At 37.0% G+C, this 72089-nt stretch overlaps 2 protein-coding genes and 2 long non-coding RNA genes across 4 annotated transcripts in view; 2 read left to right on the top strand and 2 right to left on the bottom strand.

Moving 5' to 3' along the window:
- LOC129749514 (acylphosphatase-2-like) overlaps positions 1–10129 on the top strand; it is a 23733-nt gene extending 13604 nt beyond the window's left edge. The window contains exons 2-3 of the mRNA XM_055744494.1: positions 2538–2664; positions 9208–10129. Of these exons, the coding sequence (XP_055600469.1) occupies positions 2538–2664; positions 9208–9322 (242 nt within the window). The 3' untranslated portion in view covers positions 9323–10129. The remainder of the gene's footprint in view (positions 1–2537; positions 2665–9207) is intronic.
- Positions 10130–19079: 8950 nt separating this feature from the next.
- Positions 19080–49977, bottom strand: LOC129744099 (TBC1 domain family member 20). Its single transcript, XM_055736461.1, has 7 exons — positions 49205–49977; positions 41850–41969; positions 27434–27678; positions 27170–27363; positions 26890–27106; positions 19879–19988; positions 19080–19818 (listed from the first exon to the last, which is right to left on the bottom strand). Exons 1-7 carry the CDS (start codon positions 49542–49544, stop codon positions 19605–19607), a joined length of 1440 nt encoding a protein of 479 aa, XP_055592436.1. The 5' UTR covers positions 49545–49977; the 3' UTR covers positions 19080–19604.
- Positions 49978–63027: 13050 nt separating this feature from the next.
- Positions 63028–63688, top strand: LOC129745267 (uncharacterized). Its single transcript, XR_008737109.1, has 3 exons — positions 63028–63161; positions 63224–63361; positions 63449–63688. It is a non-coding gene; the product is annotated as an uncharacterized LOC129745267 (long non-coding RNA).
- A 2108-nt stretch (positions 63689–65796) lies between these two features.
- On the bottom strand, positions 65797–66214 carry LOC129744689 (uncharacterized). The gene is made up of 2 exons (XR_008736972.1): positions 66078–66214; positions 65797–66012 (listed from the first exon to the last, which is right to left on the bottom strand). It is a non-coding gene; the product is annotated as an uncharacterized LOC129744689 (long non-coding RNA).
- Between the last annotated feature and the right edge of the window lie 5875 nt (positions 66215–72089).

Here is a 72089-nt window from a genome sequence, read left to right as displayed (position 1 = left end):
CAGTACTTTGTTTATATTCAACCAAGTCTTGCGTGGGGAACAATCCAGAAGTAGTTTTTCATAATATTCGCGCTTACATTGTGTTTTTTTCTGTAGCAGTTGTTTTGAAACACTGGAATATTCATGTCACCAAAGATTGCGATATCATCTTCGGTTTTTAGTCCAGATAAGATCGATTCCAATTCTGACAAAAATCTTCTGGCTTCAAATGACGGAGGTCTATAAATTGCATGTAAATTCAATGGTTTCGCGTTCGTCTTTAGCTGCCAATGTATGTGATGAAAACCGTCCAAAACTCGATTTTGAACAACAGATGCATCAAGATCATCATGAATGAAAACTGCAAGACCACCATGAGATTCATTTCGACATGAAAAATAACTTCGATAACCATCAATGTTGTACAGGCAGGTTCTTTCGGCTCTGATCCACGTTTCTGATAGAACTACGATATCAATTCTCCGCGCATACCTTTTAAGCAAATCTTTAATACAATCGAATTTGGTAAGATCATTCATGCCTCTTATGTTTAATTGAAGGAATTGCAGACCCATTTCAGTATCAATATTTATTTTATTATTAATCCAATCTTCAGTACAGTGATGTTGAAAGTTTTTTGTGAGAGTGTTGAAAATAAATTTACAATCAAATTATTCGAAAAAAAATAAAAAAAAAACACCATCTTCTTAACGCTTCGCTGCTGGAAATCCATGGGGAGTTGATGGTGAACCTGAAGAGCCACTCGAGATGTCCAGTTGCCTTTTGTTAGAAGGACGGTCCAGCTTCGATAGATCATTTTGGCATCGCACGACTTCAATTTTTGCTCCATCAGTTTTTTTCGCAAGGATGACACCATTTCTGCCAGGCCAGATGTATTTGAAATCGGCTTCGGCTTGCTTTTCACGGGCTGTCTTGAGTAGGTTGATTCCATACGACGTAAGGTCGTCGCGTAGGATGATTTTTCTGGCAATCGTCGATTCAAAGCCTATAGCTGATAACAATAGTTGGCCGTGTGCTTTTTTTCTCTCGAATAGGTCCTCTTTGAACTTTTCGCTAGCAAAAACAACTTTGATGGGAATGGTTTTGTTTTTTCCTTTGTCGGTGTCCTTAGTAACCAGGCGCTTACAATCCAAAATAGCATTAGGTGGAAGAGCATAACCAACAGTCCTAGCAATCAGTTCAACTATTTGGTTGAGATTCTCGCTCGCTTTCATTGGTACACCCAAAATAACTGCATTCGCTGATAAGGCTAGACGATTAATACGATCCACTTCTAGTTCCAGATTTGAAACTGTTTCTTCCACCTTACGCTGATCACTTTGAAGAACAACAACATCTTTCTTCAGTTTGTTTTGGTTTATTTTCAGCTCCTGTAGCTCAGACAAGATTCCATCCAGTTTGGTAGAAACAAAATCCTGGGACTTTTCAATTTCCTTGACCGTGTTTCGCACTTCTGAAAGTTCGGATTTTGTTTCACGAATCTCGGTCAGCACAGTACGTAGCTCCTTCAGTACAAGGGACTCCTCGGCACTGCTTTTTGTCGTAGTAGCTGCATGCAAGTTTCGGCAATCCAAAGAGCAGTAAAACGGCTGTTTCCGAAATTTACGGATGGCTTCCCCTGCCAGATTTCGACACTTGAAATGCTCCGACTTGAAACAGTACAAGCATTCGATAACTTTAGTAGGATCCTTCTCCGGCTTCGAACAAATTGCGCACAAAATATCTTCCACTTCAGACATAATTATCTGCTCAGTAAACACAATCTTCACTGGATGTAAGCTTACTTCACGTCTTTGATGCAGATTCGACTGCAGCTTCGATAGACTGTTGAACAATAGCGCGAACGTAAAAGAAATAGAAGAAACGATAGCACCGACCTGCAATTTCCTGGTTTGGTATGACCTTAGTGAACGTTCCGATGAATATGATAACACCCGCTCCGAGGCTCCGTGTTCCGATATTTCTTGCCGGCTATGTTCGATAATGTATTTTTGTAGTTTTCCTTCTTTTTTCGATGATTTTTATAACACCAATTTTTGAACTTGTTGATAGCCAAAAGTGTTGCCAAATATTTGTTATAACCACTGACCACACTGACATGACACTTAGAACAAAAATTCAACCATTTTCTGTCTAATTTTTTGTTGTCAGATTTTGCAGGTTCGCAATACCGACGGCAGGTGGCGAACCTGACAAATTTGACAAAAAATGCCCTGTAGGAAAAATGGTCCTATTTAGCCCGATTTTATCGTAGAAATTGCGTGTTTTTGTTTTAAAGTTGGGTGGCATTCCCTAACTGGGATAGCATTTCTTCAAATCGATCGATGCGCACTCTGGAATCGACATTGCGTACTGTTGGAAAAATTATCCAGAAAACGAAATCGAGTGTTCAGTCAGTATGGTCAGTGTTATAACCGATAGTGCTTTCTTTCCGTTTTCCAAATAAAACTTGAAAATTTTCTTAATGCAGATGTGTCTATTAAGTCACATCATGAATCCAAATGCGTTATTGATTTTTTTTTTTCGATATATTTCAGGATGCGGTTTCACAAAACACTGCAGAGACAACAGCTTAGCACTCGGGCTGAAAGGATGGGTGAAAAACTCCAAACAAGGAACCATCATGGGCAAAATGCAAGGCGCCAAGGCAGATGTACAAAAAATGTAAGTACCTACAGCCAGACATATTTTTTAATGCAAATTTGCTGGCAGCTATACATATATCACGAAAAAGACCAAGAACGCTGCTCATCCATCACTCCAATTTCCGTCAGTTGCATGAACGGTCATTCAGAAAATTCTCACCCAAACGGATACCATCCTTGAAATTAGGTTAAGGTTAATCGTAAAATTAATTATCTAATCGTACCGTAGCGACGAGAAATCTCGGGAACAAAATCACAAACACACAGACGAGTTCACTAGACTCGAGTGCCTATTACGTTGAGAAGGCAGTAAGTAGGTACATTGCTGCGCGTTGTTTTGTAGATTTTCAAAATATTTTCGGCGCCTGCTCGCATAATTTAAGCGGAAAAGATGGTGCCCGCTAAAAATAAAATAGTCGCGCATTTTCTTCGCTGATTGCATCGAGAAAAGTCCTATCGCCCATCAGTCACTGACATCGTTGAAGTGATAGCGCCCGTAGAGGCACGTCTTACAATTTTTAAGACGTCAGAGTAACTGACGATACAATAGGAAACAAACAAACGAAACTACGATAATCACTTATTAAATTTTGAAAAAGGTTCTTATAGTAATAAGTAGGCACTTAAATATCTAGACAACACTTTAAAAATGTAGTCTTGAGTCCTTGAAAATGATGAACGGTTGAACAAATTTAACAAATAAAGAAATCACAAAAACCATCAGATAACCAAAATATGTTGTAAGTTATGCATTCCTAGGAAGAGACAAAATAACTAGAATGAGACATTTTGTTCAAGGTTCCCCCTTGCAAAGACCCACGAATCAGTACGGTGTGTGATCTTGATAATGACAATAAAAAGAGCTTGAAGTGCGAAAATGAGAGAAGAATGTGTCCAATTTGTATTTATATCCCTCGAACGCTGTTCGGATGATGGTATCGAGGTCAGCAGCAGCAAATTTGCCGTTGCCGGTTGTCGTTGTCAGCAGCCAGCGGATTGTTCGGGAATTAGAGTAAAAATCACATTAAATTCTATTATGTCTAAACTGATCAACACACACTGTAGAATCGTTTGCTGGTGGCAATTGTTGAATTATCTGGAAGATGAATCTGAAATTTTAATCCTAATGGCAACATCTATTGCGGAGTTATTCGTGTACGGAAGACGATCCATCTGAGGCTTAAACTTCCTCTGATGTTATTTAACAGTAGGGGATTTTTTTTTATTATCTGACAATTTGCGCCGGGGGTCTTCAGATTTTCCCCAAAATTGAAAATTTGGTTCATTTTTGCCACTTAAAATCACATGTATTTTTTTAGATTTCTAACATTTTTATTTTTTGAGTTAGCTTCGGTTTGAGTTTTTTGTAAATAAAAAATAACCATTTTTCAAAGCTACATAACTCTGTTATTTCTCAACGGAAATTATAAAATAGCACATCAAAATGCATTGAAATTTTATCAGCTTTCCAAATAAAATAGTTGAAAAAAACTAAATAATGACCTTCAACATGAAAAGTTGTAAATAAACTTTAAATGGCGTCTAAAAGTACCGTCTGCACCACCGAATATTTTGCAAAAAATACCATTGTATAGCTCAATTTATGATGCAATTTTCATCTGAAGACACCAAAGTGGGCCATTAACACCTTGAAGAGTTATGAAAGAAATAATGACAACTAATCTCTTTTTTTGCATCGAAAACAAACAATGCTCGAACAACTGCTCTAACATAAGGGGATAGCAAGCACTTCTAGCAACATGGAAACAAAAGAACTTATCAAAGCAGGTAAAAAACACTTTTTACACCAACTGCAGCTTCAACCAATAGTGCAGGGGTGTCAAGTAGCATAGCAAAGTAAAAATAGTAACGCGGGGTAATACCACAATAGATCAACTTAATGGTCGCAGTGGACTCTCTCCCCAACAGGAAAAAAAAAAAAGTCGCAAAAATGAACCAAATTTTCAATTTTGGAGAAAATCTGAAGACCCCCGGCGCAAACCCGTCAGATAATAAAAAAAAATCCCCAGTACACACATAATTCTGTCTTTACTACAATCATGAGTAATCAATATCATAGTGTAATTGGCATAAGAAAAGAACGCGAGTAGGCATGATTCGATTTGCGACCGTAGCAAAAGCAAAAGGATTATTTCAATCCACCGGCACCGGCAAACATCCACCGACCAAGCAGGGGGCTGCAATGGTAGGGGAGAGGCGGTCTATATGCGCATATTAAGGAAAGCACTCATTTTCTCCCATATTCCAATAGATAGGAATCTGAAAACTATATGCACATGAACGGACATCTGTTTTCTATACGTAAGAGCAATTTTTCTGTTAAAATCTCTTACAGTTTTTGTGAAAATAATTTTATAATAAAAGAAGTCAAAATAGCCGATTTCCGAAACCGGCGGGCTAAATGCGCATATATATGTTTTTAGCTATATTTCATTAACACTTGCAATATTTTGATATTATTTAATTGAAAATGGTAGAAACAGATGTTAAGCATACGTCAAGGCTGAAATTTTGATGAAATTTTTTACATCACTAGTTCTTTTGCATGAAACATAGTTAAGTATGCCATATGGCCATATTTTATGGTAATATTTTGTTCATATTGTATTTTTATCGGATCAGTATGAAGTTCTTCTTTTTTCGCTGTAAGATCGTGATTCCAGCGTAGATTTAATGTTTAAATGATAGAAAGTAAAAAATTTATAAGAATAATCAATTTTTCTTGATATAGGCATTTAACCTGCCTTGATATGGGCATTCTCTTCTCTTATTCCAATATCTTATCATTTACAACTTTGCCAAAAGCTTCAATTTGTTGAATTTCCGATTTCCAGATGAATAAGAAAGAAAAACCATTAAAATTTTTGTTCACAGAATCTGTACGCACAATAATTAAAGTTCAATATATTATAACAAAACTGACAAAAATCTTGTTTGAATTTTTAAATTTTTTCGACTTTATATAACAATTTGATTTTTTCATGCCATGTATTAGAAGCGTCTTACCCTCAAACTGCACTGATTAGATATGATGAATCTCTAGCCATGTCGTCAATCGGCTGTATGCGATTGATATTACCCAACATGCGCATTTAGGAACACTTCCCCCTATAGGATTTGTCTATGTATCGTGTGACCAACATCTATTTGCTAAGTGTTACTGAATCTTGTTTTGAAGTTATTTTTTCCTTAGATTTAAGCTATTTTTGCCTTGAGAGCATTGGAGATGAAAGCTCAAATCTGAGAAAAAAGCTTAAATCTGAGAAAAAAAAGCCTTAATCTGACAAAAAAGCTTAAATCTGAGTTATGTGCTCGACCCAGGTTGAGTAGAATTGTATGGGCCTGCGGCCAAGCTGCCCGGCTTTAGCAGCTGTGCGTGTGTACGTAAGGCAGGCACAGGCCCATGCAATTCTACTCGACCTGCGTGGAGCACATCTATAAGATCTAAGCTATTTTTTCTCAGATTTAAGCTTTTTCATTTCTCAGATTTGAGCTTTCATCTCCAAAGCTCTCAAGGCAAAAAAAAAAGATTAAATCTGAGGAAAAATAGCTTAAAAACGGGATTCACTAACACTTAGCAAATAGATGTTGGTTACACGATACATAGACGAATCCTACATCATTGCAACCCCCTGGGCAGGCAGTAGAAAAGCAAAACACAGTCTTGTTTCCAATTCCCGAAGAATGAATTACATCCAAATGTTAAAATCCTAAGGACCAAATAAATTTAAAAAAAATCCAATTCCCATTCAATGGGAATCCATTCCTTTTCCCGATTCTTTTACAACACAAAGGACTACCTTGAAAAGAGACCAAACGCCAGGAAGCCACCGCTGTGCGTTTTTTGGTGATTGATCAGTGGCAGAAAGCCTATGTCAAATATCGCACGTCCTCCACAAGTACACTGGTTAAGATGTCAGACGATATAAAAATGATGTTGTGAGTTCGATTCTCACTCCCTACAGCACTTTATTTTTTTTTATTTTCTTGTTTCTGGGATGAATTATCCAACAGGATGAAAATCCCATAAAATGATTTTCTTGTTTCGCTTGAATGTAGTAGTCATGCATCATACGGAGCTCGAGTCCGTATGCCAGTAGTGCTTTATCAATCATATCATCTTTGGCACAGTACACCTCTTCTAAGGTTGTACCTTATCGGTCAATAAGCATAAATTTGATATATGTATAAGTTATAAGTGAGAAGGTGATTTGTGAGGGTTATGAGAAATTCTCAAACATTGAGAAAGCTTGATTTGTAAAAACATAGAAAGTCTGCATATAGTTAATCATTGTTGTTCAGATTTTTGGAAGTTTTACATAAGTATTGACAATTTTATGCGTTATAAAGGGTGATACGGTCAAAATATGGTCAATATCAACTTGACGTATTTCTTTAAATTTTGCATTTAAAAAACCTGAACACCCCTCATTTTGAAGGTGTGTGTGTGTGTAGAATGTTGCTCCTATCTTGATTTTGGAATTCACTCTTCAGTTGTCAAAATGCCGTCCAAGGAAGAAGAGTAGCGCGTCGCGAAAATCCGAGCTTATCGCACGCAAAGCTGGCAAAATCGCTATAAGTGCCAAATCAACCGTTACAAATGTAATTAAAGTGTTTGGGGAACGTTTGTCGACAGCCAGGAAGTCTGGATCGGGGGGAAATCGAAAACCGGAAGCCGCTGAGACGACAAAGAGAATTGCGGTAGTTTCAAGCGAAACCCTAACCTCTCTCTCCGAGATGCCGCAAATAATCTGGGTGTATCGTCTACAACCGTGCATCGAGCCAAAAAACGAGCCGGACGACTTACAAGAAGGTAGTGACTCCAAATCGCGATGATAAACAAAATAAGACGGCCAAAGCGCGATCCCGGAGGCTATACACGACGATGCTGACGAAGTTTGACTGCGTGGTAATGGACGACGAAACCTACGTCAAAGCAAGCCGACTACAAGCAGCTTCCGGGACAGGAGTTTTATACGGCAAAAGGAAGGGGAAAGGTAGCAGATATTTTCAAGCACATGAAACTGTCAAAGTTCGCGAAGAAATATCTGGTTTGGCAAGCCATCTGTACCTGTGGCTTGAAAAGCATAATTTTCATAGCTTCCGGGGCTGTCATTGTCAAGAAATTTACGTGAAAGAGTGTTTGAATAAACGTCTGCTGCCTTTCCTGAAGAAACACGGTTGTTCCGTACTGTTTTGGCCGGATTTGGTATCTTGCCATTACGTTAAAAAGGTCATGGAGTGGTACACCGCCAACAACGTGCAGGTGGTTCCCAAGGACAAGAACCCTCCTAACATGCAAGAGCTCCGCTCAATTGAGAAATACTGGGCTATTGTCAAGCGGAACCTAAAGAAGACCAAAAAAACTGCTAAGGACAAGCAGTAGTTCAAGGCAAACTGGCTTTCTGCGGCGAAGAAGGTGGACAAGGTGGCTGTACAAAATCTGATGGCAGGGGTTAAGCGCAATTCGGATTTGGAAAAGCGGAAGCCTAACTGAATATTTTTCCTGAATTTTATACTAATTAAACTTGAAAAAGAAATTTAATTTGATTTTTTAAATAAACGATTTCACCGATTTACACGCGTTTTCCCTTGACCAAATTTTGACCGTATCACCCTTTAAGTGAGAAGGCGGACTGTGAAAGTTCTGAGAAATTCTCAAGCTGTGAGAAAAGCTTGATTTGTAAAAACATTGAAAGTCTGCATAAAGTTGATCATTGTTGTTCAGATTTCTGGAAGGTTGGAAATTAAAAAAACTCTTATTTATAGTAATTTATTTCTATTTTTTTTTTCTTTCAAACGACTAAAATAAAATAAAATAATATGAATTCGCTTGATATTAAAAAAAAAAATAGATAAAAAAACCTTATTTAAAATAGGCAAAATAAAAGTGATGTTATGAAAAGTAATCACAAAATCGAAAGAATACCCAATTTATTCGTAAAAAAATATCTCTCGGTGCTTCCATGTTTGAAGGCCTACAATAAACCCTATAATATACCATTTAGTGTTAGTGTAGTCAATAGTATGTATGTAACTTGCTGTTTCGGGGTTTTTGGAGAAGCATTGAGTTGATCAATTAAATGATAGACAAAATGACGAGTACAACCTGTAACATTTTACATAGAAACTGATTGTGCCTCATGATTACTGCATACAATATGGCAATGACCCCACATTTTGACCTTCTTAGGGCATATTTATCGAGCTGAGCAAAATTGAAATTACAAAATATGTAAACAAGTATCCCTGATTGAGATATCAATTTTTTTGGGAATTCATTATTTAATCTAAAAGGCACTCAGAAAAAAAGAGTTTTATTAAATTATTAAATTATAGAATAGAGCTTGGTCCATGGAATTAATTTCGCTTAAGAATCAGCTGTCAAAAATACAGGAGTCCCATAGATAACGACAAATTTTAATATCATTATGATAGATAGTTACTATCTCAAGCTTTTAAAACATATCGCCGCACTTTTAAACACACTGAACCTACAAAAATGTCTTAATTATATTTCCGTTCTTCCTTTCCTTTACAGGGTTGATTGGCTATCGAAAACCGGATCTCCAGGCTGCAAGATCGATAAGGCAGAATTCACAAACTGGGGCACATTGTCGCGGTTTGCGTTCACAGATTTCGCGATTCGGTTCTAGACTATAGGAAAATATATATTTTAAGGGTCCATTCTCACCACCTCTGCACCCCACCCAGAACCAATCCCATCTATTTATTTTATTCGATGAACGCAGATTTATGTATGTTGTTACCTTTTTCGGTAATGATAATAAATCGTGCACGTGTGTTATAGCCACAATCAACGGCATTACAACATCTACTATGAGTTTTGTTGTGACTAATTAATTTAGAAGAAAATGATGATTGATCATTTAAAAAAAAATTTCTTAGCTGAACTCTTATTTTATTTTGGAAAAAATATTTTTTAATTCTTTAAACGATCTGTGTAAGATTCTGGCAGCGATTAACAAAAGAGAAAACAAGTTTTTGTTCGCAAACTTATTGTAAACTCTATTTGTGTTTTATAATTTTGTGTTATACAGAATAACTGCAAACAATAACTCTCAACTGTTGTTTTATTAAACTTTGTCAGAATCAAAGGTTGAAATTTATGTAAAAAAAATGTATAAAATTCATCCAATCCGTCAGCGCTTTCATATTCTGTTGTATATTTACATATATTGCAAACTGGAATAGATTTATTTATGCTGAAGAAGACTTAGGAAAAGAAACGACGGAAGTCATCCGACTCGAAGACAGGTATCTATCAAATCTTGAAAACCACGAAGAATTCAACATTTATATTTCTATTTTCGCTTCAATCCAATCAGATGAGATCAGGGGCATCAATGTTTAGGTTTTAGGTTTAATTATTTAATTTGTAAGCAGATGAAATTCACCATATATAATTGATGAATAAAGTATAAACTATAACTTACCAACAATGTGTTTGATTGAGTATCTCGATGACCTTGATCTTCAAATTACAACTTATCACAAATCCAACAGGTGGCCGTCACTAGTTAACAACCGAGCTAGCAAAGTTTATTGAACCGCAATCACGAACTCATGAACGAAGCCTTGGTAGAATAAAGAAGGTACTTTATTCAAAATTAACGCACTTTCACAACCGTTTGAATCGAATTTTAGCGAAAACTTGCGCAATATTTGACCTGAACGAAACCAAATAAACCGGAAAACTCGAAATAAAAATAAACAACGTTGGCAATTTTGACGTTTCTTTTTTTTCGGCTGCGCGACGCTGCCAACGTCGCGTCGGTTGCGTTGCGCGTCGTTCGTGCCGGACGTCGAGTTCTCAGCTTGCGTCGCTTGCGTCGTTTGCGTATAAACCAGTGCTTCCAGAGATGTGAGAAATATTTCCCCATTATCAATTCTGATTCCTGACACGTGGAAAGTGACACGTTTTTCAGTGCTCATGATATTCACAATTATTAAAAATACATAAAATTACATTTAGTGCAAGGATTTGACAACAAGCTTAAGTTATAATCTCTCATCGAAAAAACATAGAATTAAAATTCATAAATTTTTTGGATACAATCTTAGGAAACAACACATACAATTACGACCTGAAGTTTTTAGAAAAACTTTTAAAAAAATGATGCAAGCAACTAGAGATGTTCCAAAAATTCGGCGCCGAATAAAAAGCACCCAAAAACCGTTAGGCCGAAGGCTCACCTATTAGTAGTGCTGAGTATTTGGCTGAATAGGCCGAATTTCTTTTTAAAATTCATACAAAAAAAGACAGGCCAAATTTTTCAAATTATCTATAATAATCTATAAAATGTCCAAAAGTTTTGTTGAAAAAGCTACACAATCACCGAAAACTAAGATTTTCAGTAGAACGCATTAGGTGTATTCGCGTATTTTTCACTGTAGATTGTGCTGGAGAATGTTTAAAAAATCTCTTTGTACTTTGATTGTCGTTTATTTAAGATTACCTTGGCAAGCCCAGATTGCCCATTAATTCAATAAGAAATTCGAAATAGGTCAAATCTGACCAGGATATCAAGATATTTATTAACATTATAAAAAAACCCTAACTCGTCTTTGAAGTAGTAAGATTTTTAAAATCATCCGGTCTTTCAATAAAGCGTGCTAAGTTAAAATTGATCTCTAGAAATCTTGAAAAGACGAGAGACCCATGCTTGAAAATCCTACACAGCAAATTTTTTATTGCTGGAAACCAGCAAAATTTTGCTGGTTTTTGTCCCGCTGACTTTCCAGCAAAAATTCCAGCAATTTGAATTGCTGGAAAAACCAGCAAACATTAGTGCTGTATTCCAGCAATTCAAATTGCTGGAAATCAGCAATCCAGATTGCTGGAAACCAGCAATTTTTTTCAAAACTTTCGGATGTATTTGGTATCAAATTGATGTTTCAATTCGAAATTAACTTTATTAAATTAAATTAAATTAATTTATTGGTCATTATAGGTACTGGCTGTACCTATAATGACCAATAAATAAGAGTTATTCCATTTTTTTCAATTATGTGGTATTTATTACAAAATTATACATTTTTTTAATATACCAGCACCGGTTCTGCTCTGGGGTGGAAGCTTTGTGCCAAAGCGTTGACCACCTGAAATAAAGTTTTGATTAGTATCTTTCATAAAATATCTACCTATCCAATGAAAACTCACCCTTGACTTGATGTCTGCAGACCATGGTTGCTATAATATAGAGGAAAATAAGAATAATTGATTAATCTATTCAAAGTTCGTGAAATAAATTCTCACCTTTTTCCGCGTACGAAAACAAACCGACTCCAATTTGACAACTCGATTGCTGATTTTCCAGCAAACTAGATCAGTTGCTGGAAAGTCCAGCAATTTGAAATCCGATTGCTGGGTTTTCAGCTAAAATGACAAGAACACAACCGAATGCTGAAAAATCCAGCAATCAGAAAACCGATTGCTGGTTTCCAGCAAAAAATTGGATTGCTGAACATTTCCAGCATTTTTTTTTGCTGGAAATCGATGCAAAAATTTACTGTGTATGCATTACACCATCTGGTTGAAAATTATCGACTCAAACACATGAGAGGCATTCAGATAAAAGAAATAGTAGGAAATTCAAAAAATCGCCTTTGTTTTTTCTTTGAAAACTTGACAGCATTTTCGGTACATCTTTACAAGCGGCTAATGCCAATCCGGATCCCCATTAGTTCTGCTGTCCTAATTGTGGACAACTAAAATGAACCTATGCTATACTATAATCAATAAAGTGTGTCGAATTGCAACTAACAGTTGCGTTTAGATGAAATCGCGTGAAGCTGCGCACTCCCTCCCAACTTTAACAAGCTACCATTTCTCTCTCGGTTGATTTTTTTTTTCAAGAAATTTTCACACAATTTATTTCAACTACTTAACTGACGCTATTTGAAAATTTGAAGTCTTTACAATGACTGGAAACAAAAATGCAGCTATTCCCGTAAAAAGGGAAATTTGGAATTGCTTTGCTAAATTTTCTGTATCATTGGCAATTCTAATTGAAAAGTCTTAAAATTTGGTCCAAAGGTGTAAAAATGTATGATCTACTACCTGACCAAGTTTTGTCAAAATCGATTGACGCGATCAAAAGTGGTGCCGGGTAGAAAATGAAGGCCATTATCGCCCAACGGACGATTTCATTCTTTTTGGACGAATGTTCGCATAGAAAACATCGTAACCAATGTTTTCTTGGTTTTTTCTTTCACAAAATCAAAATTTATCACAAAGAATTTTGTAAATTGATAGAAACTTCATTCCTGCTTTTTCTAGAAATAGAAATTGGTCAACAGAACAAAAAAAAAACAAGGAAACATTTATTGGAATTACTATATTTTCCATACAAACATTCGTGTAAAAAAGAATGAAATGCTTCACGCTTGAACTCCTGTAGTATAAAGCTTCCTTTTTTATCAAAACGAACGACAGATTTTTTTCCAAATTTTTTTTATCAGCTTTACCTTAGGTACCCGGGTTTTGATTTGAAATGTTGTATGGAAAACGCGAAAATCTGACAGATTTTCCGTCCAATTTTAAATATTTATTAAAATTGGACGGAAAATCTGTCAGATTTTCGATTTAGTTTGAGTATTATGAGGAAATGATCTTCAATACATTCTCTATCATATGCACATATAAAATATAGTTACCAGAAATTTGGAGTTACCAGATGCCATGGTTTTGCAAAAATAAAACCTTAATAAGATGAAGCCTTCATTTTTAGAATTTATGTTGCTAAATTTTATCGACGTTTTTCGAAAAACGTCTATAAAATTCATGCCATTTTTTTTTTTCAAAAAATGAACCTTGTCTTTCTTCATTCAAAGAATGATTTGTACAATTATTTTTATTTCAAACTAGCTGACCCGTTGTGCTTTGCTACACCTACCGGAAATAAATGTAATTTGTAAAAATTCATCCAAATTTAGATTTTAGAGAGCACTTTTTTAAATCAAACCTCATCGTACTTCAGAACCAACAACTTTGAAATGAGAGCTGCAGCTGCAGTTCTGAATTGCAATTCAAATATAGTATATATTATTTACTGAAACTTGATCTCTAAACTCGTTTTTCAAGATCTGAAATTTGTACTCTGTACTCAAAAAAACCTTTTTAAATATGGTCCCTTCTTTGAAAAGCTCTTTATCTTAAATTTACATGGGAGCTATTCCATCTTTTTCAATTTTGTCTCCCACTGCTTGAAGAAGGTAGGCAAATTTAACCGGCTCGACACCCAAACAGCACTTATCATGGTAATGAAAAATATATTAAATTAGTTATGTATTAAATACAGTGCAAATTTCTTTTTTTTTAATAAATTTACTACAGTAAACATATAAATATTTAAAAAAAATATCAGTTGCATCACTAAATAAGTTCTCAGCGTTTTTTTCTATATTCTCTTTGAAAGTCAAATATTCAAAAATGTAGGCAAAAACAAATTCCTAAGTTTACATTTGTCCAGTATATTGGGGCAAGTGTCAATTCAAAGCTTATTTACAGATGCGTCAGAGTAATGGCTTTAAAATCGAATGCTGTTCAAAGGGAATGACCTTCATTTACAAAGACATTTAAGAATTTTCAATATCCGCTGCAGTTTCAACATTCGGAATACCCCTTCTGGTCTTTCCAACATATTGAATCATTTTGAAGATGAATTTCTTAAAAGTTCGACGTTTGCCCTTACTCCACCGTGTAAGTTGACAGGAAGGAATATTGTTTTTAACACTTTAAGGGTAAACTAAAATTTCTCTTAAAAATTTTGCGTCCAGTTGAATATCAGTTCAAAGGCTCGCTTTTCAAAAACGAAGCGGATCAAAAGTCTCTTTTATGCAGCCATGTATCACAAAAACACTTTTCATGTTAAGTAAGTACGTACTTGAATTGGTATGTAAGCAAAAAGTACGATGGTTTTTTCAGAATTATTTAAATAAAAAGCTCCCATTCATTTCTAAATTCGTTTCAGTTGTGTATTTGGGCCGAAGTAACAATTTCTAGAAGAAAACATAATTTTTAATTTTTTTAACAGAAATAGTTGAACGTTTGAACATGTTCTAATGTTCCTTGAATGAAAAGTCGAATGCAACCTACATTAACACGAACTAAATATGGAAGTATTTTTGCAAATCTTTCAATTGGTTTTGATTCGATTGATAAAATACCAAACCGTGTCACATCTAGGCGTCATTTATTACCACGTGCTGTGTACAAATCAAATAGGCAAGAAAAAAACACATCTAGGTTGCATATCGCCCCACGTGTTTGAGAAACAGGCGCCTAATTGTTAAATTTTCCAGCAATCAATGTACAGTGTGCTTTGGTTACTATCCGACGACGTTTGCTCGCCCATGGAGACGAAAAACAAACCTCTCGAAGAAAATATGCTTGGTTGAGAAATACGCGCCAAAATAATCCTACTGATCAGTATGCTATGCCTGGGTTACTTTCCTTTTGCGACGTTGGCTCACGACGCCTCGACCATAGAGACGAAAAACAAACTGCCCAAAGGAAAAAAAATCTCAAGAAAATGGATGTCATGACTTTAATTTGTTTCGAAAAACTACAAATTTTGTATGGAAGCCTCTCCTTCCTTAAGTCGGATGGAGTTTTGACTATTACAGAAACCATCCCCGGCCTAAAAAACCCTCAGATGCCAGTTTTGACGATGATCGGTTCAGTAGTTTCCGAGTCTATAGGGAACAGACAGACAGACAAACATTCATTTTTATATATATAGATTTTATTAGAGACCTTCTTAAAATGTACAATTAGGTAGTTGTAAGTTGATATTTGTTCCTAATTGTCCCTTTAGTGCAGTGGTTTTCAAACTTTTTCCACTCACAGTCCCCTTTTGCTGTATTTTGGAGGTCAACGCCCCCTTTCCAAAAAAATCAGAAATAGAATACTAAATGGAATCACTAAAACCCGTAAGCTATCTTCATTACATTTTAAGTTAAAATTAAAAATTAAATCAAATTATTATCAATATTGCATTAAACCAGGGTCACCATAAAAACATTCATTTTTTTTTTTTCAAATTATGTGCTAGCAGATTATAACCGCTGATTTTTATGATTTTAATTGAATGATTAATGGCATTTCGGTGAACTATACATTCTAATAGGAAGAATATCAAATGAAAGTAATGAAAATTATAGACGGATAGATTAGATTAGAAAGCATGAAAGGTGTTTAAAATGAGCCAAGAGCGTGATTTGAGAAAACTTCTTGACGCACAAGACCATTTGCCCCACACCGTATTATTGTCTAGAAGAAGCAAAGTCGATAGGCTGACTTTGCATTGATCTATACAATGATACATGGATGTATCGAAGCACGTGTTTCATCCAAGTATCATTGCAAAGTCAGCCTATCGACTTTGCTTCTTCTAGACAATAATACGGTGCTTTGAACGCATTTATGAGTCTTCAAATAAGAAAGACTTCAAAAATTGAAACGCGGTAATTTTAGTGATAAACGAAAAAAAATTAAAACTTAAAATTCAAGGACACAAAATTTCATCAATATTTCTTTTCCTCAAATCTATTTAAGCTATGATGCCTTTTCACATTTTTTTCGAAAAAAATTATGCTCAGCGAATATTTTAAGTCTAAATTGCTATACAACCACAATACAATACAATGCAATACAAAACCAGATCAATATAAAGATCGTAGACAAAATATCAGACAATTTGAAAGCAAGTAGCTCTGGAAAAAAAAATATAACCGTCTTAAACCTAACTAAAATTAGGTATTTAGTTTTGCAATTCATACCTCGCAATATGGATCAGCTCTCATACCTCTCCTAAATCCTAAATAACACTATTTAAAATACAATTTTGCTTTTTTTACCATAAATTGCATAGTTAAAGGTCTATTAAGTTATTTCCCTTGACGAAATTTCCACGCACTATGCAATAGAGGGTGAAAATATGAAGAAAAACAGACAGTTCAACCTGATTTTAGTTTAAGTATTGTCTAATCATGACATCGCGATGACTCTAACTTTCTGGTAACTCCGTTCTAACTATTTTCCCACTATTCCTTTCGCTATGACGTCTTTGGCAAAGTAGTAGCCAGAGAATTTCCCGGCAAGCTCTATAATTTCTTTAAAATTGAGTGAAAACATAAATTTTTAGAAAAACCAAAAAAAAAATACATTTTCCAAACGTTTTCCATGCAAAATTGTATATCAAACCCCGGGAAGGCCCAAATCTTATTTGAAAAAAATCTGCTAAACTTTTTTCGTTGCTTTAAACCAGAAAAGGATCTTTTTAGACTAGAGACGTTTTAAAATTCGATAAAAAAAATTCAATTCGACACATCCTATTAATCAATAGAATTCCTCATGATTTTTCAATATTTTATTATACTTTTATCTCATGTTGTAATTTCAAACACTTTTTGAAATTTGTCGATGGTACACGTACAATCGATAGGAGTTAATAGCGTAGCTTGCTTACTTTTTCGCCAAGATAATGAACCTTATATTAAAATAGCCAACATGTTTGATTGCGTGGCGTGGATCAATTTTCAAACAAATAATCAGCTCCCAGAGAAAACGTTTGTGTCTCTTTTTCTTGTCCAATCAAGAAGTTCAAAATTTTTTGAACGTTAGTTGATAAATTGACCAAGTTTCAGTGAGAAAATTTCATGAAAAAATATTAACTGAGAAAATAGGGAGGGCCTTCGCTGTTCAACGCGATTTCATTTTTAAATGGTTGCTAACAAGGTTGCCAAAACCACAAAAAAATCAAGCTAAGATTGGTAATGTTAATTGATTTTTCTTAAGTGAAATGTGGAGAAGACTCATTTCTTCATGACTCATGACTTTTCAAACAAATTTATGCTTTTTCCATCACAGAATTTATAGGTAAAATCACTGAATGTCGGAATTTCTTTCGCAAAAACACTGCTTTTTTTTCGGCAACTTGCTAGTTGCTATTGAGTGCGAGAATTCACACGTAACGCTACTGGGCTGGACTAGCGATTTTCTTTCAACATCTCGGCTCCGTTCTCAATTGACGGAACCTCACTATCACATGACGGAAAAACACGGCTACAGTAACGTTCCTCCGTCTTGTGAGTTTGTTACTGGCAAAGCTCTTCACACTTCGAATGAGAAAAGAAGGAAGGACCTCGGAAAACAAAACAACCTTTCCAGTTCGGCTCCTATCAGGGAGCAAAAATAGCAATAACAAACTTAAGACGGGTTTGCTGGCAGGAGCAATATTTAATAACAATAAATGCGTTTCTTGTTCGTCTTCGGTCGTTTAAATGAGTTTCGTGAGTGCTTGACTTTGAATTTTTTTTTTAGCTTACACGACTGGAAATGAGTGATCGGCAAACGAAAAGTAACCCATTTGAGGAACAGTGAAATGAGTTTGACGGACCAAAAGTCTTAACATTCACACCTTCATGCCTCATGACGCTGACGGATTGCAACCCTGCTCGAAAAACTGTGTTACACTGACTTATTTGAATAATTTTTGAATGTTTATCGACGAGTTATCACCGGAAGTCGTGTCTACTATGGACTCTACAAGCAACTGCGGTCGAGAAGACTTAGCCCTCGCACGAAGTGTAACCTGTATATGACGCTCATTAGACCGGTTGTTCTCTACGGGCACGAGACATGGATATTGCTCGAGGAGGACCTGCTTACACTCGGAGTGTTCGAGTGACGAGTGTTAAGAACCATCTTTATAGGCGTGCGGGAGAAAGGAGTTTGGAGGTGAAGGATGAACCACGAGCTCGCGCGACTTTACGACGAACCCAGTATCCAGAAGGTGGTGAAGGCTGGCCGGATACGCTGGGCATGACATGTTTTGAGAATGCCGGACGACTGTCCTGCAAAACAGGTGTTCCCTACGAATCCGGTAGGAACAAGGCGAGCGGGGGCGCAACGAGCAAGATGGTTAGACCAAGTGGAGCGTGGCGAATGTGAGATGTCCGAGAAATTGGAGAACAGTTGCCATGGACCGAGTAAGTTTTAGGAATTATGTTCGTCAAGTTATGTCGTGAGACGGAATACTACGAAAATAAATAAAAATAGTAATAGTAAAACAGATCTAGTATAATCGCATCCTCAGATCCAATCATCCATCCAAATGAATCCGTTTTTCTTCCATAGATCCAGCAAAATTTGCCATTATTTGGAAAAGAGGGCGTGGTCTACGTTATATCTACAAAAACGGTGTCATCTAAAGACAATAGAATTTGGAAGTCGGCAGCGTATCTGAAGATATATTGGGAATATGCTGGCAATAGATATGAACGAAATCTGAAAAAAGACAGTTGTCTGGAATCCAGATAAACAATCAAGAAGAAAGAAGTCGACCTGAAGGTAAAATTTCTTTCCCGAGGAAAAAGAATACTCAATTTTGAGAATATAGTATAATTTATTTGCATGCTTCAAAAATACCAACAATATTAAATAAAGTTTTTCCAATAAATCCACCATGTTTCAGTTTGAAATTCAACAGTGCACTTGCCTATAGACTATTTCAAAAATTATTCTAAAGATGCTTGCTAGTTTTACTGATGAAACTTAAAATAAAAACTCATGATAACTTAGGAAATATGCACACTTATTTACACCATGAAATGAAACGAGATGACTGGATAACAGAGCAAAACTACTTTTGGCTTGATGAAATTTATGTTACATTACTAGAGAATAATCACATTTTGATCGTAGAAAATTTAATGAGTTCGAGCGTCGGATTTCTCGCACGGGGAATTTGTAATCATTATCAAAATTAGCAGACAGCAATGTTTGGTTCAATACAATCGGGCTCGCTATCTCTATTGCTCCCGTACCGAGGCCCCGATAGAAGTTGCTCCCATAAGGTAGGGACCAGTAACGACGGTGAAAGTCGACGGAATCCGCCGGAACAACTCGACTCATCTGACCGCCGAGAGCGACATCAGTTGGTCACGGTAGTAGTAAGCACATACGCCAACCAGTATCGAAAATGCCGTCGTGAAGTAGAAGGACCGCCTTGAAATGTGCAGATACGGCCACAGGCGGTTGATGAACGATGCTGGGCCTGGTTTCCCAACACCGTACGTCTTTCGCCGTTCCCGTTCCCGCTCCTCTTTGAGGCGTTGTTGTTTTCTGAAAACGAAAAAAACATTTTTCAAATTGACGGACAGAAAATGAGGAAAGATAACTTACTCTTTAGCAATCATATTGGTCACATCTTTTTCAATCATTTTAGGGGGATATTTTCGGTAAAGCTCCTCGGCTTTTTTCAATAAATATTCGAATGGTAGATCTTCAGGCAGCTGCAAAAATATACAAAAATTAAGTTAGCAAAACAAAGTAAACTACAAGAGAAATTAATTTGAATGCCCTACCCCTGTTTTTGTTATAAGAATAAGGCTCAAGAACGAAAAAAGGGAACGCCAGATCCATCACCTTTCCCAGTGAGCGGGAATCGACGAACTTGGAATTTTGTTTTTACCGAATTCTCAACATACGGTTTTCGTTTATCCGTTCGGTACTTTTTTATTATAACCGGTTGGACTATGATTATGGCAGGTATTTTTCGTAGAAAATTATCAGAACCATTACAAAACATGTTCGGCAAAATAAATGACCGAACTCGTAGATTTCCGGTTACTTTTTATTCTTATGAAACGTCGCTTTTTACCGAGGATTGAAATTTGAATATTTCTGCACAAGAAATCTACAAATTTCGGCAATTCAATCACTAATTAACGAAGTTTGATGAATCAATTATTCGATTTACAAAACTGTCACCATTGCAGAACCCGTTAAAATAAATTACCGAACTCGTAGATTCCCGTTTACTCTGTAGAAGCAAAACTTATTGCATTCGTTAATTTTTCGAAAAAGTTTCGTCGCGAACAAAAAGGCCAATAGTTATTTCGGAAAGGAAAAGGGCTAGTTTTTGAATTTTTTTTCCAGGACGAGGAGATGCACAAATCAGTGATTATAAGATTGCTCCTTGAATGAGTATCCAAAAGACGAACAGTCATTCTGCAATTCAAAAGGGCGCTGAAATTTGGCGAATAGACAAAATAACAAAATGAAAGAAAAAAATAAATAAGTTAAATAGGAAATTGATTTAATTTTTTCAAATCTAGAATGCGTTTTTCTCAAAACAAAGGTCTCTGCGTACAGGCTCTTTTCAAAAATCGATACCCACAGGTTTTTTTTATAATTTATCTTGGCGGCCCACCACACTCCCCCATACCAAAAAGCTCATTTGAGCCCCCTGGTAATGGACGCTAACTTTCTCAGCATGTCTGGTAGCAAACAAGAAAATAACATTAAAAACTCAGAACGCGGACAAACTTTAATCATACTGAGAACTTAAAAAATATTATTTACTATGTACGAGGAAGTATGAAAAAAACATAAAAGAATTTTACTCAATGAATCTCAGTGGAAGAATACTCGTTTGAAGAGATTCATTCTAATTATTTATACATTAATTATATATTTATAAGAATTGAGAATGAAAACTAAAACTAAATTATTAGGACTAAATTTACTGCCAGGAAAATTATCAAAATAAAAAATTGCTAAATTAGTGGTTGGTACTGGTTTAGGTTTACTTTGAAGTATTGCATTAGTTTGATCTTAAAAATGTTTCTATTGGAACTGTTTTTCATATCTTCTGGAAGGCTGTTGAACTTCGTAGGGCCAATGAAAGAAATTCGACGTTGACTACGACAAGTAGAAGCTGTGCTGCGGATTAGATGGTGAGATTGACGGGTTTTATGAACTCTCCGGCCCGCATTAAATATCAAGTTTAGGTTATGGTTAGACGAGTGCAGATCAGAGGTGCAAAGAGATCCCATCATGAAACATGCAGTGCCGATTCTAACAGCCCGACGTCAGCTCCGAAAAAATCATCTCGCAAAGTTGCAGACTGATTCTATTTCCCTTACGTGCAGAGCGTCGAACGTGTCTGCAAGTAAAAGTCGCGATGACTGCACGTTACGAAAATTTCAAACTTGCAAGCCCGAAGATAAAATCCCTTGAGCCGAACAGAAAGAATCATTTCCGAAGATAGCTACAGTCTGCAAGTTGCTTGCATGCAGCGCGATGATGCGATGTACGTTTGCAAATTTGCAAGTTGCAACTTACAAGTTACAGGACGGTGGACTCGTTCTTGTGCGGTTGGATTCGTTCCACTAACCTAGGACCGACCGAACCGAATCCATGGAGAAAGAAAGTGATAGGCCGAAGAGCCACAGCCACCGACCATCAATTCAGTTGCCGTTCAGCCATCGAAGCGTGCGTGTGTAGCGTATGTACATGGCTGTCTGCAAAACACTCGGCGCGCCGCCGTACTACAGAAGTAAGGACATGTTGGAGTTGTTGTTGTTGTTGGTGCCTTCGTGCTCGTTTCGTTTCCTTCTAAGACGGATTCGAAAGGAAGTGGTGCCCAAATTTTATTTGAGTTTTCAATGATCATTCTAGGGCGTTTAAGATAAATCATCAAAGCAAATAAAAACTAGTTTGTTTTGATTATAACTTTGTCATCTTACAAGTTATTTATGAATACAAAAGTGTTAATAAAAGCTTATCTTAAAAATGTTGGAAAATCATCTTTATTGTTTTATAACACAGCTGCGGCCCGAAAAATTCAATCCATTCTCCATGGATAGGATCACTTGATAAAATAGAATCACATATTAAAGATTCAGTATTGAGAGCAGGGTTGCCAACATTCACAAATTCAAGGAGCTTGAAAAGAAAAATCAAAGAAAATCAGGTTAACATAAAATGATCGAGCTGAGTGCCTTTTTTGGTCACCGTTGTAAAATGAAATGGAGTTGATACACATTACCGTTCATAGTTCTATTAAATAAGCTAAGTGCTCACTGTCACTTCAACCTTTAAACGCGATGTTATTTGATTTCATGCCATTAATTCATATTTCGTATCAAAGCGTTTTTTTTAATGTGATTCAGCGTTTTTCAAATATGTGATTCAGCAGTTGTTTGAAAATCTACTTTTTTGGACTTGTTTTATTTAAATTTTGATATTTGAGATACTTATCAAAGCCTTTTGCAAAAATTCTTCATAGTAGTTCTCGCGAAGTTAAACTTAAAAGTGGCAGATTTCAAAAGTTCGTTACGAAAGATACGCAAACAGTTTTAAAAACTTGAATAAAAAATTCCGATTTGTATGAAAATGTTCATTCATGTTAATCCTTTAGTCAATTTATTTTGATAAAAAGTACATAAGTTGCTGACTTTGAAACATAAATCAATAATTTATTCAGTTTCCATACTTCTTATTTTGAAGATTATGCAATTGACTGATTGATGGGCGAAAGCGTGATATGTTTAACCGTGAAACGTCCAGCTTTTTATAAGCAGTTTCGTAATATCTGAGATAAATAGCAACCGTTGAGTAAGATTTTTAAAATTTAAGTTTCTACGAAGACTGCAAGTAATTTTGGCTTTGAAGTAAAAGAATTTTTTTCTTCCTTCTGTTGAGACGAAATTCTGATGAAATTTTATACCAAAATGAATTATAGATATTTTTCAAAGTATAACTTAAAACGCTTTACAGTCTTCAGCAAAGAAGTAAAAAATAATATATAGACAGTGATTGATTTATCATAGCACTGATTTTTAAAAGCCTTTTCAGTAATACTGGATGCGATAGACAAAATCTGACCAAAAATTCGAGTTCAGGACGCGAAATTAATTAAAAACAAGTTATAAAACTTTGACAGAAGATTCGAATCAAACAGTGTGTGAAGTTTTTGAGTTCAAGGTTGGAATGACGACGAGCAAGCACTGAATTTCTATTGAGTTTTGTACCGATCTGTAAAAATTTTCTGTAAAAACTGTAGATAACTTGGTAAAGATGACGTGATTCTTATACATGTCTAAGCAAATGAAACTGAATTCTAAAATTGAAATTCACACAATTTAATCTGTGATCCTACTAATCAAGTGATCCTGCCTTTGGAGAATCGATTGAATTTTTCGGAACGAAACTTTAAAGAATTTTAAGGCAGCTCTGTTATAAAACAATATAGATGATTTTCCAACAGAGTTTGGATCAGTTTTAATTAACAACTTTGTGTTCATAAATAACTTGTAAAATGACAAAGTTATAATCAAAACAAATTTGCTTGTATTTGCTTTGATGATTTATATCAATCACCCTGGTATGATAATTGAAAATTCAAATAAAATTTGGGCACCACTTCCTTTCGAATCCGTCTTAGAAGAAAACGAAACGAACACGAAGGCACCAACAACAACAACTTCAACATGTCCTTGCTCTTGTCGTAAGCAGGGTTGCCAACATTTATTTTTAAAAATCAGGCAAAATCAGGCTACGTAAAAGTAACGGAAATTTCGCTCAAAGTGATGACCTTTTTTTTTTTTTTTGGTCATCGCTCCACATTTTCACTCAAATATGTGTTGTGAGCCTACTTAGTTGAATAATTCTGCTGCATCAAAGCAATCCCTTCAATTCTCTTTTTCAATAAGAATTAACGGGAATCTTTCGATTGCTTTGATTCAGCCATATTTTCACTTTTTCACTTCAACTATGGTACCTACTCCAGTGTCTACCCATTTTTAATGACATTCGCAAAAATCAGGCAAAATCAGGCATATTTTCAAAAATCAGGGAAAATCGATGGCTTATCAGGTTGTCAGGCAGAGCCTTGAAAAATCAGGCAACGCCTGAAAAATCAGGCACATTGGCATCTCTGGTCGTAAGGCATGCCGCTTCGCTGGCTGAACGGCAACTGAATGGATAGTCGACGGCACCTCGGCCTATCATTTTCTTCCTCCATGCCATGGATTCGGTTCGGTTTTAGGTTGGGTTGGGGTGGATCAAATCGAACCGCACAAGAACGGGTCTACGGTTCTGTCTGTAACTTGCAAGTTTGCAAACGTACATCGCATCATCGCGCTGCATGCAAGCAACTTGCAGACTGTAGCTATCTTCGGAAATGATTCTTTCTGTTCGGCTCAAGGGATTTTATCTTCGGGCTTGCAAACCTCTGGTTTGAAATTTTCGGAACGTGCAGTCAAAGGATTTTACCGCGCGGTTGGCTTTTACTTGCAGACACGTTCGACGTTCTGCACATAAGGGAGAAAGAATCAGTCTGCAACTTTGCAAGACGATTCTTTCGTGGCTGACGTCGGTCTGTTAGAATCGGCTAAAAGTCGTGCGCTGCATGCTACATGTAGGGATCTCTTTGCACCTCTGGTGCAGATTATCGAATACGTAAATTACTATTTGCAAATCGCACAGTATAGACTATAGAGAGAGGTAATATGTTATGAGATCCATCGGAATAAAGTAAATTGGTTGGGTAAAGACGGGGAAGATTATATTTTAGATTGTTTTAAGGCAACGATTCTGGAGGGTTTGTAAACTAGAGAGGAGAGACAATGGCGCTCTACCCCAAACCGCTATCAAATAATATAGACGGGAGTGTATAAAGGCAAAATAGAATTTCAGTAAAACATGACGTGGGACAAATGATTTTAATCTCCGTCAAATACCGCTAAAAGATGATATTTGTTTTTGCAATTGATCAATGTGGAAGCGGTAAGAAAAAGTTTCGTCTAGAGTTATTCCCAAGTACTTGAAGTGTGTTACCTTTTCTATTATTGTAAGTAGTGTTCATTTTATAAAAAGGACATCTAGATGTTGCGATAAAAAGTTGACGTTGAATCCAAATTTGATAAAACTGGTTCCTTCGTGTATAAAAGTTTGTTGACAAAGCACTGACATATTTTTTTGTGAGAAAGCGACTGGATTTCGTAAAATGGGACGAATTGATAAAGAAACCTTTTTCTAATTCAAATGTACTGCTCAGATGGACTATCGTATAGAAATATTTCAAAGCTTGTGAAACGATCGAAGTATGCGGTTTATCAAATCATCAGGAAGTTTGGAGAGCACCATACTCTTGAAGATTTGCCAAGATCCGAAACCAGAAGAGGAACAGTGAATCCACAAATCTAGAAGAAATGTGTTAAGCTTTTGTTGTCACATGAACACAACTCTGTTCGAAGAATTGGCAAGAAACTGAAAATTTCCGTTTGGACCGTCCAATACATAAAACGAAGGAACCACATTAAGATCTACAGGAAGCAGAGACATCCTAAACGGAGCGCGGAACAGCACGAACGCGATGCGCCTGGTAGAGCATTACTGGGCAATCATTAAGCGCAATCTTCGGGAGGATGATAGGGAAGCACAGTCCATCGACGAGTTCTAGAAAATGTGAACAAAAGTCAAGGCGGAAACTGTAAGAGACTTATGAGGGTAGTTCGAGGAAAAGTGCACCAATTTTATCGTTGAAAACTTTTAGTCAATAAATGAATAACACATCGTCAAAACAAAGTGTCTGTTTTTTTTAAATGAACACTCCTTAGTAGATAGTTTAGGCTCGTTGTTGTATGGTTCGATTTTTTACGAAGAGAGTGAAAAATCATGTATTTTGTATTAGCAAGATTCAGGGTCAGAAGGTTGGCGGAAAAATAACTATTAAGAACTCTTACATCTTCTTCTATATGGTTGATAATGATATTGGAACATTTTGCGGGATAAAAGAGAGCTGTGTCATCTGCAAACAGGCGTGTAAAGTAGGAAAAGAAAGGGTCCGATATTGCTGCCTTGCGGAACACCAACCTCCAGCTTCTGTAGGGAATTCTTTTCTTCTCCTAAGCAGACAAATTGCTTCCTTTTTGACATATAGCTGCGTAATAAGTCGTTGACTATTCCTCTTATGCTATAGCACTCAAGTTTGTTCAACAATATTCCGTGCTTTAAGGTATCAAGGCTTTTTAAGGTCGAGAAAAAGACCGCCCACATTTTTTTCGCGTCTATTTCTTGAATGACAGAATCCATCAGCTCTCCGATAGCTGTAAGCGTGCTGGATCCTGATTTGAAACCTTACTGTAAATGTTAAAAAACGTTTTTTTTTCATTCGAAAAGCTGCTCATTCTGCTTATCAAATGGTATGCCTCACATTGAACGTAATTTGATCAAAATTGATCCACTGCTAATTTTGTAATGATTTTTTAAAGATGGACTATACGGAAAACCTTCCCCACTTACCCTGGTGTACCTTCATTGAAATAGATAGATTCTATAAAAATCCGTAAAGTGGTTGGCAAAGTTATAGCTGTTTGAACTTGGGCCTTTGGGTGTTCAACTTACCTGTGACAATAAACAATGCAAGGACGCCATATCGCAATCTTCCTGGAAAATTTCCGTTTGCCGGTACAGGACGATGGCTGATGTGACATAGATGGGCAGGAGAAAATCAGATGCCAAAAAGTAATCGTACAGTCGAACCACCGAACGGTACGAATTTAGACTGTGTCCGAACCAAGTCAGGTACCAGGGTAGGGCGAAAAGTGTTCCAACGGTAGATCTAGAAGGAAAATATTCCATTTTTATTGTAAAATTCTTCATGAGATTTCGAAATAGCATTTACCGCTCTAAGTAACTGCAAAGGTTGGCACTCTCTCTCCGCACTAGAGGATATATGAACATCAATCTTCGCTGGGTTGGTTCCATCGTTTCCTGCATGCACTCAACCAGATGATTAGTGGACAAAATTTCCATCACGTGGAATGCAACTTCTTCTCCCACCACCAGGAGGAAAGTGATCGCTACATCGTGATATCCCTACAAAGGAAAAACATCATTATTGAAATGTTTGACAGAAATTTTCCCAAACTCTAAAGTTCAAACTAACCTGGTAGTACTTCAGATGAGGGTACTTTATAATGACACGCAGTATCAAAACAGTAAGTTGATCTTGCAGAGCGACACGCTGCTCGTACGGGATACCAGGGGGAAACCGTTTCAGAGATCTGTTTACGTCCAGTACCACCTGGTTGTATTCCGGGTGACTGTTCAGTTCCTCCAGCGATGGTGCCGGGTCGACCTGATTGGGGTCCACGCCGACCAGCAGGGGCCATACCTTTCTTCGAAGATCGTCTTCAATCGAAAAAAAAAAACAAAAATTATCTTGGTCATACAGTTTTCATGTAGGAAAACGTTTAGTCTGTCTGTTGTTCTAAAGATATAGTGTCAATAACAAATTTTGAACTTTTGAAACTAAAACATGTTCCGTTAAATATTCTGAAAATGTTGTACTCAGCACCGAATAGTTTATTTCTTCGTCGGAATAAAAGAAAGGTTCTTATAAACCGATAGGTATATATTTGATCGAACGGAAAAGCCTTATATTTCAGTTTGTTTCTATAAAACAAACTTTTTTTGTAACCGTTTTGCTAGATAACTTATAATTTTTTCTGTATATGCAAAAAAAACCCGGAGAATATCGGAATACTGAGGGCTAATGTTGGAAGACCCAGCAAACATTAAATCGTATCAGGAATGATAACCTAAGTCGTTTACAATGGTGTAGCGAATCGCAGCTCCAACTGCTTATTGAAATGATCGTATAAAATGTTGTCTGAAGTCAGTTTAAATCGGATCTGATAGAAAGTCCGCGATGTTTGTAAATTTTAAAATGATATTGCCCTCTCGCGAGCTTCAAGTGAGAAAATCATCGTCATGTTCTCTCTGCAACCAGCAGTGCATACAGACCAGATGGCTCAAAAACAGATGGAAATTTCATACGACCATTCTATAATGTATATCAAAACAGCATAAAAATATAACTACAAAAATGTTTACTGGGGACCTACTAATCAATTACTAGAAACATAAAATTTCAATTCAAGCTAGTGACCATGTTGATGTCTTCCGTAGTTATACAATTCTACTAAACGTCGTATTGGCTAGTGCTCCCACAAATCAGACCCTACTCCAATAATGAACTTCCTTGGAGGTGGAATTATCGGTGTAAGATTCTATGCCTGACCGGGTTGTACTCCATTTACCCGAAAACCATTGCCCAGAATGAAAAATCCCCAGAATTCCAATCGCCAGAAAGAACCATTCCCCAGATTTTTTTTCCCCAGACGAACCATTCCCCAGAAAAATTTTCGCCAGAATGTACCATTTCCCAGAAATTTTTCACCAGAATGAACCATGTACCAGAAATTTTTTCGCCAGAAGGACCATTTCCCAGAAAATTGAAAACATTTATCCTTACTAGAAATTATTTTAAAAAAAAGGAATTGTTACCCAAAAAACGGGGTTTCATAACTTTATTCTTTTGCGGCAAGGCCGCAACCAACGAGGATGAAGGGGCTGAGGCGGCACAAAGCCGCCGAAGCTTCCAAATCCGAGGAGGCCGCCGACCCGTCGTCGGAAGCAGCGGCCCTAAGACATTGGTCTAGGTCTGCCGGGGCTTCCTAGGTCTGCGTGAAAGCTAGGGGTGATCCCTTAGCCCCGTCCGCCACGCGACAGCGTGAAGGACAAAACGTCTTTCAAGTTCGAACGCGTAACGTGAGGAGTCGGATACCAAAACGGTTTTTTAAAGGACCATGGTAAGCATTGAATCAATTAAAGTACCCAAACCATAAACAAAGAACAATATTGGTTCTAAAATAAATTTAGTTGGAAAATTTCAAAGTTGTAGTTTCATTTAAAAAATCATTTTGAAAAAAATAATTTCGAATCATATGAAATATTCAAGAATTCATTAGAAAAAAAAAACAAATAAAAATACTAGGGGAAAAAATCTGGGATTTTTGCCATTCTGGTAAATGTTCCATTCTGGGGAAAAAATTCTGGGAAATGGTCCATTCTGGGGAAAAAATTTCTGGTAAATGGTGCATTCTGGGGTTTGATTTCGGGTATTTGTCATTCTGGGAAAAATTCATTCTGGGCAATGGTTTTCGGGTAAATGGGATACAATCGCCTGACCGGCACTAACAAGCTTTCTAATTACTGGCATTGTTCTCCTAGCGCAACCGCATTGTATATATCTGGAAAAAACCAAATAAAGCATATGGGTTTTTTTTATTATTTGACAATTGTCGCCGTCTTTAGATCTTCCCCAAAATTGAAAATTTTGTTCATTTTTACGAATGAAAAACACATGTATTTTTTCAGATTACTAACATTTTAACTTTTCGAGTTAGATTCGTGTAGATTTTTTGTAAATAAAATAAAACCATATTTGTTATTTTTTCAACGAAAATCATAAAATAGCACATCACAACTCATTGAAATTTTAACAGTTTGCCAAAAAAAACATTAAAAAAAAAGTAATGACCTTTAATATGAAAAACTGTAAATATGCTTTAAATGGTGTCTCACCGCATCACCGAATATCTGAAGACACCAAAGTGGGCCAACAACTCCTTTAAGAGTTATGAAAGAAATAATGACAATAAACCTCCTTTTTTTGCATCGAAAACTAACAGTGGTGGAAAGGAATATGGTAGTTTCTGTTTCCAGTCAGCTGCCAAAACTCACATCATCAAACTCGAGCGTATCCAGTACCGTTGTCTCCGCATCGCTTTGGGCTGTATGCCCTCAACGCATAACATGAGTCTTGAAGTTTTGGCAGGAATACTCCCTCTGAAGGATCGATTCAATTTACTATCACTCAGGTTCCTCATCAGGTGTGAGGTCATGAACCCATTGGTGTTTGTGAATTTCGAAAGGTTACTTGAGCAAAATCTTCATACCAGATTTATGTCTATATACCATGTTTTCATGTCAATGCAGGTAAACCCTTCTTCGTATTCTCCCACTCGTGTTTGTAGCCCTGACTACGACAATTCTTCTGTCCAGTTTGATATGTCTATGCAGCAGGAAATTCGTGGAATCCCGGATCCGCATCGTCCTCTTTTGATTTCAAGAATTTTCGAAGCTAAATATAGACACGTCAATGCTGACAAAATGTACTTTACCGATGGATCACTTATAGAGGAAGCAACAGGATTTGGAGTGTTCAACGAAATATTTAGCGCCTCTTACAGTCTCCAGTCACCATGTTCTGTGTACATCGCAGAGTTAGCTGCTATTCATTGCGCTCTGGATAGTATCGCCGCTCGACCTGTGGAACACTACTATATTATAACTGATAGTCTCAGCTCTGTTGAAGCAATCCGCTCCATAAGACCAGGAAAATTCACGCCGTACTTCATCGAAAAGATACGCTATATATTGACTACTTTATCAAGACGTTGCTTTTCCATCACCTTTGTCTGGGTCCCCTCACATTGCTCGATAGTAGGCAATGAGAGGGCAGATTCCCTTGCAAAGGTGGGAGCGATGGAAGGCAACATTTACCAGCGTGAAATCGTATTCAACGAATTTTACTTCTTGGCTCGGAGAAACTCTCTTATCAACTGGCAGCGCAAATGGGACGAGGATGAGAAGGGTCGGTGGTTCCACTCGATTATCCCAAAGGTAAGCCTTAAACCCTGGTTTAATAGGTTGAACTTGAGTCGGGATTTTATTCGTATATTTTCCCGCCTCATGTCTAATCATTCTTCCTTGAATGCGGTACTCTATCGTATAAATATTGCTGGCAGCAATTTATGCGGTTGCGGCCTAGGTTACCATGACATCGAGCATATTGTTTGGTCGTGTGAGGACCACCTTGTCACCAGAGCGAACTTCATAGATTCCCTTCGGGCCCGAGGAAAACCACCCGACGTTCCAGTGAGGGATGTGTTAGCTGTGATGGACTTGGACTATATGTTCGAAATATACCTTTTCCTAAAAGCTATTGATCTTCGACTATAATTCTTTTTATTTTTATGTTTCCTTACCTATCTTCTTTTTTCTTAAAAAAGTGAACTAGATATAAGCACACAATTGTAATCAAACAAAACGAGTTTGGCTCCTTAAAGCCTAAAGGTATGAGCCGTTTCAAATAAAGAATTTACAAAAAAAATAACAGTGGTGGAACAATTTTGCACTTACATATGCAGGAAGCGTGTGCTTCTAACAACATGGGAACAAAAGTACTTATCAAAGCAGGTAAAAAACTATTCTTTCGTGCTTTGTAGAGTGTTTGCACCAAAACTGACTTCAAGTTTCAAACACTAGTCTCTGGCACTGATGAGACTGGTAATTTATTCGAAAAAAGTCCAATTTCAGTCTAAAACAGATTTTCAATTAACTACACTTTGAATAAAGGTTGCCTTGAAAAGATTATGTTTCTGATTTCAAACCTTGGCGGATAAAATTGTTCTTTGGCTTAACAGATGCCAAATTTGAGCTCAACACTAAGGGATCGCTCGACGCTTGATTTCTCTTGATGGCCTTCTGCTAAGCCGAGGAATAATTTAAGCCTCCAATGTTGGACATCGGAAACATAGTCCTTTTTGAATCACACTAACACACAGGCTCTAAAAAAACAACAAAACTTATTATTTCCAAGAGATGACCCTCAAGCACAGGGTTCAAAATGAAAATGCTGTATCAGTGTTGTCCATAGTCACATAAACGCAAGATTATAATTTATAAATAATTTAAAATTGGAATGTGTAGTTAAACAAGGTCTGAGGGTGCGCTCTTACATAATTTTATTAGATTTGAAGAAACATGTGCAACTGACTCAATAGAATTGAGCTATTCGCAATAAGATTTCTCGATTCTTCTTCTTCTTCTTCTTCTTCTTACATCAACATGGCCAAAACGTGTAGGCATCCTGGAAAATGGAAGACTTGCGTCTTTCATTTTTCTTTTCAGCGTATTATCTGTTACATATTCCTATGCATTGCAGATATTACTACGGCCAGGCCAACCATGTGATGAAAACCGCGAAAGATACAGGATACAGGGACGGAATGAAGCGTGGAGATCCCTACCAAACGCTTCATATAATATTTTGAATATGGAAAGACCTAAATATGAATTTATGTCATTTGGGAAAGTATATATGGAACATTGATACATTAAATGCTGTTAAGCAATTAGGAAATGACGATACTTACCAACATTATACTCACCGCAATAATAATTAGAATATAGAATATTACATTTGGGTTTCTGTAGATCAGCTATTTTGCCTTCGTATCTTTCCGTCCACTCTGTGGATAGTATGAGGGGTTAATGATCAGAAAAAATTGTACCTAGAACTCAGCCTCATAAAACTGAATGTCCAGACTTTGTTGTTGTATATTTATAAAAAAAAAAATGGTAGTGTTCACGAAATTTTTCGAAAAATCTTCGAGTTTCATTCAAAATAAGCTAAGCCTAGCTTTTCGGACTGTTGAAAAATTGATTCAAAGGATGGGCGATCAGTATACATTAATGACTTGAGCTACCTAAACTGAATTTATGTCCCGATCTCCTTATGAAAATCAATAATTTACCGTTATACAGAATGTTTGAATAATTACGAGATTTATCGATCGATGAATAAGAGTATATGTTGCAATGTTTTGATTTTCTGATCATTCCCTAAAATTTAAATGTTTGTTCTAAGTAATGAAACGGCAGATTGAGAAAATCATGTAGTAAAGTCCAAGAATTTACAATTGAAACAATTTGCAATCTTTTTGCACACTCCACAGTTAGAGATCTTTTACTTGCTGCTACAAGTCCGAACTTTTGAAGATAGAATTTATTAAAAAGGTCCCGTTTCTATCCAGCTCTAAGCTGTCATGAATCGAATTGACCACCCGCCAGAAGGTATTGGAAATGTGTTCCTAAAATTCGCACAATCATCTACGGATTTATTTCATAGAAAATCTAGTGCACTACGATTTTTTCGATATCATTTTCTTTTTGTTGTTGTTGAGGCAATAAATAAACGCCCAAATGTAGGCTTTATTTTGCTTATTTTGAACGTCAATAAAATTTATGGTATAAAGTAATTAAGGATGAAACAATATACTTAGCTCAAAATGCAGGTAATCGTGGCCTCCATTTCAAAATTTACACTTAGGTATTTTGAATCCTTTGTTGATCCGGAGGGCGCAGTGCGAGCCCCTTCTTCTTTCACACGGAATAATTTTAATTTTGCCAACAATCAAAACTCCAAACGTGTCTTTTCTGGATCAAAATCACATACCACCACTAAATCAATAAACCAATCACTATTTGGAAATGTTCTTTCGGATCCATTTAAAAAAATTTCGATCTTAAAGAAAATTTTCGCGAACGGAGAGAGAAAACAAACGCGTGGGGCTCCACCTTGCCAAACGCTAGCCTAAATTACAACAAAACTTTCAACATGAAACTCATTTGACACATTTTATTTTCACTTCAATAGCACAATTTATTGAACTTCTGTATGTGAGCGTTATTATTGTTGAAAGATGTCAGTCCAATTCAAAATTTCCGCCTATTTAAACCACTTTTGTGGGAAAAATTTATGAAATTTGCGAAAACGCGGCGCGCAAAAATTTTGCGTCATGTCCGAAGCACGGATTACTTTGATCTCCTATTCGCAATAAGATTTCTCGATTTTGGAAAAACTTTAACTTTTACAATCAGAACGCTTTTGATGCAAAACTGTTCATCATGGATTCTATAATAATTTGAACATATTTAGTTCGAAATGTTCGTTACACTAAAATTAAGAACAAAATTCAGCTTGAATCATTATGAACCATAAAGAAATCAGTGAGGTAAAATCAGTGTTGTCGTGTTTAATTTGGGAGAAGATCATTTCTTTGTTCATTTTATGAGTTATGAGTTATTTTTTGAGTGTAAAAATTTATGGAATTAATGAATAATTTCATCACCATAAGTTTTGTCATTTTCACCATCTCTCATCGCTTCTAACTTTCTATCCGTTTTAAAATTTCATAATCTTGAAATCATCACATTCACCGATAAGGTCGATAATTAACAAACGGTTTATGGAATTATTTGGTAATTCTTCAATTTACTAACTATAAGAATTTGGTTCTGAATATTAAATTTTAAATAAGATTAGACTAATTTCGAAGGTTTTGGTTCCATATTATCAAAATCAAAATTGTATTCCTGTTTTTATATTCCGAATTCTATATTTTTCTTTCATCTTCAGATTCAAAGTTCTTGAACTTATGCACAGCTCAAACATAAACAAAGCTTAGCATATACCAAAAAAAAAATCGATTGAAAAAAGCTTAGGTGAAAAAAAAATCAAATTACGTCACGTTAGCATGCCTCTGGAGATTTGTGCAGCTCTGCTGTATTGTGCGCATCGCCTATACGTATGACCAATACTTTTCTAAAAAATTAAAATTAGGAGCGTCTTTCATTGAAACCAGGATCTTTCGCAATCACAAAAAGCGGTCGGTGTGTAGCAAAATGCCAGAATTTACTGTGATTTGACTTTTTTTTCGTCCCCTGGTTTCTTTAGGAGGGGGGTATATTTATATAAGCCTTTACTCAGACAATTATAAACTGTAGATACTGATGTTTAAAAAGTTGTATGCCGTTTGGTAACTTGGGCGTTCATGCTTTCTCAGCTAATACGAACCTCACAGTGTCTTTTTAGAACGATTTCAAGAATAAAATTCTGTCTATTACCTATATACTAGTAAACTACTAAACTGATCTACATGAAATTCGTTATGTAGTCGTTTTGAAGACCGGAAATGGTTTCTATAATATTTTCAAAGACTTCCAATTGATGGGAGGTGAGGCTCCCATACAAAGTTAACAAAAATATAACAAAACTTCAACAATTTTAGAAGGATTTCTGTCAAAAATTCATTAACATGAGCGTTTTGATATGATGAATTGATTTATTGAATTGACAAATATTTTATGAATGAATTTCTTTCTGTCTGTTCGATAGACTCGGAAACCACTGAAGCGATTAGCATGAAGGTAGGTGCTTCTGAGGCCTGTGAAGGTTCCTATAATAGTTTGAGACCCCTCCCTCCAACTGGAAGGAGGGAGGCGGCCTCCCAAATAAAAGAAAAACGATTGAATAACTCAAGAGCTAGTGAAGCAAGGGGAATCAAATTTGGCATGCTAGAGTATTTGAGTATGTAGATCTAACATTACATTTTTTTTTGAAGATCTCGGGTATTAATCAATCGGAAAGTACCGAAGATGGAAAGGATTGCATTTTTATACGAGTAATGTTTCTTCCTCCTTTCAGTAGGGACAGTCACATTCACATACAACTTATTGCATAGCTCAAGAACTATTCTTACAAACTGAACCAAATTTTGCATAGGTATTAATTTGGGTACAAGCATTATTTATTCTATGATTGATTGAAGCCGCTCTTTTTCCGTTGCTGAGTAATTTTGGAATTATTTTTGATTTCAAATAAAAAAATCAAACAAATTCTAATACATCTAAACAAAAAAATGAAAAATTTAAAATTTTCAAGATTAATTATTAGTGCTGTGAAATATTTGCTCGTGTATTTTGTTCGCAAATCTTTAAAAAAAAAAGTTGTTCTGACCCAAGATTTTAAACCTGAATAGTGCGTTCTAAAGGGGAGAGTTTCCTAAATAATGTGGCAAGTTTTCAGAGGTGATTTTTTTCTAATTTAAAGTCCCAAAAAAAACACCATGATCTACTTGAATTTTTTTCGAAATAAGCCGCATAGGCCAATTCTTTATTGATCGCATAACGTACTCGCAGCAATTTACTACGAATGAGAAAAAATGTCCTTTTGAGCTTAGGCTGTTTAAGTCAAACAAGCACGGCAATTGGAAATTCGTGCGAGCTGGGACAAATTCTTCCGCTCATGGCTAGTCCGACCCATTTGCATTTTCATCATTTTTGAGTTTATCGTTGAAATCACTTTAAATTTATCTGTACTTTCAGTGGAAAATTTTATGTTTGGTACTTTGTTCTAAAAACTTTGAGAAAAACCTCAAGTCGATTTGTCCCATCGTAATAATAAGGTATTTCCCGACTTGTCAACAGAATAGCTGATTTCTCATGTTTACAATTTTCGGCAGCTGGTGGTAGGGTAAAAATAACAACAACACTACGCATGTTCAATGGTCGGATAGTAACGAAACCAAATTGGCGATGCAAAAGTAATGGTTATGCAAAATTCTTAATTTTTTAAACTACCTTAAACTAAATAATTGTAGACATGAAATACTTTGAAGGTAATGTTGATGTTATGTAATGTTAATTTGAAAAAATAATTTCTTTTGAAGAAATAATTGAACAGTGCTAATCTCCCAAGTTCAAAATGGCGACCAGTAGGTGTTTACCTTTTTCAAAACAAAAACAAAAAGCTACCCTACCACCATCTGTCTCAGGAAATGCTCTATAATCACAAGTCAGTCAAATTGGAATAAGTACATTCGTCTAAACGTTCTAAGTCACTTATGTTGAGTAGTATGTTGTTACAGTGGCAATAGACTGTAGTGACATACGGAAATTTAAAAAGGCAGTTCAACATAATGGAAACCTGTACAATCAGGGTCAACAATCTGGGAGCAGTTTCGGCCAGAATATCAAGCAAACTTTGAAACATTTTAACTTTTCCATTACAAAAAAGTAATATGTTTGTCAAAATATAATACAAATGATTAACAATACAGATAGCAGACATGAAGAGGAGTCTAAATACTATTCTATGAAATAGTCTAGATACTATTTTATGAAAATCAAATCAGTTATTGGATAGTCCAAAGAACACTCTGTTTCGACTCTATTTTATGCTTCCTTGCTTAAGTAACTTTTTAACCGTTAGGTAGAATTTAATGAAAATTTGGTGGACTTAGTTCATAGTGCATTGTTTGCATACTGTAAGTTTTAAAGTCCTGTGATCAAAACTCGCGGAAATGGAGTTGAAAGACTGCTCGTGCGTGATAAAATCTTGCGCATTCATCCCAAGAACAAGGATCTATCCCATCGTTCCATCGCTAAAACGTTAGAAATCACGAATTCCACGGTGTCGCGAGTGATTAAGCGGTTCGAGGTACGATTGACCACCGATCGAAAGCCCACAAGTGAAGGAAAAAGTATTCCGTACAACACCAAAAATCACAACCGCGTAGTTGGGGCTTTCAACCGAAACCCGAACGCCTCCGTTCAGGATGTGGCTAAGAAGGTGGACCTAAGCCTAAGTTTTGTGCAGAAGGCCAGAACTAAGGCTGGGCTTCGAACGTTTAAGGTACAAAAGGCCCCTAATTGCGACGAGATGCAGAACAAGTCCGCCAAAACCCGTGCCAGGAAGTTATGACATGCTGCCGAAAGTTGAATGCTGCATCATGGACGACGAAACATATGTGAAGGCTGACTCCAAACAGATCCCCGGCAACCTGTTTTTCACAGCCAAGGATAACTTCCTGAGCATGTCCACTCTCAGAAGATGTCTAAAGTTGCGAATAAATTTCTGGTTTGGCAAACCATCTGCACGTGCGGGAAGCAGAGTGCACCTTTCGTGACCCAGGACACGATGAACGGACAGGTGTACATGGAAGAGTGCCTCCAGAAGCGGCTGCTCTCTGAGTAGTGTGCGTCCGATACCTTGATCGAAGCTACAAAGATAGGGCAACATCTTCTGCGTAGCCGAGGTCAGGGGTGCGCCGCGAACGTGTGTAGGATACCCCAATGTCGGGGGGTATCCGAGTAGTGCCGCTTCCTAAGAGGGGATAAGACTTTATCTTCCTCGTAGCGGATCTCGAGGGAAGAGGGTTAACCACTGTCGGATGATACCCACGGGTAGAGACGCTCTCGATGCCGAGCGAGCCTCTCGAGTCGGTGTAGGATGTAGTCACCGTCGGGAAACATCCGAGTCGTAGCGTTCCGAATCCCGTACGTGTGCCGTGACAGGCGCGAGTCCAGGACAAGCTGCTCTCGATCTGGCACACAACGGGCAGGAAAATCCGCGGGCCAAAAATCCAAGGGTTGCCAGCCAAGGGGGACCGGACATCGGTTGGAGTAGACTGACCCCTTCGACGGGGGGCTGTCGAGTAGAGTGCGTCCGACCCCTCGGTTTGAAGCTACAAAGATAAGACAATACCTTCTGCGTAGCGGATGCCGTGGGTGCGCCGCGTTCGTGCGTAGGATGCTCCACCTTCGGGGAGTATCTGAGTAGGGCGGTTCTCAACGACAGAAGCTGCGGGGATAAGACTTGACCTTCTTCGCAGTGGAAATCGTTGGGAAAGGGTTATTCCACGTTCGGGGAATACCCACGGGTAGAGTTGCTCTCGACGCCGGGTGAGCCATTCGAGTCGGAGTAGGATGACGTCTTCGTCGGAATCATCCGAGTCGTTGCGTTAAGCCCCGCGCGTGTGCCGTGACAGGCGCGAGTCTAGGATAAGCTGCTCTCGATCTGGCACACGACGGGCAAGGTGGCAAACCTTGAACCCTTAAGATAAGAGGTCAGGCCTCAAGTCGTTAGAGGAGAGGTCAGGCCTCAAATCTTCAGGTGGAGAGGTTTGTGTGGTCAACCCCGAGTCTTTATGATGAGGGTCGGGTCTCGAGTCGTAAGAGGAGGGATCAGGCCCCCTTATCAACAAGAGGAGGGGTACAAGTGGTCACCTCGAGTCATTGCGAGGAGAGGTCAGATTTCAAGTCGTTAGAGGAGAGATCGGATCTTGAATCGTGCAGAGGAGAGGTAGTCTCGAGTCGATGCGAGGAGGGGTCGGATCTCGAGTCGTTAGAGGAGAGATCAGGCCTCAAGTCGCGAAGAGGAGAGGTTTGTGTGGGAATCTCGAGTCACTGCCAGGAGATGTCGGTCCTCAAGTCGTTAGAGGAGAGTTCAGGCGTCGAGTCGTAAGGAGGAGAGGTTTTGCTTAAAGTGGTCTCGTTAATGAGTATTGCCTTGGAGCGCATTAGCGCGAATAGACCTCCCACTATTGAAGCATAGTGTACTAAACAGTTCGAGGTGGGAACCAGGTCTGCGGCCCCAGGTGGACTTTATGGCGTAGGGGTACTTAGTATCATGAGTCGTCCAATTGCACCCATGGACCCAGAGTAGCATACTGGGGGGACTCGGTCGCTCGCCGTGCCTTGGAATGCAATCCGTAAAAAGGATTTACCACCTGGGTGATCAACTAAAAAAAAAGAAGCGGCTGCTTCCTCTCCTGAAGGCCCACAACGTCCCAACAATCTTTTGGCCGGATTTGGCCTCATGCCACTACTCCAAGGACGTGCTAAAGTGGTATGCGGACAAAAAAGTCAATTTCGTGCCGAAAATGTTCAACACTCTGGAGCTCCGCCCCATCGAGAAGTACTGACTGGGCGATTATGAAGCAGCACCTTCTAAAACGACCTAAGGTAGTGAAGACAGTCGAGGAACTGAAGAAAGTATAGGTTTACATGCAAAAAACGGTTGATTCACGGGTTGTGCAGAATCTTATGGTCGGGGTTAAGGCCAAGGTGCGGGCATTTACGTATGGACTGTAAATAAAATACGAGTAAAATGGTAAAATGAAGTTCAATTGTTATTTTTCAATCCCTGAAAATTTGATGGCAATCGGATGAAAACTCAAAGAAAAGAATATTTTTTTTTCAATTGATACATTGTATATTGTATATACATATGTACTTGTAATTTGTTGTGAACAAATTTCTCTACACCCAAAATTCAGCCTCTGTGCCAATGGCGTGTAGTCAATTACATAGCATCATTGGTACAAGAAGATAACGCGATCGGTGCTGATTCGATTTGCTCCCACCGGCATTAATCTCCCAAGTTAACCGAATTGCGTATGTCTGAAAGAAACAAAATAAAAACGCTTTCACGTCCCTCCCTATCGCATCACAAGACGAAGAAGGATGGAAATAAATACCGGCCAACACCAGGCAGCCAGCGAACCGAGCACTGTGCGTGTGAATGTAGCAAAAGCAACAACAAAAACATCCTTCTAATTCAATCCCTTCAATCCACTGGCAAACAACCACGGCCGAGCTGTGCGTGTGTATGTAGCAAAGCAACAATAATATATTCCTTCAATTCACCGGCAAACAAGCACCGGCCAAGCTGCCCGGCTTTAGCAGCTGTGTATATGTAGCGTGTGTATGTAATAGCAGGCAGTAAGCAAAGCACAGTTCTCATTCAATGGGTTTCCCGTTTCCTCCACTCCCGTTCCCTTTCCCGTTTCCATCGCAAGACAAATGAATACCTTGAAAGGAGGCCAAACGCCGGGAAGCCACTGTCGTGCGTTTCTTTTATGATTGATCGGTGGCAGAATGCCTATGACAAATATCCCTCTTCCTACATGAAGCTCAAATAGTACACTGGTTAAAATGTCGGTCTGGCAAAACCATATGGTTGGTGATTTGAGTTCGATTCTCCCTACGGTTTATATTTTTATTTTCTTGTTTCTGGGATGAATTATCCAATAGGAACGAAATCCCATAAAATGTTTTTCTTGTTTTGCTTGAATGTAGTGGTCATGCATCATTTTAGTTGGGAGCCGAGTCCTTATGCCAGTTACGGTTTTTCAAATATATCATCTTCGGCACAGTGCACATTTCAGCGCATTATCGGCACAGAGATGTGATAAATAGGCATTGGATTTTTGCAACCTCTTCTATGGGTGTAGTAAATATTTTGACATGAAAAATCCATGTTTGTTAATATGATGTTGTTCAATTTTGGATAGTCAAACGATTGTTGCTCATAATCAAATTACAAGTAACAGTTACGATGTATCCTGAAGTCCTGAATCCAAAGATAACATAAAACATCTTCTGAGGCTATGATACCTAAGCATTTGTTGTGTAGCTACTATGACCGTTCATGTAACAAAACAACCCAATCAATTAAACGCTGCGCTTTTTTGACCGACATTCACACTGTCCCGAGTATTGACCGCACATATTGTGCAATGTACATCAAATTTTTCCACCTGTCTGATACGTAGAGAGCCTAGATATGGCTTGGCGGCTTGGCCAAACCGCATACTGTCGCTTGTTCATCCAATCACTGGCAGTTTCGCATCGATGGTTCCAACAAATTTTAACGCTATTCCGTTTTTCTTTTGGTTTGTATTTTTGATGCTTTGTTTTAAACCAGCTAATCTAGCAACGAATTAATTAAACATGAAGTGCGGTTTGTTTTTTTCGTTGTTTCTTTTCGTATGGACAGCTCATATGAATATAATCTCGATATTTGGCTTTCTCAAAAAAAAAAGAGCAAACTATTTTCAATGGCTTTGACAGATTTTTAAACGACGCAATCGTGAACTAATTGTTACCTAGAGATAGAAAAATTTGAAAAAAATGTCTGAAAAGTCAACTTTATTTAATTGGAGGAAAATAAATGTGTGGTATTTTAATCGAAAACGCGACCTGCACCCAAATTAAACTGACGTAAAGAAATGTGTTCATTATGATTTATCTTGCGTTTGACTTACCATTGATGAGTCCGTATTCTGATTTGGCAAATTTGCGCCACTCTTCTTGGGTAGTACCGGCATCATCTAAAGCATTTTCTATTTTGATGCGTTTCAGTTTTTCTTCGTGATTTTCCGGAACTGTAATTGTGCAAAAAAGACGAATATTAGAAAAACTTAACCACCACGAGTTAAATCTACTAGATTTTAAAATTGATTTTTTTTTCAGAATTAAAGGGTACATATGGATTAAGATGTGTAAATTTTTTTAAACGAACACACACATACAGCAAGGTGTCTTTTTTGGACCTTTGAAAAGACAAAAATCGGCATCTCTGAAAATTTTCCACATTAAAGAGGAGACTCTCGCCTATCCAACGCACTATTCAGAAAAAAAATCGATAACTTATAACTTAAATTTTTCATTTTTAAGCTTGAAGAGTACTAAGTTTGCCGTGACCGAGATTCGATCTCATGACCGCTAGCTTAGGAGACTTGATAATGTCATCCAGGGCAGTGGTCGGTAACCTTTTGAGTCAGAAGAGCCAAAACCTTAAAATTTTCAAAATTCAGACGTTTGAAAGAACCACAATGAAGATTTTCTTTTTGTTTTTAAACAACAAATAACAAAATATATGAGATAGCAAAGAATCATTAGAGTTTTGTCAAATCTTGGATATATTTTAAAAATCTATTTCTGATTGCCATTAAGTACATGGATTCTATTCTGGATCGTTAACTTTTCTAACATGGTTTGATCTATATATATAAAAATGAATTTCTGTCTGTCTGTCTGTCTGTCTGTCTGTCTGTCTGTCTGTTCCCTATAGACTCAGAAACTACTGAACCGATTTGCGTGAAACTTGGCAGGTGGGGGTATTGGAGGTTCCTATTGTGGTTTGAGACCCCTCCCCCTAACAGGAAGGGGGGGAGGGGCCTCCCAAATAATAAACAATTTTTTGCATAACTCGAGAACCAATCAAGCAAACGGTATCAAATTTGGCATGGGGTGGTATTTGGGGACGGGTAATATTTCTATGAATATTAGGTACCCCTCCCTCCTCTCAGTGGGGTGATAGGAAGGGGGGAGGGGGGCTACCTTACAATTTTTCATATAACTCGAAAACTAATCAAGATATTGGAACCAAATTTGACATGGACAGGTGTTTTGATACGAAAAATATTTTTATGACTATTTGAGACCCCTCCCTCTTTCCAGTAGAAAGGGGGAGGGGGCCTCTTTCATATTTTTACTCATAACTCAAAAACTAATAATGCATATGGAACCAAATTTGATATGGGAGGGTATTTGGATACGCAAAATATTTCTACGATTATCTGGGACCCCTCCCTCTTTCCAGTAGGGAGATATAAAGGGGGGAGGGGGCCTTTTTTATAATTTTTTACATAACTCAATAACTAATTAAGCAAATGGAACCAAATTTGGCATGGGCAGGTATTTGAGAACGTGACATATTCTTATGATTGTTTGAGACCCCTTCCTTTTTCCAGCGGGGAGAAAAGAAAGAGGGAGGGAAGTTTCATACAGTTATTACTGCACAACTCAAGAACTACAACAGCAAATGGAACCAAATTTGGCATGGAACGATATTTGGGTACGAGAAATGCTTCTATGAGTATTTGGTATGCCTCACTCCTTCAAAGAGGTGGATGAAAAGGGGAAGGAAGGTCTCCCTTACAATTTTCAGTATAACTGGAGAGTTGATCGATCAAATTGAACCATATTTGGCATGTGAGGGTATTTGGATACGAGAAATGTTTCTATTATAAATTGAGGCCCCATCTGTTTTAGCTGAAAGATATAAAGGGGGAAAGGGGGCTCCCATACAATTTTTTTGCATAACTCGAGAATTAATCGAGCAAATGAAACCAAATTTGGCATAAAAAAGTATTTGAGTACGAAAAATACTTTTTCATATGTGAAACAATTCCTTTCTTGCAGTAGGATGATAGAACATTTAACTTTTTTTTTACAAAATCCGAGAAATGGACAAATCATTTTGGTATGATTCTATGATTATCTGACACATTTTCAGTGAGTAGGTGCAAAGGAGAAGGGAGGTGAGCCCAATACAATTTTGTTAGCATAAGTTCTCAATTTATGCTAACGAAGCCAACAACTGGAAACAAATATGCCATGGAAAGTACTTGGTCACGAGATATGTTTCTACGATTGTTATAGACCCTTACGCTTTACAGTGTAGAGAGGGGAAGAAAGGAGGAGGCTCCATATACATTTTGTTGTAAAGCTTAAAAACTTATCGACCGATGCAATGGAACTGTATTTGATATAAAAGGATTTTTGAGAACGAAAAAAAATGGGTATGAATATTAAAGATCACGACCTCCATTCAGCAGAAGGTGAAGGAAAGGACAGCTGAGGGGGCTCTCTTATCAGTTTTTTAGCATAAATTCAGAACACATCAAGCAAAAACAACCATATTTTATAAGTTAGATTGTTTGCGTACGATTAATTTGAGACCCTCCAGACAGATTAACATTATCAGATCTTTAACACAAATTTTTTGATCAAGATTCAGAAAATTAATTTAAATCATATTTATGTTGCAATTCAAAACTCCAGCTGCAGCTCTCATTTTATAGCGGTTGCTTATGAATTGTGTTATAATTTGATTTAAAATAAACCAACAAACCAATAAAAATTTGAATAATTTTGGAAAATATAATTTGATTTTGAAAGGTGTAGCAAAGCGCACCGGGTCAGCTAGTTTTATATAAATTTTGATGCATTGGCAAATATCGGGCTAAGAAAATTTAGAATTCAGAATAAACTTAAATGAATGCTTTGCATGATGTTACAGTGAAAGAGTTGAACATATCAAATTCTGGAAATCTATTCTTCATTGAATCGAACGCACAATACTGAATAATCACATTGTGATACAAAAGGGACTTTTTAAATTCGCCAGATGCATTAAAGTCCGAAAACACGTTTTCTTGATGTCATGAATTTTGAAAATTCTAAATTTGGAATGACATATGCAACCAGATATCAGGAGCATTATCTTTGAAGGTTAAAACATTTGGCTATATTAATTTTGGTTGAATTTACCCTCATACTTCTGGAAAGGATTAGCTAAATCGGGGGAAATGTATTGAAAAAGCTTGATCATTTTAAGAAAGTTTATTTCCCTTTATTTTTTTCTAGAGCTTTACTTTGCCGATGAAATTAATTATATTCTGCATTAAATTTTCATTCACTCTCAATGCTGATTCGAATCTGAAAAGCTATCAAACTTCAATTTGTAATTCTCAATTCTTTGTTTTGGAATTTTGTATTTGAATTTCATTTAACTGTCTATTCACTTTTTACCCGTTATTTATTGAGTAAGCTTTCCCATTTTTTTTGTACGTATCCATGCCGAAAAAATCCGGCGTTAGGTTTCTAAATTTATAACTCAAAACCATGTAGTATTCGGGCTAATCCAGCCAAAATCCAGGTATTTTCCATATAAGAGGCAAGAGTAAAGCTGAAAAATAATATGTTTGATTGATTCAAAAATATACACGCGTTTTGGGAGTAAATAATTTGATTTTAGTTTTTGTTGTTTGAAAACAACAGTTATTTTTTGCATTTACGGTTATTGAAAAAATAAAAATTGATCTCTATGTTAGTGCTTTAAAAACAGTAAAATGCAAACAAAAAATATTGTACAGCGGGTAAAATTTTCTAATTTTCTTCTTGACCTGTGAAAATCCGTGTGCCAGGTCACAAGTCAACCGATAATGGAGTCTTGTAACCCGAGCACGATTTTTAAAATATTTTATTCAACAATATATAGGGGAGAGCGGGATAACGTGGGCCATGGGGAAACGTGGGCTACTCTGAATTTCTCAGATGTGTGTTGAGATAAAAATCTCAATCCCACTGACATCGCCGTCACTTCGCGTGTACACATTTTTCTACATGTTGTTGACTTAAATACGCATCATATGCTTCTTTTATTTATCAAGTATAAAAAATTAAAAATAAATTACTTACATAATTAAACAAGCACCCGCTAATGACATCGATGGGGGAAAAAAATGTCATAACAAAAACATGCTCATACTCTTATAATCTTAATTTTTTATGTTCTTCTCGTGGAAAAGAAATTTTTGATGAAACATCAAAAAGTCACACAAACGCAACCAATTTCAAATCATAGCTTGTGGGGAATCGTGGGCCACATTTTGTGGGCCACCTATCTTTTTATGTTTTTATAAACATTCAGAATTTAAAATACGTTTTTCCTATCTTTAAAGTTTTCTTATGCCAAATGAAGAGTTATTAAAAATATTTGTCCACCCAATAAAAGGAATTTTGCCGAAACGTTCGCGAGCCAGGTTTTAGGAATTATTCGATCATACACAACTCTCTTTTTTATTTCCTCATCTGAAATTGCTTTGAAATAACTAAATGAATAATGAAATTTCATTGATTCCAGTATAAACCTTCCGAATGAATAACAGTGTGAAATATAATGTAAAATAGATTTAAACCAGGGCCTTAGGAAGAATCGACTCATCGGGGGGGTTTTGGTGACTAATGTTTACTTATGATTTTTTGCCTACAACACACGAAAAAAAAACAAATTATGTTCATAACTTTATGATTATTCATTTTTTAGTACTCATTAATAGTTCACGTATGAAATGATAACTTAAGAGAAGACACGATTGCCACAAGGATGGTAAAGTGTCATTGATAAAACCTTTAAAAAGTAACTTTAGAAAGGTGGCCTTAGCCTAAAGGGTGAGCTAAATTTTTTTTATGAAACCTCTAGAAACAAAATATGAAATTTTCTTTCATCGATGGATAAAATTTTTTGAATTTATTGAAAAATCTTGTAGATCAAAGTTATTTGATTTGAGCATGAACTTTTTAGGGAAGCCCTCAATTCCTTAAAAAGAAACTTATTCAATACTCGAATCAAACGAGCCAAATCTTCTAAACTCTTTTGCAAATTCCAAGATTCTGACCTTTGATGAAAATAAATACAATTTTCCAAACAGTAAGTTGGAATACAAATTCCAACAGTAAGAGATTAAAAAATTACTGATCATATTTGCTTGATGCAAACTTGAACTAAATTTATGATTTTTGTTTGGAATTTGGCTTTAAAAAAAGCTGCAATATTAATAATGTTAAACAATACACCGGGAAAATAAAAAAAATTATGCAGATTTTTAAGTTATCTCAAGTTCTTGTTCCTTAAACAGGAAATATTTTTCATAAAGAATCAATTCCATACTAAAAATCCTCTGGATGATTTTTTTCTAAATATAATTTGGGATATTTTGCATGAATCAAAACTTAGATTTTTATTAACCAAAAGTGAGGGAAATCATTTTCCGAAAGAATTTTCATTCAAGGGACACTAGAGCATGTTCAAACGTTCAATTTTTCTCTGTTACAAAAAATACAAATACATAACTGAAACAAATTTAGAAATGAAAATGGGAGCTTTTTATTTTAAATAATTCTGAAAAAAACATCGTACTTTTTGCTTACATACCAATTCAAGTACGTACTTAACATGAAAAGTGTTTTTGTATTACATGGCTGCATAAAAGAGACTTTGTATCTAGAGTGTCCGTCCCGGGATTTCCCGGGCGGGAATTCCCGGGAATCGGAAAAAAATCGGGAATTCCTGATTCCCGGGAATTGTAATTTCATTCCCGGGAATTCCCGACATGTATGAAATTATTTCTCTGGAAAAGCCTGAAAGCCTTTGTAATCATTCTTATTGTATTTTTGTAAATGTAGTCATACAAAACTCATTGAGAATATGCCGATTCCTGTGGCAGTAGACATTTTGCAGCCATTTGGTGCAATTATTTTATTCAAATAGATTAGTTTAAAAATATTATATGTATTTCCACGCCGTATTCATTGAACAAAAACCCACAACAGTTCGAAAAATATTTGAAAAATCGCGCAGCAGGTAGAAACATTGTGTTTTCTCGAAAGTAACTTTCATGCACTTGTTTCCCTTTGGCTTGGAAAGCCAGATAAACTTCAAAACCTCAAAATGAAGAATACATCGTTTTTTTTCATATAAAGAAGAAATATGTAAAGTGTTCAGAGAAACGAAAAATGGTTGGAATAACCAAACAAATAAAAACATTTTTTTTTATAAACCTTTAGTTGCATGGATTTGCATTCTTAATTTGACTTATTCAGATTTTTTTATAGTTGGTTAGACTGTTTTTGAATTTTTCATTGTTGAAAACAGTTTGATCAATTTTATTAAAAATAATGTTTAAAAAATCATTGTAAAGTGTACGTTTTGAACAAATTATGGGCTCGTATGCATGAAAGGTTCGATAAGCTATGTATATTTGAAACGAAGTGCATATATTTTACATGATTTTGAATATTTCCCGGGATCCGGGAATTCCCGGGAAATAGGCCACCAGATTTCCCGATTCCCGGGAATGAGAAAATGGCCGGGAAATGGACACTCTATTTGTATCCGCTTCTTTTTTGGAAAGTGAGACTTTCGAACTGATATAGAACTGGAAGCAAAATTTTTATGTGAAATTTTAAGTATACCCTTAAAGTGTTAAAAACAATATTCCCTCCTGTCAACTTAAACGGTGGGGCAAGGGTAAACGTCGAACTTTTAAGAAATTCATCTTCAAAATGATTCAATATGTTGGAAAGACCAGAAGGGGTATTCCAAATGTTGAATCGTTGAAAGTGGAGTAACAAACATAAATTTATACTGCAGGAATACTGCAGATGAAACTTGATAAAACAAACAAACAGAAATACGGATTAAATCAATTTTAAATTTGACGCATCTGAAAATAAGCTTTGCATTTACACTTGCCCTAAGTATGTTAGGGGACAAATGTTAACTTAGAAATTTGTTTTCGTCAACATTTTTGAATATTTGACTTTCAAAGAGAAAATAAAAAACGCTGAGAATTTATTTAGTGATGCAACAAAACAAAACTAGCTAACTAAATACCTAACCAAACAGATTATGCCCTATTGAAAAGTATCACTTTATGACGGCTAATTATGATATTTTCGCTACCATATTTTCCCATTGTTCAGCGGAAGGAAGGGCAAGTGTTTAAACTCCCATTCATATTATCAGCATGGATCATGAAAAATTGGAACAACACTGAACTGCCGCTATTCGCAAGACTGTCTTATATGCATTTTCATCATTTTTCAGATGATCTCAAAAATCGTTCTAATACAGTCAGTTCTTCAATGTAGACTACATAATATTGTTTGCTATTTTTATATATTTTTTTAAAATAATTTAGGGAAAGTGTGGAATTTATTTTGCCCAGTACTGTATTATGGTGTATACTTCCAAGAAACTTCAGCTTACATTTTTCAAAACTCAGCTCCGTTGGTTCGTCCGATCGCCGATGATTGTTTGGTTGAACAAAAGCAATGTTTTTACCCCCAGTAGGAGACGATGAACCTATCGGTGGAGCCTTGTCAGTGACGACAGCTTCTGGCGAAGCTTCCGGAACCGATTTTCGCTGATTATCTGAGTGGTTTTCCGAAGATTTTTTTTTCGAGGATGTCCAATCCTTCAAATCTACCACTCGATTGCTGGATTCATCACAGTATTCCTCGAAGCTACGATCCTCCTCTAGCGATGATGTGAGGGATTGATTTTCAATAGCTCCTCCGGATCCGTTTACAAGCTCGAACCGTTCCATGTTTCGAAATTATTTACATTTACACTTCACCTTTGTTATATCCAAAAATATCCCAATGGTGGTAAATTCACATTTATGCTCAACCCCTGGAAAGCAATCCTGGAGAAATTAGGATGTCACCCCACCGAACTAAACACGTAACTATCTAGCCAACAGGATGAGCACATACAAACACTTTCCAACACTTGAAATATTAATAAACTCCGCAGTTTTCCATTTCGGTACCATCCATCGTCGGAGTTAACTTATCTTCACGTTGCTTGCAACCAATTATTGATTTCCTTCACTCGCGACGTGGACTTGCGAAAAAACTATTATAATCCTTGGTCGTTCGCTGCTGGTGATGCACTTTACGATTGATTTTTTTTCCAAAATTTCGATCGTCGACGATGATGTTATTCCTAGAGTAGTATGACGAAAGGGCATAAATCTATATGCCCGCTATATGGTTTTTTATTTATTTTTTACAGAGGACTGAAACAGCTGTCAAATCTCTAACCAACGATTTTTTAGGAGTTTTACATTAACATTAACATTGTAAGTTCAACTTTACAAGGATGTTTGAAAAAAAAATGGCGAATAATCAAAAGTTTTGGATGAAAAGCTAAATATTTATTTTTGTAAACCCTTTTGTAATGATTTGGTCGTCATGATCAGGGGTGCCAGGTGGTTTTGTCAATAACAAGGACACCGACACCGCGAAGAAAAAATCAGGACACCACAGATTGATGAAAATAAAAAAGGAATGCAGCTCTGCTTAGATTGCATAAATAGTGGCGAAATACATTTGATGTAGACGCCTTAATTTATGCAAATGTGTGACACAGCTTCTTGCCTGCCCGCAACTGTATCGAAAAACATCATTTAAATCATCAAAATCATGGAATACCATCGGAGCAATGGGTTTCAAGTATTCTATAACAGATTTTGATCAATATTTTCACAATTTAACCACAAATTCGGTTTTAATTGTGATGCTTTTGTGAAAATCATTTTACAGTTTTTGAAAAATCAGGACTCTCTCGTATACGTAAATCAAGTAAATCAGAACAAATCCCGTAAAATCAAGACACCTGGCACCTGGCTGATATAAAAACCAAAACAATCATATGGCGGCTTTTTAGTACAAGCTGACATGACTGACAGTGGGCCAATAATATTGAAACTAGAACTAGTATAACAGATTTAAAATTTAATATAACAATTTTAACAAGGCTTCTTCGGAAGGAAAGCCAGCTGGCAGATATTCCAAATTTGCCAAAATATGGAGCTTAGAGAAGCTTATCATGGATGTAAAATAAGTACTAATATATTGATCAGTTTCGTGTTGCGAGTCATGTAACTCAGTTGTTTGGGTGCTAAATTTAGATTTAGCTAAGTTTTTAGAACAACAATTAATCAAACCATTTTTATTTATCAGCTTCAAAACTTTGACGAAATTTGAGCGACTTAATACGCCATATCATACAAGAATTTTCCAGAGCAAAACAAAACCTAATTCAATCATTGTTTTGTGCGAAACAAGTGCATTCAGCATCAAACAAGTTCTATTAAAAATCACTAAATAAGAAAATAAAATTTTGAACCTCCGCACTGGTCGGTAGATTGATGAGAGAAATTTGACGTTTGAAAGATTTTTTTCTTTTTTTATTCAGTCTTCCTCCCCCAGGGTCAAACCCAAGGAATATTTAAAGAAGGTAGTGCCAAGGCAGCCCTGCTTCAGTATTGGTACAGGCTGAGACGTCACAATCACGAAAAATCTATTAATTTACTAGGATAGTTTTCTTTTTCGATTGTAATTCGAAGAATCTGTTGGAATTTATCCACTTTGAAAACATGTTATTGTAGAAGGATTCTTGCTCTTCAAGATAGGTACAAAAAAAGTTGCATTTTCGAATAATTTTTCTATAAAATAGACCATCGAAGTTCGAAAAAATGGTGGATTTGAACCACTGAAATTTTCAAAACTTTAAAATTAGTTCAAAGTCTTTCATGAAAATGTTCAAGTCAGTGCAGTTTAAGCTCCTTATTACAATAAAGTGATCAAAACACAATTTTTTATACAAAACCACAATCTTTTATTGGCATTTTAGTAACTGAGTTAACAATCATGAATTGATGTTAATTGTTCTACATGAAGGTTGTATATGGTAAACGGGATGGATTAAAATCATGACAATCAGTTGAGCACTCAATATCTACCAGCTAGACCGTTTTGAAGCTGATATTTTCTTCATTTTTGCACGTTTTAGCATCAAGGCGACATTGCATTCATTAATAAATTAAGGCATTTTTTTTCTGCCTGAGTGTTTTGTTTGACTTTTTTAACCTAACAAAAGTGCTGTGTTCCGAAGTACGTTTTTCCACGAGGAGTGATTTTTTCCTGCTGGCTCGGTCGTTAATTGCCGGGGTTTGTCAACGGAGCCGGCTGGCACAGGTGTGCAAACGCCAATTTGGTTCGCTGCAGCAGGTTTTTTTTCCATCACCATCTCCATCAAGGCCATATTCATCTTCGGAAGGCGCCTTCCTGTTCGCCCTTCAAATTCGGATTTTGGACATCGTCAGGGCGGTAACTCGGAGGATTCGGTTCTGATCGCCGCATCCGGGTAATCACAGGACGGTCGAGCATTTGGTCCGATCAACGTCTACATCTTGCTCCAACGGAGGACCACGTGGCTGGTGAAAACATTTGTAGAAACAAAGTGCAAAAGCTTGTGAGTCTTTTATTCTTTTTTCACTTTTTCTTCTCTATCTGTTTCCCTTTATTCGATCATTGTGTGCTTCGTTTATATTTTCAAAACGGGAGCACTCGTGTTCTCGTGAGAAAATATGAACGATGGCGGGGAGTTGAACTCCTCAGCTGAGGATGATAAGGATGTTACCTACGAAGATGAGGAGCATTTGGAGGATTCAGATGATGCTGGTCCGTCAAATGTTTCTCATTCTTCGATGAGTGTTAGTTCTTTGTCCACCACGGTTGAGAGTAGAACACCCCGACTCCGAACCTACACAGACGGTTCATCTTTTACTGGGCCTTGGGTGGTTTTCATCCGGCCCAAACCTAATGGAAAACGTCTTAACGTGGTACAGATCACCAAAGATCTGGCGAGGTGGCCCTCCGTGACCAGCATTTCAAAGGTGCGACCTGACAAGCTGCGCGTTGTAGTGGCTGATCGGAAAGGTGCAAATGAAATTGTTGCCAGCAAGTTCATTAACCTTGAGTACCATGTTTTTGTTCCGTCTCGAAACGTCGAGATCGAGGGCGTGATAACGGAAATGAGCCTGGAGGCAGAGTACGTTAAGTCCAACGGCGTTGGAAAGTTTAAAGGCCTTGAGTCGACTTCGGTCGAAATCTTGGATTGCCGTCAACTTAAAACTGCCAACGTTGTGAACGGAGTTAAAAAGTACTCGCCTTCAGCCTCATTTCGCGTAACCTTCGCAGGTACCGCCCTCCCTCACTACGTTTTGATCAACGGAATGTTGAGGCTTCTGTCGAGACCGACCCATTTATTTTCCGATCCACTCGTTTCCCTCTCTTCATCTTAACCTACACTTTAGGACAGCGTCCCTTCTTTCAGGAATCAATCCTTTCGGTACGCTCAAAAGTCCGTCCTTCCTTCAAGAAACTAGTCTGTAAACTGGTCGCTTTCCTCCTTTTCGTTAATGTCTGACTTTTCTTCTCTATTCCCCGTTAAACGATTCATTGTGTCAGCTGCAGGTTTGCTGCATGGGCTTATTAAACATTATTGTATAAGTGCTGCCATTTTTATAGATTCATTCAAAGTATGTTTCATTTAAAATATTTACAATCCTACTATTCTGCATATTTTCAATTTGCTTTATTGTTTATTTCATTTTGATTATTTCCACTCATATTACTCTCTACAGCTTCCTGTGCGACTCTTTGTGCCTCGCCCAATGAGTTGCAAAAAGTGCATGAAAATGGGACACACCGAGTCCCATTGTTGTAACAAGGCACGCTGCCCTCGTTGCGCAGAGATTCATGAGGAAGGAGCGTGCTCAGCAATAGAACAGAAATGTGTCTATTGCGGGGGCTCACCTCATGATATCTCTGTGTGCGAGGCATTTAAGAGTCGCTGGGATAAGGAGAGGCGCTCTTTAAAAGAACGATCCAATCGTTCTTACGCCGCTATTTTAAAGAGCGCTTCTCCCCCGACTCAACCTCAGTTAAGTAACATTTTTTCAGTGCTGCCAGTTGACAATGAGGACTCCACTGATGAAGAGACCCCTTTCGTTTTTGTGGCAAACTCACGGAAACGAGCCAAAACAACTTCCAAGTCCTCCAAAGTTCCAAACAAAATCCCTACTATTAGTTCTCCAATCAGCGCCACTAAAAAGTCGGTAGCTCCGAATAAAGAAAAACTAGTTCCTCCTGGATTCCGAACGACTTTTTCACCACCAAATTTCACATCAACAGCGGGGACATCAGCTGCAGCGAGTACTCCAACCACTAACGCGGTTTTGTCTGAATCAGTCTCCCAGCCAGGACTTTTCAAGCTTTCTGACATTCTTAATGGAATTTTCTCGTTCTTAAACGTATCTGAATCCGTAAGAGGCATTGTTACTACAATGCTCCCTATAGTAAAGACACTTTTGAAGCAATTGATGCAAACTTGGCCCTTTCTATCAGTGTTTATCTCTCTCGATGGCTAATTTAAGCCGAGAGGTCGGAGATATCACTGTGTTGCAGTGGAATTGTCGTAGTTTAATCCCTAAATTGGATCCGTTCAAACATCTTCTTCATGAAACTAGTTGCGATATTTTTGCCCTTTCTGAAACATGGCTTTCTTCTCAAACAGATATTCCATTCCACGACTTTAACATTATCCGTCTGGATCGCAACGATTCTTATGGAGGGGTGCTTTTGGGGATCAATAAGCGCCACTCCTTTTATAGAATCCACCTCCCTTTATCAGGAGGAATTGAAGCTGTTGCATGTCATACAACTATAAGAGGTAAGGACTTATGCGTTGTCAGTTTGTACTGGCCTCATAGAGTTGCAGTGGATCGAAGTCACCTAGAGGACCTGTGCTCAGTACTTCCTGAGCCAAGGTTGATCCTGGGTGACTTCAATTCACATGGAACTGTCTGGGGAGAACAAATTGACGATAGTCGTTCTACTCTTATTTATGACATTTGTGACAGTTTCAATTTAACAATTTTGAACACGGGTGAAAAAACACGAGTACCTAAACCTCCTGCAAGACAAAGTGCAATTGACCTCTCACTCTGCTCAAATTCACTATCATTGGATTGCCAGTGGAAGGTAATCCCCGATCCCAATGGTAGTGATCACTTGCCTATCAAAATATCGATCACCAATGGGGTCAACACTTCAAACTCAACAAACATGGCATATGATCTCACAAGACACATCGACTGGAAAAAGTACTCGGACGCAGTTATTTCAACCATCAATTCTGTGGATGTATTACCTCCGTTGGAGGAATATACTTTTCTTGCTCGCTTGATTTATGAAAGTGCAGTTCAATCTCAAACGAAACCCATCCCAGATCCATCTGTTCGCCGAAGGCCTCCCAATCCATGGTGGGACAGTCATTGTACTAAACTGTACGTGGACAAATCGAACGCTTTCAAAGTTTTTCGGAAACACGGAACCCTGGATAACTTCAACGCGTATTTTGCTCTTGAGCAGCAATTTAAAAACCTGATCAAGGGAAAAAAACGTGCACATTGGCGTAATTTTGTGGGAGGTTTATCGCGGGAAACATCCTTAAGCACTTTGTGGAATGTGGCACGCAGCATGCGCAATCGTTCTTCCACGAACGAAAGTGAAGAACATTCGCATAAATGGATTTTAAATTTCGCACGGAAAATCTGTCCAGATTCCACACCTGTGTAAAAAATCATCCGAAGTGTGTCTCCGAACAGATGTGATTTGGATTCCAGCTTTTCAATGATGGAATTCTCACTTGCTCTCCTCTCTTGTAACAATTCAGCTCCGGGAGTTGATAAAATAAAATTCAACTTGTTGAAAAACCTTCCGGATGCCGCCAAATTTCGCTTGTTGAATTTATTTAATCAATTCTTAGAGCATAACATTGTTCCCGAAGATTGGAGACAAGTGAGAGTTATTACTATCCAAAAGCCTGGGAAACCAGCGTCCGATTTTAATTCGTACCGTCCAATAGCGATGTTGTCTTGCATTCGGAAATTGATGGAGGAAATGATTTTGTTCCGATTGGATAAATGGGTGGAAACAAATGGTCTCCTTTCAGATACCCAATTTGGGTTTCGAAGGGGCAAAGGGACAAACGATTGTCTTGCTTTGCTGTCTTCAGAGATACAAATGGCGTACGCAAAACGTGAGCAAATGGCTTCAGTGTTTCTAGACATAAAGGGAGCTTTTGATGCAGTCTCTATAGAGGTGTTGTCAGACAAGTTGCACTCTCGGGGTCTGCCTCCACTATTGAACAACATCTTATACAGCTTGCTTTGTGAGAAACATCTGAACTTTGCTCACGGAGATATTTCAATTAGAAGGACTTCTTACATGGGCCTCCCGCAAGGTTCATGTTTGAGTCCACTTTTGTACAACTTTTACGTAAGTGACATCGACAGTTGTCTCTCTGAAGGTTGCACACTAAGACAACTTGCAGATGACGGAGTAGTGTCTGTCACAGGATCTACTGAGTCTCATCTGCACAGACCTTTACAAGATACTTTAGACAGATTGTCAACCTGGGCTTTGGGGCTTGGGATTGAGTTTTCTCCACAGAAAACGGAGATGGTTGTTTTCTCTAAGAAACGTAGACCTGCTCAACCTAAGCTTCAACTCCTAGGCAGAACGATCACTCAATCGAGGTGTTTTAAGTATCTTGGGGTTTGGTTTGATTCCAAGTGTACCTGGAGAGCCCACATTGAGTATCTGAAAGGAAAATGCCAACAAAGAATCAATTTTCTCCGATCAATCACTGGCACCTGGTGGGGAGCCCATCCAGAAGATCTTTTAAAATTGTATCGAACAACTATTCTCTCAGTTATGGAATATGGTAGCTTCTGTTTCCAGTCAGCTGCTAAAACTCATCTCATCAAACTCGAGCGTATCCAATATCGTTGTCTTCGCATCGCTTTGGGCTGTATGCTCTCAACGCATACCATGAGTCTTGAAGTTTTGGCAGGCATACTCCCACTAAAAGATCGATTCAATTTATTATCACTCCGGTTCCTCATCAGGTGTGAGGTCATGAACCCATTGGTGATCGTAAATTTTGAAAGACTACTTGAGCAAAATCTTCAAATAAGATTTATGTCTATATATCATGTCTTTATGTCCATGCAGTTTAATCCTTCTTCGTACTCTCCAACTCGTGTTTTCATCCCTGACTACGACACCTCTTCTGTCCAGTTTGATTTGTCTATGCAGCAAGAAATTCGTGGAATCCCTGATTCACATCGCCCACTTCTGATTCCAAGAATTTTCGATGCTAAATATAGACACGTCGATGCTGACAAAATGTACTTTACAGATGGGTCGCTTATAGAGGAATCAACGGGATTTGGAGTTTTTAACGAAATAGCTACCGCCTCTTATAACCTCCATCCACCATGCTCGGTATACATCGCAGAGTTAGGAGCCATTTACTGGGCGTTGGACAGCGTCGTTTCAAGGCCAGTAGGACACTACTACATTATAACGGACAGCCTCAGTTCTGTTGAAGCAATCCGTTCAATAAGACCAGGAAAGCACTCACCGTATTTCCTCGGGAAGATACGAGAGACTCTGAGTGCTTTATCAAGACGTTGCTTTGCCATCACCTTCGTTTGGGTCCCCTCACATTGCTCGATAATGGGTAATGAGAGGGCGGACTCTCTGGCAAAGGTGGGGGCGATGGAAGGCGACACATATCACCGTGAAATCGTCTTCAACGAATTTTACTTCTTAGTTCGAAGAAACTCTCTTGTCAACTGGCAGCGCAAATGGGACGAGGATGAGAAGGGTCGGTGGCTCCACTCGATTATTCCAAAGGTAAGCCTTAAACCCTGGTTTAATAGATTGGATCTGAGTCGGGATTTTATTTGTATATTTTCCCGTCTCATGTCCAATCATTATTCCTTAGACGCGGTACTCTATCGTTTTGACATTGCTGGCAGCAATTTGTGTAGTTGCGGCCAAGGTTACCATGACATCGAGCATACTGTCTGGTCGTGTGAGGTCCATCTTGTCGCCAGAACGAATTTAATTGACTCCCTTCGGGCCCGAGGAAAACCACCTAATGTTCCAGTGAGAGATGTACTAGCTGTGCTAGATTTGGACTACATGTTCGAAATCTACCTTTTTCTAAAAGCTATCGATCTTCGTCTATAATTCTTTTTTATTTTCATATTTCCCTTTCCTATCTTCTTTCTCTTTAAAATAAAAGTGTTAAGCTAAGCAAAATATTGTAAAAACAAAAAACGAGTTTGGCTCCTTAAAACCTGAAGGTATGAGCCGTTTCAAATAAAGATTTACAAAAAAAAAAAAAAAAAAAATTAATAAATTAAGAACAAAAACATAATGCAATCTTCCAATTACGAAAAAACTTCATAAAATAGTGAAATAGAGACCTTACAATAAAATCGAAATGAAATTGGAGATCGATTTTGTTCTAAAACGTGTTTTTCTTTGAAATTCCCACCATTCTCACATAAATTTTCGATACAATCGTTTTTGTGACGTCACAAAAAAAAATCCAATATGGCTCTCGGCACTACCTTATTTAAATATTCCTTGGGTCAAACCTCTACACGGAAAAAAAAAATTGCATGGGTTTTTCTAATACAGAGTCATGATAATTTTACTATATCCATCATTTAGTATTTTCGACCATGATTTAGTATTTTTTACCAAAAATCTGGGTGATAATACTACGACATAGTATTTTTACTATGCTTAGAGCAAACGCACCAATACGAGAGTATACGCGGCCCGATTTTGCTCATTTCAGCGGACCGATTTTGGTATACACACTCTTTCGCGCACCGGGTGGAAGCATATTATTTTTAAATTGTGCATTGCACTGAGAAAACTTTAACAGAAAATATTAAATTAAATTTACTGATCGAATAAATTTTCGGAGTCGATAGTTTTTTCGCTTCAATTTCGGTTATTATCATTTTTATTAATTATTAATTATTATTATGCATAGCGATTGTTGGAGGTTATTCGACGGGTTAACTGCTATCCGTTATGTGACGCCAAAGTCGACATGCTGGTTGAAGATGCCATACAGCAGCAACAGGGCCACGCAGTTTCGAGCGACCAGCAACCGGGTCAGGTTGCGGATGCAGCTAGAACTTAAGTGAATTCTGTGCAGTGTCAGCCGGAATCATCCGAAATTCAGCGGAACTTGCGCGAAATATGCCAGCTGCTGTGGAGTTCCACGATCAAACAGGAGGTTTTCCGCCGCTGGTCCAAGACTTTGGCTTCAGTGAGTCGGAACCGTTTTCCCTGGTGCAGCGCAGCGAGAAGGAGGATTGTATGCGTCATTGCCCCGGTTCAAACTTATCTGCTAAAGATGTTGCTCATGGCCCCGGTCAGACAGTGAAGTTTTTTTTTCTGCCTATACTTTTCCAACCTGTACGGAGGGTAGAAAAAAATTAAAAAAAAATAAATTTTCGCTAAATAAACAGTTTTTTCACTTACCTGCATTGCTTACGTTGTTGTTACTCGATGCTGGTCAATTGCAAGTTCTGCACTGTTCAAAATTATGCTAATTCCGACGACCCACTCGGCTGCGAAGAACAAACCCTGGGCCACCGATTCCGAGGGCCTAAATTTTCACCTCTTTCGACCCAGCACAGAATACTTCCAAAATGGCTCTATATAATTTTCGACACATTTCCGATCCCCCCGCGAACAAAATTCCGTCCGCACGTTCGAACGAATCAAAAGAAAAGCCACAATTGCTTAATTAATCAACAAATTGTTTACCAAAATTACAAAATTTTAATAAACATCGTTTGTTGAACTTAGCCTTAAATGGTAGATTTTTTTCAGTGCATGTTTGCTCTCGCCCCTTTCTAGTGAGCAAATTTGGTGATTTTGTCGGTCCCGACGGCAACGGCCCTATTTTGCTCACCCACATACTAACCCCCGGTGCGGTTTAAAAGTGATCAAACGCGTGAGCATTTTCACTATACTCGCGATTGCTGCGGATGCCCTTACTTTGACAGCTCATAGTAATTTCCTCGTGGCTTAATTACCATGCGCATGATATTTAGATATGACACGATTCGTGTTCTTGAAATTACTATGCCCATGGTATTGTTGAAACACCGTCATTTGTGTTGTCGAAATACTATGCTCATTATAATTCATAGTAGGTGTGTTCAACAGAACTCAATCGAAATCAATTGAAATGGATTGACAGTTGATCAGCTGTTTTTCCAATTGACTTCAATCGATTTCTATCAAGCTGCTGAATGAACAGCCAGACACTAATACTAACACGCTGTGTTTATTGTCATTTTCTCATTCAGCTGTACCCTTTGAGATTTCGGGATTCTTTAAGCATTATACAAAAAGTTTTAGGCAATTAACTCAAATCAAACGTACCCAATGCATTGTTAGTCGTTTTTTAAGAATTTTAAACGGGTGCGCACATTAGTCGAAAATTATTTTTTCCGATATCTTCGTTTGTCTGAATTAAATGATGGGTATTTTCTCTTTTTCCAATACAAAAACGATCCTGGATATGAAATTTCACAGAGATGAATGACCGCTGCCAAAACAAGACGGTGGGCAGACCAAAAAACGAGTCCGGAAGCTGCTGATGGAAGTAATATCACTCTTTCAGTTCCACCAGAATTTAAAAAGTAAAAAAGGTTAGTATTTTTTAATAATTTTAGCAGCTTATGAGAAAAAGTGATTATTGGTTTTCTTTAGGACCCCAATAACTATGAAGACAAAAGCCGACACATACTAGAAACTCACCACCTCGATAATAAAAAGATGTCATTCATTCAGGCGTGGTCCGGTTGAGGAGTGGTGGTGCCATTCTAGGCTACAGATGTGCCAAAGAATCTACGAAATGGGAAAACAACACCTTACCTCATGGGAAAATTGAAACAAAACCTTACTTCATGGGAATATTGTATTCTGACTTTTGGGATTTGGGAATATTGTGATTAAAAATAAATTTCTTCTATTGTTCAAAATATGTATCAAGTATTTATTTCAATCTTATTGCATTTATTTTCACTTTTGCTTCGGTGCAGCAACTGCAATAAATTATACTTCTAAAACTGCATCACTGACACAGCACTTCTGGCACAGCACTGACAACGAGACACCACCTCATTACCGACACCTTTCATTAGCACCTGCACGGTCAACAGAAACGAAACACCAAATCAATTTTTGTCTCTAGCAATTGCCAGACACCATTTCAACACTACACCACCGAAACAGCACGACTGGCACAGCACGCACCGACTCTGCATCCGGCAAAAAACACCGAACCGAATGACACCACTAACACTGCACCACTAGCACAGCACCACTGGCACAACATCATTGCACAGCACCACCGACTCAGCACACGACAGACAACACCGCACCTAAAGACATCACTTTCAAACTTTAAATTTAAAAAACAAACCGAATCAGCTGTTTTTTTGACAGTAAACAACTGCATTTGTGTTAGTGTGATAGAAACCGATAGAAACGAATCCTGCTCTCGAGCTTGATCGATTTCGATTGGTTTCGATCGATTCCGATTGGCTTCATTGAACGTCAATTGGATTAGTTTCGATCACAACATTGGCTGAGTGAACAAAAATTTACCAATCGAAATCGATTGAAACCGATTTCAATTGGCTGTTGAACGGACTTAGTAATTTGTACTTCGGTCGAGTGTTTTTTTTTTCGGGTCAGCCGTTCGGGGTCTCGGAACGCGGACAAAATTGTTGCGCGGGAACGTCGATGAGGTGAATATGCTGTTTCAACTAATCAGGTGATCTGCGCACTTGGTGTGAGGATTGGAATCAGCGTCATTCTCGGATCGGGAAACGCATTCCCTCAGGTGAGTAGATTGTGTTTTTTTTGTTACTTCTTATTTACTACTTATAGAATATGCTAACAAAATCTTTCTTCTAATCTTAAGGTGTTCCATTCGATGCAACCCGAATTCCCTGGCCGTGGGGGTCTCCCTCCCAACCAGCCGCTGAAGATTAACGGGATGATAGCAATTTCCAGAAGAATAATCCTTGCCCACTTTCTGGATCATTGGTCTCAAGATGACTGCCAACGTTCATATCGATTCCAGCGTAAGTACAACAATTACCAAATTTGATCTACTCATTAAGTGTTTTTTTAAATTTTTTTCAGAGCCCGACAATTAATCATCAAAGTTATTAGCGGACCATTTTAGTTATTAAGGAAAAATAAAAACGTAATTTGTTTCAAACTAAATTATTTCTAGATCTCGAAAAAATCACAAAGAGTATTAATCCTATCGTGCTGCAATATAGTTATACCATGGCGCATGGTAATTTTGTTATCAAATCAAGCAACATATACTTATTTATATCATAACACGTACCAATTTTATTATGAAACATATCAATTTTACCATGCACAATGTAAAAAATACTCATGATTTCATTGACAATTTTACTATGAATGTAGTCAAAATTACTATGCGCAGCCAAAATCAACACAAAGTAAAATTACTATGCGCATGGTAATATCAAGAACAAAACATTATTGACTCAAAAATATGGTTGCGTGTTGTTCATTTAAACCACGGATTTAGTAATTTTACTATGATTTTTTTTTTGTGTACTTGATCTTACATGACAAGCCAGGGGTGCCAGGTGGTTTCGTCAAAAATCAGGACATCGCGAAGCTAAAAATCAGGATTTTTCAGGACACCTCTAGATTCTTGAAAATATTAAGGATTTCTGCCTAAATTGCATAAATAAAGGCGCAATACAGGTGCTGTAAACGCCTTGATTTACGCAACAACAGTAAGCAGCTTCTTGGGTGGCTTGTAGTTCATATCGAAAAACACCATTTAAATATCATCGCTGAACCGAAGATTACCATCTGTTGAATGGGTTTATCTATTTCATAACCTGTTTATTCGATTTTCTTATAGTTTAGCTACAAATTTGATTATATTTGAGAAGTTTTATGAAAATCAGGACAAATCAGGACACTTTAGGGACCAATTTTAGAAAATCAGGACAAATTGAGAGTTTTTGAAAAATCAGGACGGTCTCTCGAAAATCAGGACAAATCCTGATAAATCAGAACACCTGGCACCTCTGATGATAACCCTTCACGCTCATTTTTATTTAACCATTTTTGGTTCAAAAATAACCATTTTATGGCTTTGGCCCAAAAACTGGCAATATGGTTATTTTTTAAGAATTTTTCCTTAATGAATTTTAACCATTTTTGTAGTTCTCGCGCGTTAACCAGAAAATGTTTGAATAATTTGGTGTTTTTATCGTAGCCATTTTGAATACAATCGATGTGCAGACGATCGCGTTTAAGAAAATTCCATTATACCGCGTAACTGAATCGAGTTCTCAATTAAATCGGTCCATGTAATCCGGAACACATCAAATCTGATGGTATGATAAGGGGTAAATAGTTTTACATTGATTATCTTTAAATAAAAATTCTAACCTAACAAAAAATATTTCAGGACACGGATTAGAAGACCCCACTTGAAATTTTTATAAAAACACAAAAATTATCATAAAGTCAATGCTACCGGTTCATAGTAATCAGCCACAACAAACGAAAGCTGAAAAAGCACAAGCGGTCCTCGCACAATCTGCCGGTAAGTTTTTATTTTCCTTTGAATAATTTGTTATGTAGCCTTCCAAGGAAAAAAGGTTTGTTACTGAATCAAGCATTCTTTTTTTAGATTTTTTATAATTTCGGTGCGAAATGCGAGATACTATAACGACCGTTTTTTTCACCATCCGGAAGGAGCTGGAGCCGGCTGGACTACTTGAAGAACATCACCCGCCGGCAATCAATAAATTATTAAACCCCCCGTAAACGAACAGCCCTGGTGTTGTGGCACTGATATGTTGGCCATTTGCTGAAGCTACGGATCTACAAAATGCCACCCAGGCATATGGGATCACCACTTCCGGAGTTATTCGGCACCGACGTTAGGTTATAACCAAATATAATTGAAATCAATATTCACCACACTTATTTTCTTCATATAATGAGAAGGCGACACCATCAGCATCCTCTAGCGGACAAAATGGAAGCACTAATTCGAGAAATTCGTCTAACTTGTGAATAGCGTGTATTCCGACTCGACTTGATCAGGGATGCCAGTTATGATAAATGAAATTGTTTGTTTCTATTCTTGCACGCAAAATAATTTTCACTTAAAAAATAAGTGACATCTTTAGTAAATTCTCGCCATACGTAATTTCATTTGAATTTTAAGTGATGGGTCAAGTGAAATTCACTTAAGTGATCGGTCAAGTGAATTACTGCGGTTACTGCGGATAGTGCGACTTCTAAATCTTCCCGGCTGCAAACCAGAAAATCTGTCCAGTTCAACCCACAAGCTGCAAAATGATAACACCTTTAAATAACTTTTTCTTACATCACGTTTAACACAAACTACCACCAAAATCGCCTAGAGAAGAATTGATGGGAAACTCCAAATCCAGCATAAGCTTTAAACGCTGCTCTTCAGAATTTGCCATTTTGAACTCTGAAAATAAACACAATTACAACCCGACATTCAATTGAAATTCAAGTGATGGGGAAGTGAATATTTTTTCTCACTTCAAATTCAAGTGACGACTGAAGTGAATGTGGATGAATTCACTTGAAATTTAAGTGACTGCCAAGTGAAATGTTTATGTCGCACTTGATTGAAAGAAAATCACTGGATCCTTGTTTTTAAGTGAAAAATCATGTGTATTTTAAGAGTGAATTTGGGTTCAGTGTGCACCATAAAAATTTCAGTAAATCAACAAACAAACAAAAAGGAATTTAAGATAATATCTCCATTCCATACTTGTAAATATTTCTGAACAAAATATGGAGCGGAGAAATTATACTTTCAATCACCTTCCTTATTTAATTGTTTCAAAAGATACATAGATTTGGATGCGCATAAAGTCTTTTTTAAGAAAAGGATTTTTAATTCAATTGGTCAGAATAGAAAAAAATTGCTTAACTATTTATAAAAATTTTGCTAACTAATAATAGTTAAAGAAAAAAATATTTACGTAGAAATATCGTTATTTTCTCTTAACTAGATGACGGGTGTCGGTTTTCAATTTGGCAAAAAAATGGGTTTTTTAAACGATTCGTATTTAAAGATGGTATGAGCCGTTTAAAATAAAGAATTTACAAAAAAAAAGATGGTACTGTAATTGTCTCATGCTGGATGCTTCTTGTTGATATTTGAACATTTTCAAACAAATTAGTTTATCATTATCAAACTATAAAAATTGTTAGAACATTTATCAAATCTAGATCTCAGGTCAAAGGATATTATACCGAGCTTTTATCCAGCAATATCATGACAATAATCTCCTTTAAATGTTCATAATTAATTAATTGATAAAAAAAATCAATGCTAACAAATCGTTTCCGAAATGCCAGTGCTCCAAAAAAAAGGCTAACAACTAATATCCATGTTTTCTGATAATGGACTTGAAATTATGCCTAAGAAACTTGTGACATATCTTCTGAAAAACATGAAAGAAGAGAAGGCTGGTGGTGCGAATTTTGAATTCATTTCTTAAATAAACGGAATTTTTTTATGTGTTCCTAAACTGAACATGAAAGTGATGAAAATATGTTCGGATGGCACCCCTGATCAGCATTTTGACAGCTCCAGTTTAACATTTTGAAAGGGCACAAATTGATTTTTTTTAATAATGAAACAAATGTGTACAACAGGATTGTTTTTTCTTTCACACGCAGAAAAATATATTTTAGAAACAATAAGATTTCGGCCAAAAATAATAAAATTTTTGGTTGGGAAAAGGCACAAATATATTTTTGGTAACCCTGATTAAAAATATCGATTTAATTTAAACTTATCGTTTGATTGGAAATAAAAATACACCCTTTTTAAAAATGAATCAAAATTTCTATCGAAATAAATATTTTTTTGGGTAAAACGCATAAAATTTTCTGGAATCAAGAGAATGAGAAACAGAATCAAAATAACAACAGTTTCAAGGTTTGAAATAGTTTTATTTTAAATTAAAATGAAAAGCAGATGAATTTGGTTTCAAATTTATTTTAAATAGTAAGGATTTTCATAAAAGTTTATTAAAAAAACCACCAAAAATAACATTTTGTTACTTTATTTACTTCGGTTTTCACTTATATTCTTCCGATGGGCATCCACTCTGGAGTTTTGCCTGCTTCGACTTACACGAAAGATGGGAGGGAAATGCAAAAAACCCATTTCTTAGAATTGGCCTGCCGTTCATTTTTCTGAAAACAAATTGTTATAAAAATTATAAATCTACAATAAATCTCAAATCTCTTGAACATCTCACCTTAATCGAAGTATAAGGATCCATAAGGAATGAATCCAACGCTCCTTTGGGAACTCCGGGCCAGACCCCCAGCACAAAGAACTCAAGCTCCGTTCCTCTTTCAATTTACAAAGAACATTTTTCCACGCACTTTTTTTTCTTTTTTTTACTTATCGTTTAAAAGTTACACGGTCATTGAAAACAATTCTTTTTCGTTTTAAAACAAACCAGATTTCAAATAAAAGTAGTAAAAAATGTGAGTGTACGAATAACAATATTTTTCGTTTATTTGAATTCAGTTTTTTTCTGAAAAGTATTGAAAAATCTGAATCAATAGTATAAAATTAAACAACAATACGTTTTGTTGAAACCAATCCCCGTTCTTTTTCTGCGTGCATATTTAAACCAATTGTACTGAAATAAATAGGAAAAAACTCTTTCGATTCTCAATTAATAATCGGAATGCGATATATTTCTCAATGTTTTTCTATCATTTATTTGCGAACGTGAACGCAAAACAAAAATCTAAAAAAATAAAAAATCAAAGCTGAAAAAGTTTCACAGAAACGATAATCAAGGAGAAAACAAAATTTAAGCACTTTTTTTAATTAACACTAAAATTGTGTGCACATTAAGCATCAAGTCATTTGTTATTCCCAAGAAGGAAAAATTCTGTTCCCGCCATGGAATGTGACGAAATTAAATGAAAATTCATCTCAGGTTCCGAATGGCATTTATATTGGTTTTGAAATGAAACATTTATTATTTTTTACTATTACAAAACAAATGATAATCCAAAACACAAAAAAACTATTTAAATATAACTAGGAAAAATTTATAATAATTTGAATTTTTGAATTTCTACACAGAAAAAAATTCTGAATCCTTAAGAGCACTGAAAATAAAAACTACTAATATTACATGACAAAGAACGCGACTTCGTAACGTAAATTTACAAAAGCAAAAACAATTGAATCATAAACAGCACTGAAATTGAATCACACTAATTTTACATGACGCACAAAACGATTTCGTAATGTAAAATTACGCCATATATGATGCTTCTTTTTAATTACATCATATGTGATGTAATTTTCCAACTTTTTCTGTGCACACACGAAAATATGAATCCTTAACAGCACGTAATTTTCTTATTTCTTAAAATTACTCGTCATGGAATGTTATATTTAAAAATTTGAATCCTTAAAAGCACTGAGAATGAAAATCCGTAATATTACATGACATGGAACACAATTTCGTTTTGTAAATTTATTTGCTTTTTTTATTTACACTCCCAAGACGGGAAGGGGCCGTTCACATACCACGTGGACAACTTAGGGGGAGGGGGGGTGTATGGAAATGTCCACGCTTGTCCACGGAGAGGGGGGTAGGGGTTTGGCTCATGTCCACGTGGACATACTTACTGTTTGAATCATAGAATTACAAAGCCTTCCAGTTAAAGTTTAAACAATCATAAGCCACTTGAAAGCAAGTAATAAATATGATTTTTTAGAAATTGAAAAATTTTCAAATTATTTTATATCAGGTAAAGCTTTTTTTTTTTTTAAATCAGCCATTCCAATAACAAATAGGCAAAAAGTTGTGTTTTCTAACTGTCAAATGAGTTGTTGAAAAAAAAAACAATTTCAGATCTGTCCACGTGGACATCCGGGGAGGGGGGTAGGGGTTAGCCAAATGTCCACGCTTGTCCACGGAGGGGGAGGGGGGGTGTCAAAAATCTCATTTTTCTGTCCACGTGGTATCTGAACGGCCCCGAACAGTATTTCAAACAAATCATAAAATTGAAGTTAATGCATAACAATCCAACAGTGAGTTATTTCAAGTTTCCGTGTAGATTTTGTTTTGTTTATGTTTATCCGGTTTTTCAGTTGTTCGTGCGTATACGGAAGTGTTAATCGCGAAATTTGGATTTACAATCGACTTCCGCTTGTGATTTTAAGCAGAGTAGACGTTTTGTTTAATGTTGTCGGATTTTATCGTTTAAACGTGTGATTATCGTCGCAAATAGTTTTAAATAAGTTCACGGAGTCCGAAGTGGATGTTTTAAACGTGTTTGAACACAAGTTTAGTGTTTTAAGTGGTCGGAGGTCACGATATTAGCAATTTGATTGCAGCACGTGTCATGGACCGAAGATGTCGAGGCCTTCAAGCTCGGTTTCTGACACCCGCAGAAGTGTGCGGAAACCCAAACCCGTGGCGGAAAAGCGGATAAATCCCAGTCAACAGTCGGAGAGGAAGAGTACCAGTAACATCGGAACCAAAATTGCGCAAACTCAGGAGTCAATAGAATGCGCTACACAGTTGACCCAGGTTACGGAGAACCCACGTGGGACGATAGCTTTTTTGGAACCGATCGACTTCTCCGCTGTGACAATTAAGCATCCGTTAGCCGTCGGAAAAATATTTAAGTGCGCTAAATTTAACAATTTCAACCAAATCCGAATGCTTGGGCGTTTTAGGTTCAAAGTGGAACTGAATTCGTCAGAAGCTTTAGCTGAGATTAAAAAAATCAATCTCGCAGAACATAACCTCAAATTTTTTGAGCCTAAGTCATTTTCGAACTCTATCGCTTTCGTACGTGGCGTCCCGCTGGAGTATGAGGATAAAGAAATCGAAGAAAACCTGGAATGCGATTTAGAGGTAACGAAGGTCGAAAGAATATATAGAAAACGGAACGAGGAGCTAATTCCAACGGAAAATATTAAAGTTTACGTCAAGGGGTCTATTGTTCCGAACAAGGTGGTGTTCTACGGATGCCACTTTAAAGCGGAAACATTTATTTTCCCAGTTAAACAATGTAATAAATGTTTTAAATTTGGACATAATGCAAACCATTGTACCGGGTCCCAAAGATGCCAGGTATGTGCCAAAACTCACAGGGAAGGTGATACATGCTCCAATAAGCCATATTGTCCAAACTGCCATGGTCAACATAAACCAGGGGATCCAACCTGCCCAGAAAGGAAACGACGTTTAGAAATAACTCTGGAAATGAGGAGAAAAGGAATATCTTTCAAGGACGCTGTTACTCTATTCCCTAGAGGATCGAATCGTTTCGAATCTCTAGCAATTGACGACGAAGAGGAATTTCCATTAATTGTGGAAGATGGAATACAAAGGATAAGCTCAGGAAAAAAAGACGACAGGATTAATAAAAGAGAAGTTTTAAATACCCAAAAGAAAATACGATCTGTTTTAGGAACTTCCCAATATCAGGTATGTGAACCCATGCAATATAACACTAATGTTATTGAATCTATCATTTCAAGCGTGAGAAAAGAGCTTCTTCGAAGTTTGAGGGAGAAAATTTGGCTAAAACCGTTAATCGAGCTTCGTAATGAAATGTCAGAAAAACTTAAATCTCCGCGCAACGATTTGGATGCGGACCAATTGTTGCTATTTATGTTTGGGAAGATCGTAGAAATTATCGACGAAGAATCGCTAAGCAAAAACGATTCTTCAAGAATAGTAACAACACAGGATCATGGCAACTAAAAAATTAAAAATAATTCAACTTAATGTGCAATCAATACGTCCGGCTGAAAAAAGAGATTTTATTAGAAACTATATGAACGCCGAAAATTGCAGTCTTGGTATTCTGCAAGAAATTTGGCTGAAAGAGAATGAGGATTTTGTTATGAAAGATTTTACATTAGTATCAAAAAGACGCAACACAGGATTTGGCGGTGTTGGCTTTCTACTAACTAATGAACTACAATATAAAACTATAGATGTACCAAGTTTTAACCTGCTAGAAGTGGTGGCGATTAGAATAACGGGTGGTTTTGACACTTTTACTGTTGTATCAGCTTATCTGAGACCTGACCGAGGAGACATTGAATTAAACAGTACCCAGCAAAAAAATCTAGCATCCGAGGACCTTAAACTTTTTTTTGACTGGCTCGATAAAATTAACGGTGAAGTTCTGGTTGGAGCGGACCTCAACGCTCATCATCCATCCTGGAATCCAGATTTTGATTGTTGCTACAGAGGAAGACTTGTAGAAGAACTGATTGAGAATTCTAACTTTATCATTCTCAATGACGGATCTCCGACAACTATTAGTAACCCAGGTAACAGAAGCTCAGCTGTTGATGTTACTTTCGCTACAGCTGGACTGGTTAGAAAGATGAAATGGGAAGTCGTTGAGGATGACTTTGGAAGTTACCATCTACCAATTCAATTAACTATCGACAGTCAAATTGAAGTTTTGAATCATAAAGTGGTTAAAATTAAACAGGATAAGGTTATTGAACTAATAAATGAAATGAGACCTCAGTACTTCTACGACCAACATGAAATGCAGGCGATATTTGAGGAAGTAATCGATAAAAGTTCCTATGTCATTAAAAAGAAAAAAAATAATTTCCTTAAAAAGTGGTGGACCCCACTAATAGGGCAATTATACGAGGAAAAACGTCAAGCGTTAAGAATCTACAATCGCAGCAAACAATTGTCGGATTTTATAGAATTAAAAAGAAGACGTGCAATTTTCAAAAAAGAATTCCGGAAATCCAAGAGGAACTACGTATCAGAGCTCACCAGCAAAATCGATGCAGATACCCCGAGTAAACACATTTGGAACATTGTCAAAGGGATTGACGCTTCCCTAACAGGAAAAAATAAAGCTCTCAAACCTTTATCTTGGAACGAGGGATTAGAATTTATGCAGCACTACTTCGGGGATGAGCAGGACCAAATAAGCTACCCAGCACTAGGGTCAACGCAAAACGATCAGGAATTCTCACTTAAGGCCGATGAATTCATAGCAGTTTTAAAAAAGAAAAAACGACATTCTGCTGCTGGTGAAGACAAAATGTCGTATGCCATTCTAAAAAGTATAAATACAGAACTGTTATTAAAATTTTGTGATATCTGGAACAACGTATACAGGACGGAGGACATCCCCAACAGATGGTATGTAACAGAAATTAAACCCATTCCCAAAAATTCGAACTCTTCTGGCCCTTCTTCTAAAAGGCCTATAAGTTTAATGAATGTCAATTTAAAAATCATCAACTCTGTCGTTAAAGACAGAATTTCGAAAATGATTGACTTGAAAAAAGTCTTACCGAGAAACATGTTTGGCTTTCGCAAGTATTGTTCAGCCCAGACATGTGTGAACTTTGTGGTCAACACTATCAAAGAAATTAAAAACCAGAAACTCGAATGTATGGTAGCCTTTCTAGACGTATCTAGGGCTTTCGATAAAGTAAAAATTAATAAGTTAATGAATATTCTGGTAGAAATTGACATTCCCAATAAAATTATCTCTTGGTTACACAAGTACTTAACGTCAAGAGTTCTGATATTGAAGACAGAGACCGGCATTATAAAACAACAAGTTTCTGAAGGATTACCGCAGGGATGTCCCCTCTCTCCGGTCCTGTTTAACATATATACGATTGGTCTACATTCGGAAGAAAATGATGACTGCACCTTAGTTCAATTTGCGGATGACCTCGCGGTTATTGTTAAAGGGAATTCGCTGGTAAACGTCAACGATAAAATGAACCGTTTTTTGGACAATCTGGTTGATAAATTGAAAGATCTTAATTTTGAAGTTAATGCAAATAAGTGTGCAGCGATCGCTTTTACGAGAAAGAATTATAATTGGAACATCAAAATTAAAGGCACTACAATAAACATCGATAACACGTATAAATACTTAGGATTCACCTTAGACAGAATGTTGTGCCACCGCAAACACATTGAGGATGTAAGAAACAGAGCTAAGCGTAAACTTCCACTTCTAAAGTTATTAGCAGGTAGACAGAGTAACGCAAATCCAGAAATCTTGATAAGGATAGGCAATGCCATAATACGAAGCAGGCTCGAGTATGGTGGTATGATATACGGAAGCGCTGCTGAAACTAACCTGCAGAAAATTCAAACACTCCACAACTGCTACATAAGAATCGCAATGGGCTATATTAAGTCAACACCAATCCATGTGATGCTGTCGGAAACCGGACAGGTCCCTATGAAGATACGTTTAGAGATGTTGACTAA

The sequence above is a fragment of the Uranotaenia lowii genome, chromosome 2 (assembly GCF_029784155.1).
Source record: "Uranotaenia lowii strain MFRU-FL chromosome 2, ASM2978415v1, whole genome shotgun sequence".
Taxonomy (NCBI): domain Eukaryota; kingdom Metazoa; phylum Arthropoda; class Insecta; order Diptera; family Culicidae; genus Uranotaenia; species Uranotaenia lowii.
The sequence above is the reverse complement of the archived record's forward strand: the minus strand, read 5'-3'. Positions and strand labels throughout refer to the sequence as shown.

What these genes read in the sequence shown, in the direction of transcription:
- LOC129744099 (XM_055736461.1), bottom strand. Translation starts at nt 49,544, where the DNA reads ATGGAACGGTTCGAGCTTGTAAACGGATCCGGAGGAGCTATTGAAAAT. An exon ending in GGAGCTGAGTTTTGAAAAAT is followed by an intron (nt 41,970 to 49,204) that starts GTAAGCTGAAGT and finishes GCACAATTACAG; the next exon opens with TTCCGGAAAATCACGAAGAA. An exon ending in CTTTGCAGTTACTTAGAGCG is followed by an intron (nt 27,107 to 27,169) that starts GTAAATGCTATT and finishes TTTTCCTTCTAG; the next exon opens with ATCTACCGTTGGAACACTTT.